Source organism: Eptesicus fuscus, chromosome 7, assembly GCF_027574615.1.
Source record: "Eptesicus fuscus isolate TK198812 chromosome 7, DD_ASM_mEF_20220401, whole genome shotgun sequence".
Lineage (NCBI taxonomy): Eukaryota > Metazoa > Chordata > Mammalia > Chiroptera > Vespertilionidae > Eptesicus > Eptesicus fuscus.
Genome location: NC_072479.1, coordinates 43,345,613 through 43,417,701, shown reverse-complemented (window position 1 = coordinate 43,417,701; position 72,089 = coordinate 43,345,613). Strand labels below are relative to the sequence as shown.

The following is a 72,089-nucleotide window of genomic DNA, read 5'->3' as shown; positions in this document are numbered from 1 at the left end:
CTTGAGATTTGTGTGTGTGTGTGTTGTGTGTGTGTGTATTTTTCTCTTCTCCCTTCTCTTTTCTCCTTCTCCTTCTTATTTAGCTAAAATTTCCTGTAAATTAACTTTTTTATTATGTTTCTTTCTCATAAATTAAAAACTTGAGTGGCTATAAATATTCCTATTACTGGAATTAATTGGTTGTTGAATACCTGATAAATTCAAATGTACTGACTTATCCTAAAAGTGAATAATCATACAGAAAATGTCCTAAAATTATTTCTATGCAGAGAAAAGCTTTGGAACTAGATAGATAAGTTTAAATACCACTCCTGCTGGTGAAAAGTTCTCTAACTTGGGGTGGTTTACTAAACTTCACTGGTTATGAGTTTACAAAGATGCAATAATGCCTGCCTCACAAGGTAATAATAAGGACTGAAGGTGCTATGTAGGTGAAGATAGCTACAATAGTAAGAATGAATGCCGATGAAAGGCCAGGGACTGTGCTAAATATTTTTTGTATTATCTAATTAGCCCTCACAATTGCATATGAACTGAGTCCTATAATTATCCTCATTTTACAGATGACAAAACTAAGATACAGCAAGATTAAGTAACTTGCCCAAATCATGTAGGTGGAGAGTGGCAAGGTCCAGATTTCAATCTATCTTCAGGGCCTAAACTCAAAAGTAAGATGCCTGAAATAGAAGAGAAACTTGATAAAGGTATACTTCTTTCACCCCTAGAAATGTTTAAAGAAATTTATAATAAGAAACTGGTCAACACATTATTTGATAAAGTGAATTTAATTTCTAGCCTTAAAAGTCCTAGATTTTGCAGAGAATATTGCATCTGAATGTTGGAAAGTATGGAATGACCTACTTTAAGCAACAAAGCTTTAAATAAGTTCTGTTTTAAATAGAGTACCCTAGAGTACTCACCACAAAAATTGCCAACTATTTATCAAGTAAGCTAGCTGTGCGTGTGGTGTGTGTGTGTGTGTGTGTGTGTGTGTGTGTGTGTGTGTGTGTGAGAGAGAGAGAGAGAGAGAGAGAGAGAGAGAGAGAGAGAGAGAGAGAATTTCACCTACTGGTTTTTTTTCTTCTGACATTGGGTAAATAGACTTTCGTTATTGCCTTTGTCTTTGATACCAAATAATTTAGTCTAAACTTGACCCCTGAGCTTGAACACAGTAGGAATCAAGATTAGTCCATTTTAGGGGAAAATATTTAGACATCTGAGACCCTTATTAGATTTCTAATTTTATAACTTGATTTTTATCAGTAGATACAAATCCCACAAAAGAAAGGAAAGAAAGGAGGAAGGAAGAGAGGGAGAAAAGGAAAGAGAGAGGAGGTGGGGAGGGGGGGAAGGCAGAGAAAAAAGGAAGAAGGAAATGAAAGAACTTGAAACTAAAACAAAAGATATAGCCACAAACATCCAAGTCAATAGAAGAATATTTCTCAATTAAATTAAAAAGATAAATGCCTAAAGATGTTCATCAAATACTTTAAAGATAAAAATAAATGAAATTTTACTGAGACAAGAATACTGTTCATGTATTTATCACATATATTAAAATTCAGGTATACGTTTTGTAGATCTGAGGATAAGAGAGCAGGAAGTGTTTTCAGTGGCAATAAAATGCACCACTTAGTAGGAATTGGGAAGGGAGTCTGCAGACTTGTGGATGTGGAAAATTAGACAAGCAATGGACATGACATCACACGGAGAAGGCCAGAGGTGTCCCTTCTGTTAGAAATCACCAGTTCTGGGCTCTGTTTCAGCCCTGCTGCTTAAGTTCCTATGTGGTTTATAGTAAATTACTTAAATTCTCTTAATGCATCAGAAATGATGATACAACCACAATTAAGCCATGTAAACCATCTGAAACTCAATCTAGAAAAGCAGTTTGAATAAAAAAGTGGCATGATTTTCCATTTCTATTTGACTAAGTTTGTTTTCCCTGTACTTAAGGTGGGTTGAGGCTAAACATGTATATTACAAATATGGTGAATTGCTCCATGTTTGTGGTGAGTAAGAAGCGATGTAGGTAGAGAATTCTTGCTAATGGGTTCTTCTCCTGGGGTTATTCTTCATGTTCTAGGGAAAAACTGTGTGGAAATATGAAATCCATTGGACAGGGGTGCTAATCAAGAACAAAATTAAGCTCTAGGAAATTGCACAGCCTACATCTTCAATTTTGTTTTTTTGACTGAAGTTAGATATTAAAAAGTAAAAATACTAATTACTGTAGAATTCAACAGCAGGAAGGAGAGAGCAACCAAACTGATCACAATTTTTTTTTTTCATTTAAATCGGTTTGTTAATTGGGTTAGAATCCTACTGCTGAAAGGTTTATTTTTAGATAGTTGCTATAAAATTTTCCAGTGCTTCTTTCAGACTGGAGTCAAAAGAAGAGAAAATGCTTTTTAAAATAACAAAAGGTTAAAATTCATCTCACACTGGCAGCTTTGTTCTACAGAACAGAGAGTTTGATTTGAAGACATCAGACCTATGTTCTCTTCCTTGTACAACACAACTAGCTCCCAAGCCTCTGGCTTCTGTCGGAGAAAGTTTTACCTTTCCAGCGTTAATGTATTGTGGTTGAGCTCTTTATAATTTTAAAACATATACCACAACCTCATATGTATTAATTTCAAGCTATTTACCAACTCACTGCTTTTTTTTTTCTTCCATGAATAATGCATTCGAGAATGAAATAAATGGATTCAGTCTCTTATTTCTCCACCAGTAAAAACAAAAATGAAAAAAACATACGGTTGAGAAACACCTTTCCAACGGTAAGTCAGATGACTGGGACGTCACCAGTGATCTATCTTCCAACATTTCAATTCTCCCATTTCTCTTAAGACCCATCTCCTTGTCTACCTTGTGTTGTCACAGTTCTGTTTGTCTTTATTCCCCTTGGTTAAGTCTTAAATTCCTTGAAGTACTGTCTATGCTTATTCCATCTTGGTGTGTTTTTTAAATATTTTTATTGATTTTTAGAGAGAGAGGAAGGGAGAGGGAGAAGGGGAAACATCAATGTGAGAGCACAACATCGATTGGCTGCCTCCTGCTCACCCCCTATCAGGGATCGAACCCGAAACCCAGCCATGTGCCCTTGACCGGGAATTGAACTAGCAACCTCCTGGTGCCCAGGATTAAGTCCAACCAACTGAGCCACACAGGCCAGGGCAATTATTCCATCTTTGATTATTCCACAGGGCCAACCTCGGCATCTTGCAGACAGTGTATACTCACTAGATTTTGGTCTCATTTTTCTTTTTACAAAAGGGATTATCCTACTTTATAGGTGAGAAAGTTGAAGAATAACAAGACTTGCCCAAGGTCACACAGTAAAGGAGAAAGTTTCAATTTGCAAGGTTGCTTCATGGTCTTTATCATTCTATTAAATGAGCCAATAAAATTATCCCCAACATTAAGTTACTGTATCAGAGAACATTAAGTGAAAGCTTCCAGATTTAGCTGGCTACATTTGCATGATTTTGGCCCATTCATTGTAAAGCCGCAAACCTCTGAGGTCAGTAAAAGCTTTATTTTTAGTTTCTCAGGGATGTTGGATTCGACTTACTCAAATCTGCCTCAAAGCATGATGTTGTCAATTGTCAATTGTCATAAGGTGGATGTGGCTGGGCTGCTCTAACCAGTATTTGATGGAAGGCTTCCAAAAAGTCCAGGTAATGCAGGAAGTGGCGGGTGAGTCACTGTTAGTAGTTTTCATTCTGAATCGTTCTCCACTAAACTCCTCAGGACAGTGCTAAGAAAAAGACTGAGCCGCAACAGTCTAACTATGGCCTTTTAAAGTTAATGCCCTTTCTCATTCTCTAATCCAAAGGTGACAAGCAGGCTTCATCTCTTGTGTTAATTGCAACTGATTGGTAGTGGGGCCTGGGATGCTGAGCTGATAGAGATGCTGAGCCCATACCTGGGCTCAGTGTTGAAAACAGCTTAATAGATAGTTGGTGCTCTGGGCATGGGTGTGCCAGCCATGCATTTGTTATCCCTGACCTCACAGGAAGTGCTTTTGGCTAATCCTCACCTGAGGATATTTTTTCCATTGATTTTTAGAGAGAGTGGAAAGGAGGGAGAGGGAGAGGGACAGGGACAGGGACAGGGACAGGGACAGGGACAGGGACAGGGACAGGGAGAGGGAGAGGGAATATGTGCCCTTGACCGGGAATTGAACTAGCAACCTCCTGGTGCCCAGGATTAAGTCCAACCAACTGAGAGAGGGAGAGAGAAAGAGAGAGAAATATCGATTCGAGAGAGACACATAATTGGTTGCCTCCCAGAGGTGTCCCCACTGGGGCCAGGGATCAAACTGTAACCCAGGTATATGCCCTTGACTTGGAATCGAACCTGCAATCCTTCAGGCCCACACTGCAATCCTTCAATCCCACTGGGCAACACCAGCCAGGACATAAGTGCTTTCAATGGTGGAAATCTAAAGAGTCCAGAGAAAAGGAACTACCATAGCATTCCAGTATGACTGACATACCTATTTAAGTAGATCAGACTCTGTGGCATCCTGCAAGTTATTTAACTCAAGAAACTTCAGACTCCAACACATGCAGGGCCAGTTTAAGCAAGAAATACTATCCAGCAGATATAATGTTCTTATGAGGTTTTAACTCACTTATATCATCTAAAGCAGTGGTTCTCAACCTTTCTAATGCCGCGACCCTTTAATACATACAGTTCCTCATGTTGTGGTGACCCCCAACCATAAAATTATTTTCGTTGTTACCTCATAACTGTAATTTTGCTACTGTTATGAATCGTAATGTAAATATCTGTGTTTTCCGATGGTCTTAGGCGACCCTACTAGCGGTTCTCAACCTGTGGGTCACGATCCACAGGTTGAGAACTGCTGTTGTAGAGCCTAAGACCATCGGAAAACACAGATATTTACATTACGATTCATAACAGTAGCAAAATTACAGTTATGAAGTAACAACGAAAATAATTTTATGGTTGGGGGTCACCACAACATGAGGAACTGTATTAAAGGGTCGCGGCATTAGAAAGGTTGAGAACCACTGCTTTAATATATGGTTAAAATTCAATTTCTAAAAAATGATTATAAAAATAAAACCTCAAGAGGGAAGGCCTTGTAGATTATAAACTCAAAGGTTGAGAACCACTGATCTAAAGCACGGTGGGGGGAGAGGGGGGGGCGTGTTTGTTACATTCTTTTATTTTTGTTTCAAATATTTGTATTGTTTCATTCTAAAGTAAAAGTTGAGACTCCATCTCTTGGTCCTAGTTATAAATTGGCTAATTACTTACAGTTATTTTTTTCCCTGTTGAGTCCCAACTAGACACGTTATTTTTAATTTCCCTTTCTAAAAACCATGTTATCTGATGTCATTGTCTAGCTACTACATACCACGGAGCTGAAAATACCCCCCGGAGCTGAAATCAAGCAACCTTGATTTACTATGTATTCACAGAAATATTTGAGAAACTAATGAATTCTCTCCTGTACTTTACAGATCTGATGTGCTTCCAAACAAGTACAGGAGGCATATTTTCATAAAAAAAGACTCATAACTTGCATTTTCTTCTTTTTAATTTATGGAGGTGTTAGAGGCACCCCTGACAATGGCAGAGCCATAGCTGCCACCACCAGAGTTCCTATGGCCACCTGTAAGATGCTTGTCGTTAAAAAGGAGGCTGCTTCAAAGCCGGTCACTTTGGAACCTGCCAAAGTGACCATTGCCAATGGATCCGCACCATAGCCAGCGGCTGAGAGCTCCTTGCCTCCACTCTCAGAGCTGCAACATAGTCACTGGGTCACCTGTAATGCAGCCTCTAGAGGAGCAAGGCCAGCCTAAGAAAACCTGGGACGTCGAAAAATGTGACCAGTGCTGGCCTTTTGCTGTCATCTAAAAAAAAACGCTAAGCTCTGTGAGGGTGGAGACCATAACTTCCTTGCTCGTTTTTCCATCCCTAATATCTAGCACAGTGTATGGTACCGAGCTGGCACTCAAGAAAACACTGTTGAATGTGTAGCTGATGGATGGATGGATGGATGGATGGATGGATGGATGGATGGATGGATGGATGGATAAATGAATGAATATCGTTCCCTCCAAGTGCTTTATGTTAACATGTTAGCATGAAACAAACAACAAAACCACAGATGGCTGCAGGCAGGGAAAACATTAGATAATTTGACACAGGAAGTAACTCTCAAGCAAATTATTATTTAAAAAAAAAAAAGAAGAAGAAGAAGCCTTTTTGATGTAGCACTCAACCTGAAAGTTATTTTCTTCCTGTGAAGATTAGGGCAGTATAACACACTGAAGCGAGAGAAAAGAAATTCCTAGGCATTAGCAGGCAGCTGTAGAAATCAACATTGGAGAATTTTCCTTGGAGAATGGTTTCTTACACTCCAATAATACTTGAATCTGTACAATAACAAAGAGGAATGCACATACCTAGAGCTACATAAAGTTCATAAAGACTCCGACCCAGACTCTCAATGCAGAATACTCTTATATGCCATTGTCTATACATAATTTATCAACTCTGAAAATAGAAAGTCACCACTCTAGGGTTGATCAGTGGGGGAGATACGGCGGGACTGGGTGTAAAATGTTATGAATCAAAAAGAGGTTCAGCAAGTAGTGCTGGACTGACAGATTTACTCAGTTATTTTTAGCAATAGTTTTTGTAATGGTAACTCAGTCAAAATGAATATAGGAAAGAAACAGCTTATTGAAGTGTAATTTACATATCATAAAGTTCACCTGTTAACAAGTATACATTTCAATTTCATAGTAAATTCATGCAGTTGTACACCCATCACTACAATCTAGTTTTAGGACATTTCTATCACTCTCAACATTTCTGCTTTCCCCATTTGCAGTCAATCCCCACTCCCATGTCTAACCCAGGCAATTAATGTTCTGCTTCTCCGTTTCTGTAGATTTGCCATTTCCAGAAATTTAATATAAATAGGATAATTCAAGATACAGTCTTTTGTGTCTGTCTTATTTTGTATGATGTTTTTTGAGGTTCACCAATGATGTGCATATATCAATAATTTTTTTATTTTCATTAAATAGTATTCCATTGTATAATACCCATTTTGTTTAATTAGTCAGTAGGCATTTTTATTGTGTCCATTTTTTTTGCTATCGTCCCCCAACTGCCCCCCTGCCGGCCTGCCTGGTCACACCCCCAACTGCGCCCCCTGCCAGCCGACCTGGTCACCCCTAACTGCCCTCCCCTGCTGGCCATCTTGTGGTGGCTATCTTGTGTCCACATGGGGGCAGCCATCTTTGACCACATGGGGGTAGCCATCTTGTGTGTTGAAGTGATGGTCAATTTGCATATTACTCTTTTATTAAATAGGATTAGATAGGATAGAGGCCTGGTGCATGGGTGGGGGGCAGCTGGTTTGCCCTGAAGGGTGTTGCAGATCAGGGTAGGGGTTCCCTTGGGGTGTGGGGCGGCCTGGGTGAGGGGCCTGTGGTGGTTTGCAGGCCAGCCACGCCCCCCGGTGACCCAAGTGGAGGCCCTGGTATCTGGGATTTATTTATCTTCTATAGTTGAAACTTTGTAGCCTTGAGCGGAGCCAAACCTCCTGCTCGCAGCCATTTTTGTTGGGATTTATTTATCTTCTTTAATTAAAACTTTGTAGCCTTAAGCGGAGGCCAAGGCAGGCCAGGGCAGGCGGAAAGCTTGGCTTCCTCCATTGCTGGGGAAACCCAAGCCTCCTGCTCTCTCTGTGGCCACAGCCATCTTGGTTGGGTTAAATTGCATACTAGCTCCTGATTGGCTGATGGGCGTGGCTTGTGGGTATAGTGGAGGTATGGTCAATTTGCATATTGCTCTTTTATTAGATAGGATGAGTCTATGAGCATTCTTACACAAGTCTTTTTGTGAACATATAGTATTTATTTCTCTTGGGTATATACCTAGGAAAGAAATTGCTGGGTCACATGCAAATTTATGTTTTACTTTTTAAGACATTGCCAAACTACTTCCAAAAGTGGATGCACCATTTCATATTCTCACCAGTAATGTGTGTGCACTCCAGTTTCCCACATCTCCTGTACTTGATAAAGTCAGTCCTTTGGAGCACAGTCACACTAGTGAGTTTATTGTGATATCTCATTGTGACTTTTAATTTGCATTTCCCAAACCAAGGATGTCAAGCATCTTTTCAAGTGTTTATTGGCCAAGCACATTTTTGGTGAAATGTCTTTCAAATCTTCTGCCCATTTTTAAATTAGGCTATTTGTCATCTTATTGACTTGTCACAAGCTTTTCATCAGATATATGATTTACAAAGATTTTCACCTACTGTGGCTTATCTGTTCATTCTCTCTTTTTTTTTAAAATAGTAATTTCTTTAGTTAAATACAATGATAATTTCCCCACCACCACCACCTTTCTCTCTCTCTCTCTCTCTCTCTCTCTCTCTCTCTCTCTCTCTCTTTGTTAATCCTCACCCGAGGATATTTTTTCCATTGATCTTTCAGAGAGAGTGGAAGGGAGGGAGGGGGAGAGACACAGAGAGAGAAACATTGATGAGAGAGACACACATCAATTGATTGCCTCCCGAACACGCCCTGACTGGGGTCGGGGATCAAGCCTGCAACAGAGGTACTTTTCCTTGAAGGGATGTGTCTCTCACATCAATGTTTCTCTCTCTGTCTCTCCCCCTCCCTTCCACTCTCTCTGAAGGAAGAACCCCACGACCCTTCAGTCTGCAGGCCTATGCTCTAACCATTGGGCAAACTGGCTAGGGCTGTTCATTCTCTTAATGATATCTTTTGAAGGGCAAAAGTTTTTCATTTTGATGATGCTCAATTTATCAATTTTTTTTTTCTTTCATGAACTGTGCTTTTCGTGTTGCATCAATGTTTTCCCCTTTTTTTGGTTTGGTTTTTATTTGCTTTATATTTTTTCGTTTTACTTCTTTTCTTTATATTTTATATTCATATACTAGTATTTCTAAAGTTGCTGTATCTATATTTATGTCTAAATTAAACATAATCGGTATTTCACAACAAAGTATTTATCTAATTATGCCCCTCTTTCTTTCATAAAATTACATGTTAAAAGAGCCCTGCCCTGGCCGGTGTGGCTCAGTGGATAGAGCGTCGGCCTGCGGACTGAAAGGTCCCGGGTTCGATTCCGGTCAAGGGCACATGCCTGGGTTGCAGGCTCGATCCCCAGTGGGGGGCGTGCAGGAGGCAGCCGATCCATGACTCTCGCTCATCATGGATGTTTCTCTCTCTCTCTCTCTCTCTCTCTCTCTCTCCCTTCCTCTCTGACATCAATAAAAAATAAAAATAAAAAAAATAAAAATAAATAAAGAGCCCTACTGGGAATTTTTAAAGTGAGGTGAGCCCATGTGACAATTTCAATAAATATTATGATGCCTCAAAGGCCAGATAATAATAGTGATTTCTCAAGGGCTTACTGTGTGCCAGGTACTATCTTAAGCTCTTTGCTGGTATTAACTCATTCAATCCTAATGCTCTCCTGTAGTAAGTACTATTATTATTACCATTCTAGAGGTGAACAAATAGGCACACAGATTATTTAAGTAAATTGCTCACAAAGTGGCAGAGCTGGGATTTGAGCTCAGGCAATCTACTAGTAGCTCCTAAGCCTGCACTCTTAATCACTGCCTCTAAGCAACTTCCCCTACAGAATGACTCTCCAAATAAGATCTGTTTCTGTGTGTGTGTGTGTGGGGGGGGGGGGGGGGGGGGGGGTGAATAACATAATGTCATCCCAGCTCCTCTTCTCTGGAAACTGCCTAATCTGTCCTCGGGGCGGGTTCCTGTTTCTGTTGTGTGAACTTCCCACTGCACCATCTCTTCCCTCCCTACAACACACAGCCATTGCTGATTAAGCCATCTGTGAGCAATAACGTAAGCTGAGCATATGTTGTCACTCTCACTTGAGGCTTAAGAAATAATGGAATTGCCCAGCTGGCATGGCTCAGAGGTTGAGTGTTGACCTATGAACCAGGAGGTCATGGTTCGATTCCCTGTCAGGGAATATGCCCAGGTTGTGGGCTCAATCCCCAGTGTGGGGCATGCAGGAGGCAGCCGATCAATGGTTCCCTCTCATCATTGATATTTCTATTCTCTCTCTCTCTCTCTCTCTTCCTCTCTGAAATCAATTTAAAAATATATTTAAAAAAGAAATAATGGGATTGGGAGCCAAGTCAAGTCACTAGATGGCTAGAGGCTGGGGTCTCTATCAGCTGCCACTGCAGTCCGAGGACTTGCCCTGGCTTCTCCCTTCCTGAGGCCTGGCTGTTCTGTAATTCCATGGTTCCCCCTGAGACACTCCTGTATTCTTCTAATAAGAGCTCAGGTTGGTATCTGTTACTTGCAGCCAGCAAACTGTCACCACTACAGGCGGCCATGGTGAGGCTCATTCTGTCTGCCCGTGTCCACAGGCTGCCCGTCACAACATGGGTTTCAGGACCCCTCCCCACACCCGCAGGCCTCACTGAGCCCTCACTGAGCACTGGTGATACTTGCTTGTCGACTGTGTCTTTGAGGGATAGGCTTTCTGGGAGACAACTCGCTTCTCTGATAAACTAAATTGTGCTAATGAGAGAGAGCTGGAAGGAACCTCAGTCCCTCCTACTTACTCCCAGGTAGCAGGTGTAAAACTGTAACGCGGGATTTCTGAAGACAATAGCGCTGTCGTTTTCCAAACCAAGGGGCTTTAACAGTGGCTATTTTGGCTATTTTCATTCAGAAAAGAGAGAAGGAGTATTTCTGGGCAATAGGGGCTGTATTGCGCCCTCCATTCACGTCCTCTGAGCAGCAGCTTCTTTCCTCCTAGCAGAGGGCGAGCTGGTGAGCAAAGAGTCATCACTAAATTCCATCAGTGACAGCCATAGCTCCAGAGAGTGACTTCGGAACCGGAAGCAGCTCCAAAGTGACAATAGCTCCAGTGACAGTAACAAGTGGCAAGAAGTTCTGTTTGGGGCATGTGGTTTGAGAGAAAAGAGCTTGGGCACTGGAGCCAAATCAACCTATTTTCAAATTCCAGCTCACTGAACACTCAAGCAACTGCTGAGCCCATTTCCTCATCTTTAAAATACAGTTGATGATAGTAGCAACAATGAAGGTTGAAGACTCATTTGTACAAATCCTGGCACACTGTCTTCCCGTATATTATTCAGGTTTACCCTTTTCAAAATACAGCAACTCCACAGCTCCTTCTGTTGTTTCTCTCTCTCTCTCTCTCTCTCTCTCTCTCTCTCTCTCTCTCTCTCTCTCTCTCTCTCTCTCTCTCTCTCTCTCTCTCTCTCTCACACACACACACACACACACACACAAGCACAAGATAATTCACAAAAGAATCATAATTCTGAATGTAAAACTGAGACATTTCACAAGTAGGTTTGTGTAATTATTCAAGTCAGATGATACATGCTCAGTGCAGGGCTTTCTAAAAAAAAAACCCATGATCTAGGCTAGAGGAAATTTTCCTGTAGTTGCAATTTGGTGAATATCTCTTGGACTATGCAGCCAATGTTACCAAACAATTGGAAAGCTATCTAAAGTTTCTGAATACTAAAATATCACTTTTTTTTTTTTGCTACTTATTTTCCAACAGTTGCACACACAAAAAGTGGCTGAAAATTTCACTTTCCAAACATAAAGGGATACTTTCATAATTTTTTCAATACCTTTGTTTTTCTCCACCAAACCTCACAAACTCATCAGAATTTCATGCCATTCATCAGTATCTCTAAATCTGCTACCTTCATAGCTGATGTGGGTACTGAAATAACATAATAAAGAGATGTAGAGAGCGCCTGGGAAGGCACATGGGCATTTCTTTAAACTGTCAGCTGAATCCAGGGCGGTCGGCAAAGCCACGCCCTGGAAACACATTCTGCCAAAAGGCAGAAGTGTTGTCAGCTGGACCTTCCTTTCAGCCCAGGTGCAGGGGGTGGGTTTTATTATGTAAATCCAGCCAAGCACCAGGAATGAATAGGAAAGCTTCCTGGTATTTGGGGTATAAAATAAACACGCTGCATCGGCTCTGGGTCACTGTCTCTCCATCAGAAGAGGGAAGCGGTCCCACCCGGTCCCAGCTTTTTCCTTCTATCTTTGTGTCTGTCTCTTCCTTTCATTTTTCTCAATCCCCAGCCGCCCCTACTCAGGAACTGGACCTGCTCTCTAGCCACGCTGGATGCATAAAAGAGAAAAATATTTACAAAGAGATCTAAATTTCTAGTGGATTTCTAAAAACCTATAGGAAAATCTACCAATGTAACCTTTGAAAGTAAATCCAGATGTAAATAAATAATAATGAGATCATAATGGCTAACATTTGAGTGCTGATTATGTACAAGACAATGCGCAAAGGATTTTAAATAGATTTTTCGATTTAATCATCACAAGTCTATAAGGTGCATACTATTCCTATTCCAATTTTTTTAGGTGAAGAAACTCAAATTTAAGATGTGAAAATAGCATGGTTCTTACAGCTAATAAGTTATGGAGTCAGAATTTGAACTCTGGCATTCTGACCCAGAACCAAAGTTCTTAACCAAGACATTTTTAAATTGTAGTAAAATATGCATAACCTAAAATTTACTCATTTAATGGTCTTTAAGTGTACAGTTTTGTGGCATTAAGTACAATTATATTCTGTAACCATCCCCATCATCATCCATCTGCAGAACATTTTCTTCTTCCCAATCTGAAACTGTTGCCATTAAACACTAACTTCCCATTACCCCCAGTCCCTCACAACCACCATTCTACTTTAGTCTCTATGAATTTGAATACTCTAGGTACCTCATATAAGTGAAATAATAGAATATTTTTCCTTTTGTGGCTGGCTTATTTCAGTTAGCAAAATGACTTCAAGGTTCACCCATGTTGTAGCATGTAACAGAATTTTCTTCCTCTCTAAGGTTGAGTAATATTCCATTGTATGTATATACCACATTTTGTTTATCCTCTTATTCATCGATGGAGACTTGGGATGCTTCCACCTTTTGGCCCTTGTGAATAACAATGCTATGAGCATGAGTGTAACCAATATCTATTCTAGTCCCCACTTTCAATTCTTTGGGGGATATACCTATTAACCAAGACATTTTAAATACTTTTCTTCTCTTAGCTATTCTTTGAGTTTTGTTTGCTTTTTATAAATGTCTCCATTCGCCGAAACCGGTTTGGCTCAGTGGATAGAACGTTGGCCTGCGGACTGAAGGGTCCCAGGTTCGATTCCGGTCAAGGGCATGTACCTTGGTTGCGGGCACATCCCCAGTAGGGTGGTGTGCAGGAGGCAGCTGATCGATGTTTCTCTCTCATCGATGTTTCTAGCTCTCTATCCCTCTTCCTTCCTCTCCGTAAAAAATCAATAAAAATATTAAAAATAATAAAATAAATATAAATGTCTCCATTCATGAAGCAATTACAAATGTGTAATATTTAGGGAGATGCTTGGGTCTTCTTAAGCTAGTATATGGAGAACAACAGGAGGAGGTTGGGCTGGCTACATTTACAGCTTGGGTAAATGTAGGCACAAAGCAGGCCGACTGGTAAAGCAGACAAAATTTTTCGGGCCAAATATATTTTAAATATAATTTCTCTCCCTTGGCTAACATGGCATTTTGACATGCTTTTTTAAGTATTACGGACATGACAAGCCACTGAAAATTTTAGATAGAGACAGAAGGGGAAAGGAATACTAGTTTTTAAAAAAAAAATGTTGTGGTTCTGAGGTCTACTGAAAAGCCGGAAGGAAATGTATATGCACATTAGTGATGTGAAAGGCATCTTTAAAAAGGCAAAAAGGATGTAATTTAAAAAGAAGAAAAAATGGACAGAATCATCTAGAGCAGGACACTGAGAGATAAATGCCCTTAGAAGGCTGCTTCTGCTACTGTTACACTTTTATCAAACTTCTACCAATTTTTATCAGAGTCACTTCTAGTAATTATTTTCTCAAATATATTACCTTAAGCCAAAATAACCTACTCCCCCTGACATACACCTGAGTAGGACTCTTTTATTTTTTATCTGGATCAAGCATCTACCAGAATTGTCCTTTGGTAGTTTTTCCCCTATTTAAACCATCCTTCATTACTTCATCACTTTATTACTATAGTAACATGGCAGGGGAGAGGGACCATGAGCCCTTGGGAAAGAGAGCTGGGCTTCAATCCTGGCCCTGCCGAAGACTGACTTCATAGCTTCATATTTTTTATTTAGACTCCCTTAATCTGTTCCCTAACCTGAAAACTGGGATAAAAATACCCAACTCAGATAATATTTTAAATGGATCATATGAGATAAGTTCCTAGTATATGCTTAATAACTGCACTTTTTGCCTGGATTTTGGGATGAATTAATAGTTTTCAATCTATTGTCCATATTTTTTTACATAATGTAAATATCTGAAAGGGAGGTCCTTACTTTCTCAGTCTTGTAAGTATAAAGACGTGTAATATAAAAGCTATAGGTTTTTGGAAGAAGAGATAGCCCAAAAAAGGGGTTGGTGGGGGGAGGAAAGACAGATAAAACAAGAGTAACAAAAGTTAGGAGACATGTTGAAACTGAGTGATGTGTACATGGGGGCTCATTAAATTCTTCTATGTATATTTGAAATTTTCCACTATAAAAAAATTCTTTTAAAAAATTAAGGCCAGTATTGACAGAATGGACGGGAGGAGAGACAAAAGTAAAAGTACATAAACCAACTAAACCAGTGGTCGGCAAACTGCAGCTCGCGAGCCACATGCGGCTCTTTGGCCCCTTGAGTGTGGCTCTTCCGCAAAATACCACGTGTGGGCATGCACGTACAGTGCGATTGAAACTTCGTGGCCCATGCGCAGAAGTCGGTTTTCGGCTCTCAAAAGAAATTTCAATCGTTGTACTGTTGATATTTGGCTCTGTTGACCAATGAGTTTGCCGACCACTGAACTAGACAATGGAAATGAAGAAGTGGTCATATTTCAGTGATTTTTTGGAAATAGAATCAATAGGATTTGGTAAAGATATGTGGAGTGAAGTAAAGGGAAGTGTTCGATTTCTGTTTTAAAGAGCTGGTACCATTTACTGAGATGAGGATTTCTAGAGGAAGAGCAGGTTTAGGGGAAGTCAACCCAGGAAAGCTTTCCAGGAGGCAGTTGGCTCTAAGCATCTGGAGCTCGCAGAGAAGTCTAAACTGCAGATATAGATCTGTGAGCCCGTGGCATTTAGATGACATATAAAAGCCTGGGGAAAGACTAGCATTGCCCAGAAGAAAGTATGCAACAAGGAAAGGGACCAGGATCAGGCTCTGAGGGACTCCCACCCTTACAGGTCAGGAGGAAGAAGAGAAGCACGAAGACCGTAGGGAAAAAAACAGCCAGCGAGAAGAAAATCACAAGAACAAGGTGCTATGAAAACTGAGGGAACAGTGTTATAAATGCCGATTAGTAGTAGCTGAAATCATACTTTTTAGTATCAATGGATTAAAACAGGCATTTTTTTTAGCTTCCCTAATAATCAACTCATGTTTTAAAATACCCATGCTATAATCTTTATAGCATTGTTTCCATTGCATAAATATTTTCAAATTACAAGCTACTTTAGAACATAACCAAACTTTGAGGACTGACATAAGCAAACTAAAAGGAAAAGTTAACAAACATTTGTTGAATGCTTACTATATTTGCACAAAGTTTTATTGAGCCAACATTTATTGAGAACTTTTTAGACGATGATAGCTAACATTTGCAGAGTGTTTACGTTGTGGTGGGCACTATTCTATTTGTGTTGTTAACTCTTTTAATCCTCACAATAATCCCATAATGTAGGTTATATTATTGTATTCATTTTACAAATGAGGAAACAATGGAGCCAGAAGTAAATTACCTAAAATAAATGGAGCCTGTATTTGAATGCTTGCAATCTAATTCCAGAGCCAATCCCCTTAATAGCTACTCTGATGACTTCCAATTTTTACAACTGGTCTCTCTCTCTCTCTTTTTTTTTCATGTAAAGCCCTACACTATAGATATCATGTGCATTTATTTTAAAGATTTCTAAAGAAACTTGGAAAGGTTAAAAAAACTGCCAGAGGTCCCAAATCCACTATAATCAGCTTGGAGAATCTAATCAAGATTATCAAAACCTTCCCAAACTGCATTTTATGTCTAATATGCCAGGTAGTATGATAGGTACAAAGAAGTATAAAATATGGTTTTTGTTCTCAAGGATCTCAGGATGGAGGGAAGACAAAAGTAGCTTAAATAAGACAAGTTTGCTAAGTACCAAATGAGTGGTACAAACAATTATTATTAGGGAAATTTTGAGAAGCAAGAAACCAGTGGTTCTGGAACAATTGCTAACATTTAAATAAATACAAAAGAGAAGATAAATGTCTGGCTGCCAGTTAGCATTTATAAAGGAATAATAGGGCCACAGGGTATCTTAATACAAATTTCAACTCTGCCCACATATTTATATATGGCCTTGGTCACTTAGCCTTCCTAAGTTTTAGCGTTCTCACTGAAACTTACCTCTTAGAATTTGGTAATTATTATTGAAGTATGTGATTCACACACAGGACTTGGAACGGGTAACTGGGACTAGAAGCTAAATGCTATCGTCATGATAAGGTCTGAGGGGATGCCAAACCTGGAGAATCTTTGGCAAAGTTATATTGGCTGTTTGATTTAGGGACAGGCCAGATTCTGAAAATACTTTTATGTAGTTTTTGAAGATTTCCTTAATTTAAATTTCCTTTGAATATTTCATGACAAGGGGTATTTTTGTTAAGTTGGTTCTTCCAGTGGTGTTCTGCTTTGACACTCTTTTACATGATGTTTCTGGAAACGTCATTTTCATTTGTATGGTTTTTCTCAGCTTAAGAAAGGGGGACATTTTAAGTATTAACTGTTCCTTACATCATAGACATTAGCAATGACAAAATTATAGAACTGCTAGATTTATTTAATGTGGTATAGGCAGGTCTGGTGGCCAAGCCTACAGCTGCTGAAATAAGAGTACAGCGAGAATTTGAAATATATCTTGAGACAAGTAAGCAGTTATTATACTCAGTAGAAAACATACCATGTTGCCTCATTTTTCTTATATAAAAGGACTTGGTTTCCCCAAGACAGAAATCTTAAAGGAATACAAAATACCCTAGAAACATATGAGTTCAGAGTTACTTTCCTATAATAGTAATAGTGTAATTATGATCTTACCTGGTCCCTCGAATGATTAAGTGCTAGAATTTTTGAAATAACTGTAAGAATTTGACCAAAGACTCTGACCAAGAAAACAGAATGTATCTAACTGGGGATTTAAGCCATGGTTTTTCCTTTTTTGCATGAACAAGCAGTCTTCTTATCCTTCTCAACTTCCAAGTCCAGCTATGCAGGGTGCTGCAAAGGAACAGAATTATATTTCATACTATATACTAGATAGACACACATATGCATGTATATAATGACAAATATAGATAGTGTATATACACACACATATATATGCATACACACATATGCATACACACACAACAGAGGGAAAAACCAGTAAGAAAGTGCCTTGAAAGAATCAATTTTCAATATTTTTATGAATAAAATAACATGATGTTTAAGGTTAATAATTATCAATCCTACTGATAACCATGCTTAATTGGCAGCTAAATAGCATGATTCTCATTAATGCTAATAAACATTAATTGTTAATTAGAAAAATTATAAATTTGGGTTTTTTTTTTCATCTAATTTTGGATTTGCAATAAGATCTTGGCTTAAATGAACTTTTCAAATGAAACAAATGTGGTATAGATGTTATTTGAAATAAAACTATTAAGGAGGCAAATAACGTGAATAATCAGAAATACTGTATCAGGTTAAATACATCAAGAATTCTGGGTGAGCACACTATTAATTCACTTCCCCTAAAAGGGGAAAAACTAATGTTGAGCTTATTCTAGTCCCAGGGGCTAAGACATGGCTATGTTCTATATTTTATCTTAAAACAGTTCTGTAAGGCAGAGGTTATTATCCCATGTTATATTTGAGAAAACTAAGTCTCGACATGATTAAAGAATTTGCCCGATAGCACACAGCTAATATGTGGTGGAGCTGAAGACCGGCTCTAGTGTTCACTATGTCAAAGTACCTTAGGAATAGAAAATTCAACGAACCCATTTTGGATGCCTATTAGGTGAAAAGCACCAGGCCAAACATGAAAACTATACATCCTAATCTCATGGATGTTTTTAGTACCGGCAACACCAGCTATATCATTTGAGAGACCCAGGGCAAAATGAAAAAGCAGGCCTCTTTTCAAAATCATTAAAAATTTCAAGATGCTGACATCAGAGCATTAAACTGATCATGGAGCCTTCCTAAGCACAGAGCCTTGTCACAGGCCCATGAGGTTAGCCCCGAGTACTGGAGGGCAAACAATGGCCTCCTGGCCAAATCCAGCCTGCTGCCTATATTTGTTCCGCCATGAGCTAAGAACACTTTTCACATTTTTAAGTAGTGGTTTTTTAAAAGAAGAATATTTGTGACATGTGAAGATGACATAAAATTCAAATTTTAGTGTCCATAAATGAAATGTTATTAGAATACAGCTACACGCATTCTTTATGTAGCCTATGGCTGATTTTGCCCAAGAAAGGCAGAGTTGAATATTTGCAACAAAGACCATCTGGCTGGCCCACAAAGCCTTAAATATTTACTATCTGGCTCTTTACAGAAAAAGTTTGCAAACCCCTGTTCAGGCAGGAAGGTAGAAAACAAGTAACAAAAGAAAGGAGCACTAGAGTGGTATGGGGATCAAAAACAGAAGAAACCACATTAGATTGGAAATAGCAGAAAAGATGCTCTTTCTTGGAGAAAGTAAAGTGACTGAATAATAGGCAGGGGTGGGAGAGGCATTCCAGGCAGAGGAAATCACCTCTACACACCAGAGAAGTGGGAAAACACTATATATTTGGGCAAGATGAAAAGTCCACTCTCTCTGTAAGACAGTTTTAAGTGAAAGGGAAAAGTAAGACACAAGAATTTTAACTTTATTTTGGTAGAGCAGGAAGTAACTGAAAGCTCTTTGAGGAAGAGCTCAGTAAGCTTGAATATAATTGATCTGGCAGTGGCGTGTGTAGAATGGATCACAGCAGGAACAGACCAGAGACCCGACCAGAGACCCGACCAGAGACCCAACGGCAAGGTAGGAAGGTATAGCTTAAGTCTAGGAGTTGAGAAGTAGTGCCAGCCTAAGCAAGTGTGATCTTAGTAGGAATTAGTTATTATTTAACAGATGGGCAACTGACTGATGGTTTAAGAAAAGGCAGAGAACAGTATCAAGCTGGAAAACTAGGTAATTTCAAATATGGTGATACAATTAACAAAAGAAAGGAGAGGAAACTGGTTTGGTGACAAAAATGATGATGAGTTCTGTTAGCACACATGGCCAGTTCAAGTTGCCAGTGCAATATCCTGGTGAAGATTTCAAGGAGATAGGAACAAGGGGCTCAAACCCAAAAGTGATTCAATGCTAAGAGATGCAGATTAATAGTTTAATACAAGTGTAATGATTTCCAGTGTAACAGAGGAAAACAAATGTATATTAAATTAAACTACTTTACACATTCTCTCAAATTCTAAATAATCCTGGCTTCAATCTTTTAAAATTGACTCTGAAAGGGGAAAAAAAAAAGTGTTGCCTAAGGGCAAAAAACGTTCAGAAAGAAAAAAGAAAAGAACAGTATACCCAGGTAACATCTGCTTCCATGAACTAGGAGTTTCAGGCTTTCAGACTTCTCAGTTTCATGCAGTAATTGAAGCGTCAGTAGGGTCAAATTTATTTGAAATTCATTCACTCAGAATTTATAATAATTCCTATAAACTATTCTGGAATTTGCTTTTGAAATTTCCATTAAAAAAAAAACGGTTTTCTAAGGGAACATAAAATTACTGAAATATGTAACATATTCAATTAACCTAAATTGTAAAACACCAAGAAAACAACGTACATACAGAAAACTTAGGGTAATTATAGTTCATTCTTATCAATTCCTTTTACTTTTCAATAAAAAAGGAGTGAAATCAATCATGCTTTTCATTAATCTTCCAAATTTATCAAAGTTCATAAAAAATATTTCAAGAATCATCATCGCCCTAATGGGTTTGGCTCAGTGGAGAGAGCGTCGGCCTGCAGACTGAAGGGTCCCAGGTTTGAGTCTGCTCAAGGGCATGTACCTCTGTTGCGGGGACATCCCCAGTGGGGGGTGTGCAGGAGGCAGCTGATCGTTGTTTCTCTCTCATCTATGTCTCTAACTCTCTATTCCTCTCTGTTAAAAAAAAATCAATAAAATATATATTTTTTTTAAAAAGAATAATATGGGGCTCATGAACTATGAACTAAGCAAAAGTTAAGTCTTCAGTGACACCCCCAACTCCTACTATCCCTGCTCTCTTGCTCTTTGCATCTCTTCGTCCATCAAAACCTTGCTTCATAAAACCTTGTACTAAGAGTAGTTGTATTTTAGGCTTTTTCTCTAAGAAAGGTTAAGTTCCCGCCCCTTTTGGAACAAGACATTTTTGGAACAGAAAGTGCCTTCTGTTGCCCAGTACTGTAGCCAGATCATAAACCTACCTGTGGGTAACCCTTTAAATTGCATTCAAATATGCAATTTATTTTATTCCTATCAACAGTGATTTAGGTACAGAGCACAAAAGTTGTTTGGGATCATCGATTTGTTCACTGAGTTTAGCAAAGTAATCTGGAAAGAGTTCACCCAGGTTAAGACACCAGTGGATAAAATACTTGCCAATTCAAAGGAAACTCCCTTTCAAGAATGAAAAAGACTGTGCCCCGGCCTAGGCGCCTTCACGGAGCTCTAGGTGTGCGAAGCTGCGCTCTCAGTGACGTCTCCAGCCACTCTCCCCAGCACAAAGGGGCGCCGAGCACCCACTGTTGGGTGACGTAGGTGACGGGACTACGGTTTGCATCAAAGACACCTTTGGAGTTTTGGAGGGCTTCTTAGCCCACCGCATTCCAGTGAACCGCTGGGGCCCGGAAGCCGACAGGCGAAGGCTCCCCGCGCCCGAGCGGTGGGGGGCGGGAGAGCAACACCGCGGAGGAAACGGCGCGAGGGGCGCCGAGCGTGTCCGTCCGGCGCTGTGGAGGCGCGGAAGCCCCGCCCCTCGGCTCCCCTCGCCCCGCCCCTCGGCCCCGCCCCTTCCCGGGCCGCGTACCCGCGCGCCCCGCCCGCGGACGGAAGCGAGAGCGAGACTGAACGCCTGACGTCAAGGCGACACCGCCAAACCTCGCCCAGAGTCAGGCGTGTAAACCAGCCGGAGCGGCGGCAGCGCAGGACCGCCGTGGCGCCGGGAGCAGCGACCCGGAGGGAGCGCAACGTGTGGGGCGACGCTGGCCACGGGGACCCGCTGACAGCGTGAGAGGTTCGCAGAGTGCGTGCGTGGCCGCCGAGGGGAGCGGCGGCGCGGCAGCCCTGCGGGGCGGGGGCCCAGGCGCCGGCTGAGGGGAGCGAGTGGGGTGCGGCGCGGGCCGGGCGGGGCGCGCGCAGCGGTCAGGGGCCCGGCCGGCGGCCGCCGCCTCCCGGAGCGCGGCAGGTGTGCGGGGGCCCGGCGCCCGGCGGGCCGGCGCGCTGCCTCTCGGGCCGGCGGGGGCGAGTCGCTGCCGCCGCCGCGGGGGAGCAGCGCGCTTTGCGGAAGGGGTCAAATGTCTGAAATATGGCGGAGGAAGGGAGAGCCCGAGGACCCCCCCCCCCCCCCTTTACCGCGCCCGATCCCTCCTGCCCGCGGCCGCCGCAGCCTCTCCCCTGGCCGGGCTCCCCCGCCGGCTCCCGGAGGACTCGTCCCCGCCCCCGAACCCCCTCGCTGGCCGCCTCGGTCCCTCCCGGGTGTGGGTGGAAGTTAGAACGGAAACCAGAAAGTTGTCTTTTGCGAAGACTCAGCTTCCCCCAGCCTTGAGCCCGGACGAGGGACGTTCGGGGGAAACCACTCCCCGGCGCCCCGCGGGCTCGAGCCTGACAGGGAAAAAGTTTGCCTGAAACGGGGCTGGTTTGCTCCATTTGTTGCGGGAAGTGGCAGGAGGGCGGCAGCGGAGGGAGCCCCACCTAGTCTGGCAGCCGCCACCGCGCAGGGAAAAACTGTTAAAGGGGCCTTTCCCTTCGTCAGCAGGAGAGGAAATCTCTTTCTCTTCCAGGGAGAGAGAAAACCCAGGAAGTTTGTCCTCCTCTTCGCCATCTCGATGTGTCTGATCCTAAAACTGACTGTCAGCGCCTTGGGTTTTATTTTAAAAAACTACCCCGCAGTGAACCGGGCCTTCAGAATATTTCCTATGGGGGGAGGAAAAAAAAAAACCAACCTGATGGCTTTCGGAGAAGAAATCATCCTTGCTAGTTTAGGATTTCGGAGAAGAAATCATCCCTTCCCATTCTCTTTATTAGTTTGGAAAAAAACATTTTGCCCTGTTTCTTATGAGCATAAGCAGTTGTGTTTTACAGTAACGGGAAATCACATTTTTTAACGGGTAGAAAGTTTACACTGAAGGTTGATTTTAATATTTTAGTCTAACTGGATTTTAGTTTTGCTAGTGGTGTATAACATATATGGAGTGTTATAACTTAAAGCTTCTTGTAAATTTATTTTTAACCCTCTTTTTTTTTTTTTGTAATTAAAATGCTGTTTGGACTTGCTCAACAGAACCTTATCTTAGTAAGAAGTAACTTATAAAAAGGGAAGCCGATCATTTAACTTCAAGTTCATATCACTCCCAAAAGCTGACTCTTTGAATAGTATTTGAGTCATAATAGAGTCATGGGACTTTTTTTAAGGCCCGGAAAAAACTATTGAGATCATCCAGTCCCACCCTCTCATTTTATGGAGGAGGAAACTGAGGCCTAGGAATGATAACTAGTTAGTGGTCCTGCTGACTTTTAGGAGAGGAGTCTATCCCTAATAGGGAACCTAGAGGAAGAAAGGGGCCATTTTTACATTTTAACAGAGGATAGCATTCCCATCACACCCAAGAAAAGGTGGGTGCCCCAGTCAAATAGTGTGGAAGCACCACTTGGGTGATTTAATTCTCACGTATCAAGAGAGGACATTGCTACTCAGGAAATGAAATAAGTTTAAGGACACAGAGCCCTGAATGATAGTTTTATTTGAACCCATCCGCGCTTTAAATCTCTGCACTACACAATGTTTTCTCCTGCCATTTCTTGTTCGGCCTTCACAATAAATTGTGAGGCTGCCCTAACTGAGGAGTCCCCAGAGTAAATCTTGGAAATACATATAGCTAGTTTGATTTTAACATGTCATGTACCAGGATACAACCAAAAAGCCTAATAGTAAATTGGCGTAATGTTTAAATGTGGTATGGGACATAAAAAGGAAAGCTCTTCTTGTCTTTTGCTTCCCCCACACCCACCCCCACCTAAAAAAGTCATCTCTTTTCCTGTCTATGACACATATCACTTCCTATCTTCTGTTATCTTTATATGTATTTTTGTTACATATTCCACTAAATTGTAAACTCCAAGGACAGGATGTGTTCCTTGTATGCTCCAAAGTACTGGCATGATACCTTGCACATGAGAATACCAGTTTGTTAAATGTAAGCACCATGAGGGTAGGGACTTTATTCCTTTCATTCTCCACTGTATTCTTAGTTCCTATAACCTTGCTGTGCACATACTATTTAGCATTTAGATTTAGGGATTCATTGTAATGAACTTCAAGAGAGGATATTTGAAAGAGAACCTTGTATTCCTTCAAAAAGAAACATTTCCACAATGGCTTTGGGAAACAATTCTTTACTATAGAATTTCGATATTTTCTCTTAGTTATATAAAGGGAAGGTGATCCCCCATAGTAAGGACCTGTCTTGTAAGGAGGGCCTAGCCAAGTGTAATAAAGAAGTGATCATAAAAAAAACCTTGATCCATGTACATACGAATCTTATTAAATGTATCTTCCAATTTAATTCCTGGTTGGTAGGCCTGTGCATAGATTGAAAACAAGCTAACTAATTATACATGTTGTTTTAAATATAAAGTCTTAAGATTTGGATGAGAAACTGCTCATGTTCAGTTTTCTTTGTCTTTTAGTTGTAGGTGCTTGATAAATATCTGTAAAGGGAGTAAAATTAATCAGTGAAACTGGATCTAATACAAAGAGGATTTGGCTGATTTTACAAAGGTGTCATTTCTTCCCCTCTTCCCCCAAAGTGTAGTTTAAATAGACAAATTTATTATTGAATATCAAGATCTTACTGATATGCACTCATCATTTTCCTTAAGACTTAAAATAATGTTTTCCTGAGTGTGTATTGATAAGAGAGTGGATATTGATCTATAATGTCTAGATTTAACTGGCACCAGGAATAGTTTAGTATTTATGAAATAAATATTCAAAAACTGTTTTTTCCCATTATGACAATGATGTCACGTGTTCAGTCTAGAAAAAAATTAATAAAGATTGACCTTAAACTTTGTAAGGTTGTATAAGGTTGTGACTAAATAATGCCTTGATTTTCCCTCCTACTATCATTTTTGAGGACTCTATGCTAGGTCTTAGGGATTAGACTCAAGTTTTACTGTTTACCTTTTCAAATTGAATTTCTTTTAGAAATTAAAAAACAGACATTTTGGCCAATGTAATGATTCACTGTAACATTGGACAAGTTTTCCAATAAACAGGAGTACTTACCATGGCTTACCCTTGTGCTGAAAGCCTAATGTTTTCCTGTCTTAGATATTTTGCACATTTATTGAAAGGGGATTAATTACCTTTTGAGCACTAAATCTTTTATTAGTTCTCTGGGAATCTCTTGAACAAAATGAAAGCAGTAGCTACACAGGATGAATTTATACATTTGCAGTAAAGGTTGGCTTGATATATATATGGGGCAAAAAATGGGTTTACAGTTGTGAATATTTGAAACACTGTGTTTATTCTTGTATCATTATTTATTACTAGAAGCCCGGTGCATGAAATTTGTGCCATCCCCTGCTGGCGACCAGGGCCTATCAGGGCCTTCCAGCTGCCGACTGAGGTCTTCCTTCATCCCGCATGCCCCCTGGTGGTCAGCGTACGTCATAGCAAGCGATAGAACTCTCAGTTGAACTCCCAAGGGGACACTTTGCATATCAGCCTTTTATATATATGTATATATAGACTAGTGGCCTGGTGCACAAAATTCGTGCACGGAGGAGGGGGTTCCCTCAGCCCAGCCTGCACCCTCTCCAACCGGGGACCCCTTGGGGGATGTCCAACTGCCGGTTTAGGCCCAATCTCGCAATCTGGTACCGCTGGCTCCTAACTGCTCATCTGCCTGCCTGCCTGATTGCCCCTAACCCCTCTGCCTGCCTGATCGCCCCTAACTGCCCTCCCTGCCAGCCTGATCTCACCCCCAACTGCCCTTCCTTGGTGGCCTGGTTGCCCCCAACTGCCCTCCCCTGCCGGCTTGATCTCACTCCCAACTACTCTCCCCTGCCGGCCTGATCTTGCCCCCAACGGCCCTCCCCTGCCGGCCTGGTTGCCCCAATGGCCCTCCCCTGCCAGCCTGATCTCGCCCCCAACGGCCCTCCCCTGCCAACCTGATCTCGCCCCCAACTGCCCTCCCCTGCTGGCCAATTTGGTTCTGATTGATCGGTTTCTCTGCCAGTCAGCGTCAAAAGCTCCACCTCCTAGGCAGCCATTGCGCCTCACAGTTCACCCAGATTTGGTTCTGATTGGTCAGTTTCTATGCCAGTCAGCGTCTCCGGGGCTGATCAGCAGAGGCAGGCCCAGAGAGAAACAGGCGCAGCTGCTGGCAAAGCCTGGAAAGAAAGAGAGAGGCAGTGGCTGATCAACAGCTGCCACGGAGGCTGCGGATCAGTCCCTGCCTCTCTCTTCAGGCCTCTCTCTGGGCCTGATCCACAGCCCCCTCAGCAGTCAGTGCTGGGTTGCAGGACTGACTTCCGGTGTTCGGTTGCGCCTTCGGTCAGTCGTTACGGACCCTGGGTTTTTATATATTAGGAAGGATTGTATTTTCTATACAACTGTAAATCTCCTTTTGCCCCTACCTTGTATAATCTGTGACATATTTTATTGAACCTAGTTGAGCACTGGTTTGTAAAACCAATCCCTTTAGTCATAGATTTCTATTAAAAGAAGAAAGGTTATGAGTAACTTTTGTGCTGCCTTTAAAAAATTTGAAGTCACTTTTTAAAATGTACCTCTAACAAAAAAATACATCCTAACAATGGTTGTTTATTCCTGATGTTAGTCGAATTAAGGGTACACACCAACTGATTATTATTTCAGTAGCAATTTAGAAAGAACTTTGCTTTGCATCAGTAGAGGACCAAAAAAATTTAAACTCTGTTTCCAAGGAGCCTAAAAACTTATAAAAGAAAAAAGTGAAAATTCAGAGGAATGAATGTACCAGGTTTTTAAATAATATTTAAATTATTTATCAAAAGTAAAATACATACAACATGAATTGCAGAATTTCCATCTAGTCAGAACAATATTCTAGAGTATTACCATGCTTTAAGTTGTTTGATTTATATGAGGTGCTTCAGTACTAGGAATATATTCACTTTTAAATTAAGAATTTTAGTCTCTGACCATAGAGAGTAATTTTCTGACGTTCTTATTTTGAATTTTACATTGAACTGGTTCCTTAATGTTACCTTTGTAGTTATGCTATTTTATCATTTTGTAGTCCTGTTACTACATACACATTCTATCAGTGAGGCCTTTTAAATTTAAACTGGATTCTGATCTCATGAAATAACTTGTTAAGTAATCTTTTCCAGTGTTGGGGGATTAAATGGGTTTTTAATGTACAAGTAGACTGAATAAAGATGATAAAGGAAGAGAGCATCTATTAAAAGCAGTTTTAAATTATTTTGATCACTAAATTGCTGTCTTAGAATCATCACTTTTACCAGTAAGCTGATTGCCCCAGTGGTAATCCATTGGTGGATTAGCTGTATCTGTTGCTTTCTTCTTAGTTTTGTGGGAAGGGAAAAATGATGAAAGAAAATCTGTTTTGTTCATTTAATAGCAGTTTTTGGCCAAAGCTTCTGGAGAGGAAATGGAAAATGTTATGTAAAATAAAATTCCAATTATCTGTAGCTTCTAAAATGTATCCTTCTCATTTGAATATTTTTTGAAGTAACTTTATCCTAAAAGGGGTGGGGGGAACTTGTGTGACTTTGTAAAAATTTTAGTTAATGGGACAGATGATTAATAAAGACTACTAATAGAACTTTTCATTTAATTAATAGATTTTAGGTGTCAAAATCGTATGTATATTGCATCCAACTGTTACCTGTGTTTTAAGATTGCAGTGAGAATATTACTGTTACTACATAGTTACTGCTTCTAAGATTATAGCTGCTGCTTCTAAGATTATAAGTTATTAGTGATATTAAGCACCTTAGCGACAATAGCAACTCAGAATCTCTCAAGAATCTTGAATTCTGTACTGTACAGATAGGAAGGAAGGATAGGGATAGAGTATATAAACGTGTGTATTATTTTCTTTTGCTCTTGAAATTGTTAAACTGGGATATTGCACTGAATTTGTATTGGTAAGACTGGTTGAGTTTTCAAATATGTTTGTCTTTCTAGTTTTCTTATTAAAGTGTTTAGAATATGAAAAAGTATAAAGAAAATATCACTTGTAATACTACCAGTACAATGAATTTTTAGGCTAATTTGTACTTCCCTTTCTGAATCTTTTTTACCTCCTTGCTTCCTCAGTGGGAAAGAAGACATATACTAGACTTGTTGAAGATTAAATGGAGTATTATTCACAAACTAGAGGCCCGGTGCATGAATTTGTGCATGGGTGGGGTCCCTCGGCCTGGCCAGCAATTGGGCCTGTCTTGCCCAGTCGGTGGGGGGGGGGGGGGGGGGGGCTGTGGGAGGTTGGCTGTGGGAGTGCACTGACCACGAGGGAGTAGCTCCTGCGTTGGGCATCTGCCCCCTGGTGGTCAGTGCGCATCATATTGACTGGTTGACCAGTCGTTCCGTCAACTGGTCATAACAGTCACTTAGGCTTTTTTATATATATAGATGTTTACAAAAGAATATACTAATGTAGTAGTACTTTTTATTATAAAGCTTTTATTCCCCTGTAGCATTGCTACTCCCAGTTGAAGTTTATTTGGTTATTTGATTTTAAGATTCCCATTAAGATATGAATGTGATTGTGAAAAGCTTAACAAATAAATTATCTAGCTCAGTGGTTTTCAAAGGTCGAAGGAATCCTGGAGATTGCCTAGACATTTTCAGGAAGTCTGCAAGTACAAAACTATTTTTACAATAATACTGAGACCAGTTGGTTATAGCTTAGTGGTTGAGCATCAACTTATGAACCAGGAGATCACAGTTCGATTCCAGTCAGGGGCACATTCCCGGGTTATGGTCTCAGTCCCCACTGTGGGGTATGCAGGAGGCAGCCAATCAATGATTCTCTCTCATCGAAGATATTTTTATCTCTCCTCCCTCACCCTTTCTCTCTGAAATCAATAAAAATATATTTAAAAAATAATAATACTGAGATGTTCTTTGCCTTTTCCATGTGTTGACATTTGTACCAATGGTACAAAAGCAATGGTGGGTAAAACTTCTGGCACCTTAGAATAAATCAGGTCAGAGCACCACACTATTAGTAATCATTATATTCTTCACTACCATGCACTCACAATTTAAAAAGCAAAAGACATTTCTCGCTGGTTTGGCTCAGTGAATAGAGCTTCGGCCTGTGGACATGCCTGGGGTTTTGGGCTCAATCCCCAGTAGGAGGCGGGCAGGAAGCAGCCATCCATAATTCTCTCTCATCATTGATGTTTCTGTCTCTGTCTCCCTCTCCCTTCCTGTCTGAAATCAATAAAAATATATTTTAAAAAATTAAAAGCAAAAACAAAACTTAAAATTTTTACCTAAATGCAGCTTTTAAAAAAAAAATCTTCACCTGAGGATATATTTTCCACTGCTTTTTAGATAGAGTAGAAGAGAGGGGAAGAGGAGAGGGAAGAAAGTGAGTGAGCAAGAGAAACATTGATGTGAGAGAGAGACATCAATTGATTTCCTCCCCCATGTGCCCTGGCCAGGCCAGGGATTGAACCTGCAACCCAGGTATGTGCCCTTGACTGGGACTCAAACCACAGACCCTTTGATGCTCGGGCCAACACTAACCAGCCAGGGGGAAGAAGTAAACATTTTTTAAATTAAATCTCAACTCTTGTGTACATCATTTTAATGTACTGTGACAAAATGCGAAGTATGCTTAAAACACTTTTTGCTGTCATTGTTGTCTCTGAGAAAAGCATTTGTGTGATTATTTGAATTGCAAGTTGGACTGGCCATTTTTTTAAAGAACACCATTTTTACTTGAAAGAATCCCTGACAAACTAGTTATTTGGATTTGGGTATTAGGCTGACATTTTTCTCAAAAATAAAGTGAGCCTGTTGCTTTCAGGAAAAGATTGACAGTATTTATGGCCAGTGATAAAATTAGAAGTTTTGAAAACTTGTCTCAGCCACTGCTCTTGACAGCTTCTCATTATTTGAAAGATTCTTTTGATGATGTTGGTGATGTTAATGAGTATGTTTTTGTTTTTAATAAAATGTAATGACATGTGTCAATATTGGAAGATCTGTGTAACTCTGTGAACCAGTATTTTCCAAGTGACTAAACATAATATTACAAAATCATGCATAGATAAGAAATTTTTCCACAGTTCTACCTAGACCAGTGGATTTTAATGTTAAAGAGAACATCAAACTTTAATCAATAAAGAAATTAAAAAAAATAATAATAATAAATTTTTAAATGTTTAATCATAAAAAAGAGAGAGAGAGAACATCAAGTTTATTGATACGGTTTCTTATTTCAATATATTGCAACCAGTTGTCAAGTTTTGGTGTAGTAGTAAAGGAAAATATCCACAATTATCTGAAAAGGCTAATAAAAGAGCCCCATTATCTGTCTGTTTATTCACTTTTTCTTTTTATATTACTCATTTTTCCATGCTATGCTGAATGTCTAACATCATTTTTAAAATTTTATTTACTTATTTTGAGGGGAAGAGAAGAATAGGAACCATGGACATATTCGAGGCAGTGTTTTCATGTGCTTTTATCTTAAAATCTTATTAATATAGAAACATTAAGTTTAATTTCTTTGCAGTCTTTTGAGTGTCCATTCAACTATTAATCACAGTAATAGATTAGGTAATTGATATTTTTAAGCCTTTTTTTTGTTTTAATTCTTGTTTTGTACACCTGGTTACTCATAGATTGTATGTGTGTCCAGGTTTTGGCATAATCTTAAAAGAGCAGTTTTGTTTTGTTTTATCCTCACCCAATGATATGTTTATTGATTTTAGAGAGAGGGGAAGAGAAAGGGAAAGAGAAAAATCAATGACTGGTTGTGTCCCGAACGTGCCCAGATCCTGAACAGGATCAATCCCCAAACCCAGTATGTGCTCCAACTAGGAATGGAACCTTTCAAAAGTAGGGGATGACACTCCAACCAAGCCACCAGGTCAGGGAAAAAAGCAGATTTTTAAGATAATAGTTGACTTGCACAATTTTAGGATATGTGACAGCTTTTTTATAAGTGAAGCTATGGACTTTTTCCTATTGAAGTTTAATAATGTCTCCGTTTGACCTGAGAATTTGGTGTGTTGTCTACTTGCAGTAGATCCTTTTCCAAAACAAATGATAATGGATAATGTTCTTACCTTCTGGGAGAAAGCTGTTTCTTTTTCATGTTTATTTAAGAGTTGTAGCAATTTTTGTTAAACAACTTTTTATAAACCTCATGTCATAGGACAATTCCAAATATTAAAGGATTTTTAGGCTAAACTGCATTTGGCTCAAGTAATAAGTTGCAGATTATGAAAGAAGAAAGGTAAATTATAGTTTACTCTACATTCAATTTCTTGGAAATTTAGCGCCATTTATTTCCCTGGAGATAATAAAATTGGTGTGTTCTATGAAGAACAAGGGTATTGAATCTGAGCATCACTATTTGATTATGGTTGACTTCAGAGGAAAAGAAGGGGGTGTAGAGTGGTATGGAGAGGAATAAGTGTAAAACTGCTAATTTAAGGGTCTCTTCAGGCAGTAAACATCATAGTACTTCTGCCTACTAGAGCTTAATCCCACAGGAAGGGGGGAATTTAATAAGGAGCTTTAGTTCTCCCTATCTTACTTAATAATAGACAAACATGTAAATTGACCATACCTCTGCTACGCCCACCAGCCAATCAGTGAGCGCCGAGCGACGGGGCGGGCAGGACGCTTGCATCGCCATGGCAACAGCGCAGGCGTTCTGCCCCATCCCTGGTCTCTCAGGATCTCTGGGCAGCGTGGGAAGGCAGGGCCAGAGCAGAAAGAGGTGGCTCCAGGGCTGGGCCGGAGTGGAAAGGCGGTGCCGGCAGCCAGGGAAAGGAAGGCCCATTCTAGCACGAATCTTCGTGCATCAGGCTTCTAGTATTAATTAACTGGTCAGCTGTTCTGTCCGTTCTGAATTAGGAACATACTGAAATGATATTTCCTGTCCAGGACATCCATATTAGTCACAAGATTACCCCTGGCTATTGCTTATGCAGCTTTAGTTACTAGTTTAAAAAATATATTTTTATGAAATTTTTTGTCTATTTCAGATTTTTTTTATACTTAAGGGTGGTGGTTGTTTTTGTTTTTTTTTTTTGTCTTCCAAGAGCCCAGTCACCTTACTTCATCACCTTAAATAAAGAGAAGACAAAGTTTGTAAGCTTAAGATAGAAGAGCATTTATAACATTTTTCTATTGTTTACATGAAAGTGATGATGGTGAATAATAGATCATGAAGAGGTGGAAGGGGCAGTAAGTAGAGCAGAAAAGAGAGGATAGTGAGTAGGAGGGTCTCATTCTAAATGAACAGGGCTATCACTGTTTAGTTTAGAGTTCTGGTTTGAACAGGAATGATAAAAACTTTGAAAAGCACTTGCGGGTGGGGGGCTAGAAGAGGTTTATGGGGGTAAAGGAGTACCTATTAATACTTTCAACAATAAGATTTTTTTTATTTTAAGTAAAAAGAAGAACAAAGCTGAGGGGGAAAAAAGAAAGAAAAGCACTTGTGATGCTTTTGTGATAGATCTTTTCCTCCAGAGGGTCCTATGTAGATGATAAATTAGTATTATCTATCTTAGAGATTATAGTGTTAAAGTTTCATTACTAAGCAGAGTGAGCTGAGAGTACTTTGGCTTTTTTTACTTCGCAACAGGTCCTTATGTACTTTTCTCTGCTCAAAGTGTGCACATTTCATTTTAGTCATAAGTTTTAGCTGATTTTTTTTTTGAGCATGAGGGGTAAATCTGAAAAGTGATGTGCTAATTTTGATTAGTTGCTAGACCTTTGATTCCACCCTGTGTCTTCAATATAGCATGGTTAGTGGTAATAACTTTGACCTGGGTACCCTAAACTTCCGTTCTCTCTCTGGCACTGGCTGTGAAACCTTGAACAGGTTAACAACTCTCTTTATGTAGAAAAAGTTTAAATGAATGGCTGTTAATGCCTTTCGGAGCGCTAAAATCCTGCATTACTGTGATGTTGCCTTTGATAAAGCAGGCAGTCATCTGTTGTCTGGACTCCTACAGGAGCTTCCTAACTTGTTTACGTTCTTGTCCTCCTTTTACCTCAGTCTCCATCCAGAAGACAGTCTTTTAAACATGTAAATCAGATCATGTAATGCCCGCGAGTCCCAGTTTCCCCCCAGTGACTTAAAATAAAAACCAGATTCAGTTCTTGCTTATTATTTCACTAGTTTACCTCCTTTCACCAAGCTCTAGATATAATGCACTTTCATTTTTAAGTATAGTTTATATATAATACTGGACTTCTTTCTGATCTTGACTGGGGTCCTTTATGGTCTTTTTAGTTTTGGTGCTTACACCTACTTTCTGTCTATCATAATCTTTCTTTCCTCATTGTCTGCAATTTTGCCTCAGTCTCAACATTGGATCTCAGCTCAGATGTCATATCCACAAAGTTTTTCCTGATTACCTTATATAAAGAAGCATTCCCCTTTGTTACCTTCACAGTTCTTATCACACTCAATACTTTTATTTGTCTGCCTGGCTGGTGTGGCTCCGTGGTTGAGCATCAACATGATCCAGGAGGTCCCTGTTTGAATCCAGGTCAGGGCACATGCCCGAGTTTCGGAGCCGATCCCTGGTGGAGGCGTGCAGGAGGCAGCCGATCAATTAATTCTCTCACCGTTGATGTTTCTGTCTCTCTCTCCCTCTCCCTTCCTTTCTGAAATCAATAAAAAAAATATATTAAAAATAATTATTATATTTGTCAATTTATCCTCTCTTCCCCTCTAAATTGTGTGTCAGCGGGACAGGAACACCTTGTCACTTTTACTAGTACACCACAGTCTCAAATGGTTAGCCAGTAACTGGCACATAGTAAGTGCGCAAAAATTATTTTAATTGAAAGAATACATAAAGTGTTCAGTGGTTTGTTTTTACTAATTCCCATCATAGGCTACCTTTATATAATTTTAAAGTGTTATGCCTATTTCCAACTATAATTCCTCATTTAGAGCATCTATCTCTTGAGGACTCCTTCATCTGACTGCATGTTATTAAGAGCTAGTTCTCAGTTACTATTGTAGGATTAAATTGAAAATTTAGGCACAAAGGGTTCTTAGCAAGGACATGAAAAGTTCATGTGAAATGTAAATAGCAGTTTAAAATAATAAGTCGCCACATGAGTAATTTTGATGAGTGCTTATAGAGTCAGAGAAAGAACTAAAAACTCTTAGGTTCTCACAGTCCAAGAAGACTTTAAAAATAAGGTGGGATCTTACATGATATTAAAGGGGTATGTAAATTTTAGGCTAACAGTGAATCTCGCAAAGTATGTTCAAGGGAATGTGTTTCTGTAATAGATATCCGTGAAATGGATTATAGGTCCATAATCCCTCACCTATAACCCCTTGGTGCCAGGTATTTTGGAATTCAGAATTTTTGGGAAAGATTTGTTTTGAATTTTGGTAAGATTATAATCAAGCACTTAATATTTCTAAAGTGAAACACGAATAGTCACTAAATATTAGGATACATAAAAACTATAAATAGTCTCATATCAGTGCTTAGGTGAAGTTTTGCTGTGTATAAACTTTATATCAGGTCAGGCTTTGTCACCAAATTAGTTTTTTATCAACGAATTTAGTTGAGAAACTTTCAGGTTTCAAAGATTTTAGGATTTCAGAATCCCTGAGTTCCAAAATCATTACATTGTGTCTTTGGGGAGAACATGGAGGCCTGAAAAATGTTACTTTAAAGCAACATTGCTTTTAGCTTAGAAACAGTCTCTACCAAGGAATTATTTTTACACTGGTGGGGTGCAATGTACTACTAGTGTGATGAGTATTTAAGGGGATGGGAGAACCACTTACCTTAGTTATACACCAGTTAAATGTTTGGAAATAGTGAAGATTCATTTGTGTATATAAATACCTGGAAAATAGTATTATAGTATAGTATAAAAATAGTATTTTTTTAATGTTCAGTGATTGAGACCTCATATTTTAGCCACAATTTCTTCTTGATAGATTTTTAAAGTCTTACAAGATTCCGTGACATTTTTCTCTCAATTGATAAGGTTTCTAAGGATTATATGATACATTTAATTTTGAAGTAAGAGTACAATAGAATATTAGAATAGGAATATTACAGGACTAACATAATCTCTATTTAAAAATCCATGGTGGAATGAATCACTTGGTACTGACAGAAAAGAAGTTAAATAACTGAAAATACGCTTCTGAAACAGGATTGCAAGAAGTGCCTGCCTACTTTCTGTGTTTTCTCCATGTGCTCTGCTTATTCCAACAGCCTAATTACCATCCAAACTTCAGTTCTCATTTCCCTTCACCATTCATTTGGTGTTACTAATGTCCAAGATTGCAAATGTGTATGTGCTGCTGTTTTGTTTTGTTTTGTTGTGGGAGTTTTGTGGGTTTTTTTATGCTGTTTTTTGCATATCTCATTAAATTGCAAAGACAGGCATTTTTCAAAGCTACTTTTAAAAAAGTATTTACTGACCTAACAATTATCAAGTAAGTGGAATAGTGTATTGAAAGCCAAATATAAGCATTATTTATGACTTATAATGTGTGGCATGTTTTTTATTTTTCTAAGTGGTCTTTATTTTCCTGGATATTAAGTGCATTTTTTAATAAACTGAAGCAGGTAGAGTATAAAAAGAAGAACTGTTAAATTAGTTAAAATAACTTCATAAAAAAAAAATTAGTTGCACAAGCCAGTATGGGCATTAAGCAGCTAGCATAAACTGCTTGGATTGAGATATTAATATTATTCAAGAAAGTTATGGAAAGTACCTGGGCTTCCACTGGCTTTTTTAAGTTGGTTAATTTTTCTCCTCTGAACCTGTGGCGTGTTTACTGGGGAATTTTCCGTTAAGAATGTCCTGGTCTTGAAATTTTATTTAGAATGTAATGTAGTCATGCAAATGATAAACCCACACCCTAAAATCATGGCGTTTTTATTATGGTTTCAAATGCATTTGGGGGCAGTCATGTTAAGCTTTGTCATTTAATTCTGGTTAGGTTAACAGTAAAATGAAATAAAATATCTTTGTAGTCATTTGTTCCTTCTCTATTGGAAGACACTAATTGCATTTATTTCTGAATTTAGCCTTATGTTGAAACAGACTGTAAAATTATGTTTTAAAAGTTTTCCCATCCTTGTGGAGAGAGGTATATTGTAAAATCTGAGAATTTATATTAAAAGAAATATTTTGCCCGGCCAGTATGGCTCAGTGGTTGAATGTTGACCCATGAACCAGGAGATCACCGTTCAAATCCAGTCAGGGCACTTGCCCAGATTTCGGGCTCAGTGGGGAGGCATGTCGGAGGTAGCCATTCGATGATTCTCTCTTATCATTGATGTTTCTATCGCTTTCTCCCTCTCCCTTCCTCTCTCTGAAATCAGTTTTTTTAAAGAATTATTTGTGGCATTCTTCCATTCATGAAAATTCTAATTAATCTGCTAGCACTAAAGTGCTTCACCTCGGATTTCTTATACATCTGCCCCAATAGCTCATAAACTATACTGTGTATGTATTTGCTTGAAATACAGGAAAACAAATATGTTCCCTAATGAATGGGGATATCTCTGAGATTGATGTCATTATCTTATTCTGCAACCTATTCAGCAAACATTATTGAGCACTTTGTGTTAGTGTTAAATTCTGGAATCACAAATTCAGGAGACTTGGAAAAGATGTGGCTTCAATGGGAACATAGAAAGACATCTAGTCTTCTTACTCCCAATAATGGTTATCCCTTTGCAATGGTGGGATCTCTTTTTTTCTGTGATTATGGAAACTAACACATTAACAGCAGGTTATTTAAATTACTGAAGAATCTGCCCTGGCCCATGTGGCTCAGTTGATTGGGCATCTTCCTGAGCACCAATAGGTTGCCAGTTCGATTCCCAGTCAGGTTATGTGCCCGGATTACGGGCTCTATCCTAGTAAGGGGCATGCAGGAGCCAGCCGATCGATGTTTCTCTCTCTCTCCCTCTCTAAAAATCAGTTTTAAGAAAGCAAGCACACACACTCCCTACTATAATGAGAAATGTTACTAATGACCACTGCTCTCATTATTTCTTCATTGAACTAGGCTTCTGGTTCTTCAGATTTAAATTTGATATGACCTTGACACATCCCCTGCCACTCATTCCCAGTAGTGACTGTTTTGCCACCTCTTCAAGTACCCCATGCGTGGTTCCTTCCTGTCATGCCAGGGTGTGACCCATATGGGCCAGACTACATCTTCCAGAAACATAACATCTTCGTTATATAGTGTTCACATTTATCTTTAGAGACTCACAGTGTCTGAAAAGACAGACTTATATGAGTCTTGGTGGACAACCTTGCTTTATAAAAATGAAAGTGTCAGGTCCTAGCTTTCAGTCTCCCTTGTAGCTGGGGTGCAAGTACTTGATGTAGGTCTAGCAAACAAAGGATTTTTTTAAATAATCTGAAGGGAAACTGCCCTAATGGCATTAATGCTTTAATGTTAGACTATTTATTAACTATTTCCAGAATCAAAGTGGGCAGATTCAATGGGTCAGATTTAGCTTCATATGCAAAAATGTACTTTACCCAAGATATCCTTTTTTATTTTATCTGTAAAGTTGATGGAGTTTTTGAATATGTTGGGGGCTTACCTTTTTGCCGTAGGTTCTCCTAATACTACTACTTTATCATCTTTATGAATGGCCTTAAACAGCTAAATCTATTCACTGATGAATAAGGTGCTGGTTGAATGAATGTTGTAAAAACGAGCAAGATCACTTTGCTGGAACCCAATCATTGTTTTTGGTAGACATTCTCCAAGCATTCAGGTGGACTATTCTCAGTGATTGCTTTCAGAGTTCTTTTGTGGGGTTTTTTTGGGTTGTTGTTTTGTTTGTTTTTTCATATTATGTTGCAGGTAATTCATCTTTGTAATATTCAGACAACAGTACTAGCTGTTCAAAATGAAGTATTCTACATTTTAAATAGCTAGCACTAGATGTTTTGAAATGTTTTTAGAGTTACAACCCTGATTCTCCTTCCCCTAAACCACAGTAGATATTGATAATTGAGAACTGAATTATTTCCCTTTGAGTCCAGAGTTGGTCTCAGAATCGTTCTGTCATCATAGGAAACATTCAAACGTTTGTTACCAGTTGGGGAACTCTCCTTGTCCCACTTGTTGCCAGGGGACATGGGCTTCTTGCGATGTCATAAGCAAAAGAATTTTCTGAGACTTGCACAGGAGAATGAGATACTGCAGAAAGCTTTCTGTGGAATCAAACCCCTGAGTTCCAAGGTCCCATTTCCCTTTGTCCCGCCAAGGAAGAAGTCCAGCTGTGTCTTTACCAGGGCTAGGATTAAAGCCGTTGCCCAGAGTTTCCATTCCATGTCTGCACAGTCCAGTCCAGCATCAGGCTAGCTTAGCTTGTGTTCCCAACTGCAGTCCTTCAATCCATGACATGTGGGATCCACATGGCCATGGCCATGCAGTCTCTAAGGCCAGCCACATGGCTATGGAGGGAACATGGGCGAATGTAAGAGAGCAAACTCCTTTGGGGGATTATGTATTCCCACATTTTCATGGGCTTGCTGTGGCTCTGTCCCCCCTAGCCAATGATCTCTCTTCCCAGGTTTGACAGACAGGCACCTTCCCTACCTCACTGCGTCACTGCGCTTGCCTCCATCTCCCCTTTGTTGGTTCCCAAGGGAGTGTAGAGTTGCAGCTTCCTAGTGAAGCTGTCCAGATGGTCATGCTTATAATGTCTGGCCTCCCTTTTGCTCCTTATTAATAGCTAGCTAATTACAATGGTAAAGCCTGTAGATAATTTTTTAGTTTATTTGAGCCAAACTGTCAACAATTGCCAGGAAGCAAAATCTCAGTGAGTTGAGAAAATGCTCTAGAGAATGGCAGGTGTTTGTTTGTTTGTTAATCCTCACCCAAGGATATTTTTCCCATTGATTTTTCGAGAAAGTGGAAAATATGTAGGGAAGGGGAGAGGGAGAAGGAGAGAGAGAGAAACATTGATGTGAGACATGGATTGGTTGCCTCCCACACATACCCCAACCGGGACCAGGAATCGAACCCAGGACCCCTTGGTGCAACACTCTAATTACTGAGCCACCCAGTTACGTGCCTTTGACTAGAATCAAACCCAGGACCCCTTGGTGCAACACTCTAATTACTGAGCCACACTAGCCAGGGCCAGAGAATGGCAGTTTTGCATCTTTATATATTCCATCGAAAGAGAAGACATAAGTCCAGCCAGCATGGTTCAATGGTTGAGTGTCAACCTATGACCCAGAAGATCACAGTTCAGATTCCTGGTCTGGGGACATGTCTGGGTTGCAGGCTTGATCCCCAGTAAGGGGAGCTGATCAGTGATTCTCATCATTGAAGTTTCTCTCCCCCTCTCACTGCCTCTCTGAAATGAATGAATGAATGAATAAATACATACATACATACATACATACATACATACATACATACTAGAGGCCCGATGCACGAAATTTGTACGAGGGGCTCGGCCCTCACAGCGGCAGCGACTGCCTCTGCCTCTGCCCTTGCAGCTGCGGCTTTGTCTAGACGGTTGCCCCGAGGTCATCCAGTCTAATTAGCATATTATGTTTTTATTATTATAGATGACTAATATGCAAAGTGTCTCCTCGGGAGTTCGACCAGAGACCGGGAGTTCGATCACTCACTATGATGTGCGCTGACCACCAGGAGGCAGCGTGGAATGAAGGAAGGCCCCAATCGGCCCTGATCACTGGCCTGGCCTAGGGACCCTACCCATGCACGAATTTCATGCACTGGGCCTCTAGTACATAAATATGTAAAGAACAAAAAAAAAGAAGACATAAGTGGGTTACATGAAATATATTGGTGATAGATTAGGAAAGTGAGAGAAAGCAAAGTAAAGAAACTTTTGGGATTGGATAGAAAGTAAAATGATAGACATTTTTTTACATAGAGACATTTTTTTACATAGGTGGGTACAGGATGGTTGAAGTCAGCAATTAATAACAGTGAGGGAGTTTGTGGTCTCATCTCTGATGTCCCTGTGCTTTGAGGGGTCTGAAAAGGGAAATTACTTTGACATTTCAAAGGTTACGTTATTGTAGATGCACAAAGACAATAGACAGGCTTAATTAAGGTGAAAATTGACCTGTCAGGGAAAATTCTAGCCTAAAACATGACTACCTGCCATAAATTGCTTTTAGTTAAAAAGTTTTAATTTCAGACCATCCTTTGTGATTATTTTAGGTCTCCAAGTGTGTAAGGCTACCCATTCAGGCCTTCCCTGAGATTGTCAGGTTTAGTATGTGGACCCTTTTTATCCACAGTTCTTAAACTTTGTCGTCCAGGTAACTTAATGTTTTGAGTGGTGTTTGAGCTAAAACCCACTTGCTACCAGTGAATTAATGGACAAAATCTCTCCTTATCTCTTCCAGGCTGTGTAGCCTATAGGGCAGGTATCAGCAAATAGGCTTTGTGGACCATACCATACAAGTCTCTGTCACAACCACTCAACTCTGCTAATGCTATTATGAGTAAACCATGGACAATATGCAATTGAATGGCTGTGTTTTGACATAACTTTATTTACAAAAAGATAGGCAGCAGATGGGAGTTGGCTTTGAGGGCTGGAGTTTGCCAACCCCTGCTCTAGGGCAAGAAACTGGTTTTGATTCATTCAATAATAATTGCTTCTGTATTCCACTCACTGTGTTAAGTTTTAGTTGTGCAGCAATTAACATACACAGTGAGGTATTTAAGCCCTGAGTATTTTTTATGCACATGGCAGATCCAAAGCAGGTTGAGGAAAAATATGGCCATACATCTGCCTTATTTGTGAGATCTTAGGTAAATACCCTAAGTGCCATGTTCTATGGTAGTCATATTAACTAAAAGTAATCTCAGTATGCTTTAGATACCAGATGCCGTGGTATCAGTTAGCATCCTGTTGTGAAAAATAGGGAGCATAAGATATGTGCATTTTGTGTCTGCACTCCTGCACACATAGTAACTACTTAGTATTCACACAGTGTTGTAGAATAAAGCTGAAATTACCAGTTACCTTAACTGTCTTTTGTCAGTTTCTTACAGTTTTCTTCAGATCTATGCAATGCATGATTCTGACCTCTTAATTTTGGTTTTTATCATCTTTTTGTAGGTTTTTGTTGTAAACCAATTTTTGTACTTTAAAAGTATAGCATATAGATCATGTTTTAATAAAATGTTAAATAAACATTTCTAGATGTATTGTCAAGACTTCTGTCAGAACTTTCTAAAAATATATATCTTTTTATTGATTTCAGAGAGGGAGAGAGAGATAAATATAGTAATGATGAGAATCATTGATTGACTGCCTCCTGTAGGCCCCCTACTGGGGTCAACCCCACAACCCAGGCATCAAACTGTGACCTCCTGGTTTGTAGGTTGACACTCAACCACTGAGCCACGCCGGCCAGGCAGAACTTTGTAAATTCATTTTTTAAGTACTTTTAGTTTTCTCAGAGTTGGTGTGTTTCTCGTAAAATGTGTAGTACGTAGTATTGCTTACCAAATGAGTCAAGGCTCTTGACCAATACTCAGAGATCTCTGTTAATTTTAGACTCCTGCTGTTTTTATTTTCCTGTTCCTTTGCACATTGAGATGCAGTCAGATCCTACTTTCTATTGTTGTCTAATCTTATTCCTACATTTTGCTGCCTTTTATGCCTTTGCTGTCACCTTTCTTTTCCATGGTATGTTCTTTCCTATTCAAATGCTGTAACTTTTATTTATTTGCCACCTTCTTCATAAATCTGTCTGGCCTTTCTTCTTCTGAATTTCCTTAATATTTTTGTGTTTCTCATGATAGTTTCCATATTTGTATGTCTCATATTTCCTATAAAATTCTAAGCTTCTTGAGAGCAAATATATTTTGTTTATTTTTGTAACCTTCATGGTGACTTCACTTAATGCATATTCAAATACTGAGTAGATGAAAGGTACACTTTTCTAATTAAGCTAGTGTTCCTTGGTAAATGTCCTTGGACTTTATCCAAATGAGAAAATGCATGTCAAAATTGTAAAGGCTATACAGATATTGTCTGTTTCTATAAACACTCAAACGTGCTCAAAGTTCCTATCAAGATGTATCCACCCAAAATAACCAACTAGGTTGTTTTGCCCTGGACTGAGGATTTTGTGGGACACAAGACTTTTCAGTACTAAAACCAGGACCTGTTGGTCACCCTGATTTCACTTAATAATGTAGCCATCTCCTTTACATATCACTGTGCTATAGTTCGAAGGAAATGTAATGAATGCCTGGTAACTAGGTGATTGACTTGGTAGGGGAGGATTATTGGGGCATTTGGGCTTTTATTAATTAAGTTTCTGAATATTATTTTAGACATTCTTTAATGTTCAAATAAAAATATGAAAGTATTTTATTAATTCGTCTATTTAAGGATATGTTTATGATATAGCATAGTGTCTTATCAGAAGGTGGTACTACTCAAAATTTTTAATTAATAATTTCATACTCTGTTAGATACTAATACTTTATTCTTTTTTTTTAATTTAACACAAATATATATTTTTTTATATTATTGATTTCAGAGAGGAAGAGAGATGGAGAGAGAGATAGAAACATCAATGATGAGAATCATTGATTGGCTGCCTCCCACATGCCCCCTACTGGGGATCAGGCCGGCAACCCGGCCATGTGCCTTTGACCGGAATCGAACCTGGGATCCTTCAGTCCGCAGTCCGACGCTCTATCCACTGAGCCAAACAGGCTAGGGCACTAATACTTTATTTAAATGTCTTTTATTAGCTATAGCAAGGTCTGGGGCAGCCTGAAAGTTTTCTTGGTTGCCTTTAAAGTGGTTTAAGCTTTGGTAATAGATTTGCAGACAGTTTCTAAAGAAATGTCTAGGATAGTCTATCCTTGTCATTCCTTTGCTGGAATTAGCATTAGTACTTGATAATGTTATATAAATCCATGAATTCTATGGTTTAGATCTAATAGCAGGTATATAACTTAAAGTGGCTACTAAAAACCCTTGCAAATTTTATCAGTAAGCCATAGTAGGACATAAACTATTCTGGGACAAACACTGTGCCTGATGGTATTGTTGGAAAAGAGCCATTAAAAATATCGATACTCTATACCTAAAAGGACTTTAAAGACCTAGTTCCTGCCCTGGCCAGTTTGCTCAATGATTAGAGTATCAGCCTAGGACTTAAGGGTCCTGGGTTTGATTCCAGTCAAGGGCATGTACCTCGGTTGCAGGCTCCATCCCCAGCCCTGATCAGGGTGCATGCAGGAGGCAACCAATCCATGTGTCTCTCACATCAATGTTTCCTCCTGCTTTGTAATGATTAAACTTTATCATGCCCCTTGGGCTATGTGCAATAATAATAATAGTGTCCTTAATTTGATTAATCTGTTGGCTAAAATAGGCTCTTCTGGGATGGTTTGTTTTAGTTGTTTTTTGGCTTTTGTTTCATTTTTCTTGTTTTAAGAATGTGAATAGTGCCCTAGCTGGTTTGGCTCAGTGGATAGAGTGTCGGCCTGCGAACTGAAGGGTCCCAGGTTTCGATTCCGGTCAAGGGCACATGCCTGGGTTGTGGGCTCAGTCCCCAGTGGGGGACTTGCAGGAGGCAGCCAATCCATGATTCTCTCTCATCATCGATGTTTCTATCTCTCTCTCCCTCTTCCTTCCTCTCTGAAATCAATAAAAATATATTAAAAAAAAAAAAAAAGAATGAATAGAGTTCTTTTGATGGTGTTTTAGGGTTCTTTTTGCCAGCTTGTGAGACTTGTTCACTTATATCCTGGACCACATTGTTGTAGAAAAATTACTTGTGCCTTTAAAGCAGATGTATCCAATCTTATATTCCTGTGTAGAAATGTAAAGATAAGATTTGGTTGATGAAAAGACTTGAGAAGACAAGAAAATAGAATGGTGTCTTTTTCTTAGGAGAAAGGAGGAAATAATGTACTTTTTTGCTTATACTAGTAATAGTTTTGGTTGATTTGTAATATATATGTATATATAGATACAAAGACTAGACCTTAAAAGACTATGAAGTAAACACTGGCAATGGTGTCACCATACCAGTAATATCTGTTTAATCCTAGAGAAAGAAAAAATAGGGTGTAAGATCCTACTCTCCTGTTTACAAAAGCCTTCAGGAAAAGAGGAAAAGGAGCAAGTCCAGAGGCCCTGTATGGACAAATGATTTTCATATTTTATGGTTTATTGTACAATATAAGCTAGTTACTGACTGTTTTACACTGAGAAACTCATTAAGACTAGAAAGGCTTTTGGTTTTATACAATATTAATTATTTCTTTTCATGTTTTTATTTCTCATAAACTGGCAAAAGAATCCATCAGAGTTTATTTGAAGCCTTACAACTAAAACTATAAAATCTTAGATATTTGAAACAAAATTACACATGTTGCATTTCTAATCTCACTAAACAAGTCAGTGATCCGTGACTGAAGCCTTTTGAACACAGGCAATGAGCATCTTCCTTCTGAATCTCTTTAGGAATAAAAGATGCTGCTGTCATGTCCATAACATTGTCAACTTTTACTCCACTGTCTTTGAGACCTATTCCAAAAGATAAAAGATATCTACTAAACCAGGTCTGTTCCCCCTAGGTGCGCTGTCTGGTTTAATGGCCTCATTATCCATCTGTTTGATCATGGTGCATCTTATTGTTCTGTTCACACCCATTTAGTCATTCACCATGTTCTCTTGATTATGACTTATACATTGCTCAAATATACCTTCTCTTTATTCCTTCTGTCACTGCCTTGATGAAGGTCATCATCTCTCACCTGTGGTAAACTTATTACTGAATTTCCAAAATTCAGAAAATTAGTTTCTGTGATCATTCTAAAACAGTTATGTTTATACTAGAGGCCCAGTGCACAAATTCATGCATGGGTGGGGTCCAGCTGGATTGGGCTGGGCCTGTCGGGAAGAGGAGATGGCGGGAGGTTGGCCAGCTGGCCTGCCCCAAGATCGGGCTGGGGGAAGGGACTGCAGGTGATTGGCCAGTGGGCCCTGCCCTCGATTGGAGTTGGGATGCCAATGGGAGGTCTGGGGGAGGGGCCATGGGTGGTTGGCTGCCTGCCCCTGATCAGGTTGGGGGGGGTGATCTGGAGGGGGGGCTGGGCGGGGGGAAGGGCTGCAGGAAGTTGGCTGTCCAGCCCCGCCCCCTATTGGGGTGGGGGGGTGAGATTAGGGGCAGGCCGGCCAGGGGGATGGGCTGCGGGCCTATCGTGGTGGGGCTGGCTGATCGGGGGCAGAGCTGGCAGGGGGGAAGGGAGGCGACGTTTGGCTTGCAGCCCGCTCTTGATCAGGGTGGGAGAATTTGATTAGGGGCGGGCTGGCAGGGGAGAAGGCCCGCGAGGTTGGCCGGCCAGCCCACCCCCTGATCGGGCCAGTTTGCTGGCCACGGTGGACTTCATAGTTGACTGGTCATTAGGGTCGTTATGGCCGTTACGGTTGCTGGCTTTTTATATATATATAGATTTTTTTATATATATAGATGATTTCCCAGCTTGCAAACTCTTCTCTCTCCGTTTCTTGTAAAATACAGGCCAAACTTTTAAGCAAAGGAAGTTCTTTTCTTCCTCTTCCACCTATCCCTGCATTGATGATGTGATGAATTCTCTCATGTTAATGCTTTTGCCCAGAAAAATCCTCATCTTCCTGTGAACATCATTATTCCCTTAAAAATGTCTTCCCTTCATACTTGCCTCCTCTATCCCCCTTTTCTTGTGTGAGAAATAATGTGGGCCCTTATAAGGTAGAGTGGAGAGAATGAAATTGATTCCAGAGACACCAAGGTAGAATGAATCAGGTGTACAGTTTCGTATAGTATAGTATAGTATAGTATAGTATAGTATAGTATAGTACCCCAACCCCAATCGAGGGCAGGGCCCACTGGCCAATCACCTGCAGTTAAGTTCATTGGTATGAACTTAAATGGCAGTTTACCTATGAAAGGTAACTTATTAATGGTCTTTAAAAAATCTAAATATTTATTTTAAAAATACTTTATATGCTACTCACTGGTGTTAAACATTTTGTGTAGAATAAGTTATTTCATTTGAATCTTGAAAACTTTAAGTACTGGGTACTGTTAGTTGCCTTTTCAGATGAGTAAATGATGCACAGAGAGTTTAAATAACATGAACAAGGTCACTTAGCTAATCTGTATTAGAACTGACATCCTAACCCAAGAAACCAGATCTACAGCTTATGCTCATAACTGTTGTTATGATTTTATTATTTAAGTATCCTATATAATAAAAGCATAGTATGCAAGTTGTCCCCTCGACAGGGAGGTCGACCAGGAGTTCGACCAGGGGGCAGAGCCGGCCTGGGGAAGGGAGGGAGGCCCTGGCCGGCAGCCGCTAGGGGCCCCTACCAGTGCACAAGTTTCGTGCACTGGGCCTCTAGTAAAATACAGTTAACTAAGGCGCATGTGCATGCATTTGTGAGTGTGTGTGTGTCCAATTCTAAAACAGCAAATAATAAAGTTAATGTTCATATTCAGGTTACCTAAATTATGTTTGGAATACACAGTAGATCTTTGAGTCACTCTGTATGCCTATAGAATTTACAGTTATATCAGAATTGGGGGGAGGGGGGGGGACTGACAGTTTAATATTTAGGTCATGTCCAAGTTAGTCTTGGGAGCAGGGAGAGTTCTACACAAATCCAACTTGTGTGAGAGGATCTTCTAGAAACCAATAAAGTGATCTTTTGAGCCCACATTATTTCTCCTTGCCTGTTTTGAAACATTGTTGAAATCTTTTTTATTTTTTTATCTTTTGTCACTTAACTACCTTGCTAACCTATTGACTTGGCTGAGAAATCTATAAAGAAACTGGTTCTTCTGCATTTGTCACATTACTGATAAATTATTATACTGTAGTTAATATAGTCTCAGAGATGTGATCAAGTACTGAACTGAAAGGTAACTACAGTTAAAACTCCAGAGATAAAACTGGAAAACATGACCTTCATTTGCATGTCACAGTGTATGTTGGAATAATCTTTATTTACTGGCAATATTAATCATGGAAAGTGCAGGGGAATAATTTTTCCCCTACTTGAGGTATTATAAATATGATCAAAATAGAGAAATTGCTATAAACAGTTTGACAGTCTACAAATTCTGCACTTGATTAGATTTAAAATTTTAGAGAAGACCTTTCTCAGCTGACTATAAGATTGGAAACATTTCCCATTTGTCCTCATTATGAGAGTCAGACAACTCAGAAAGTAAATATGGTAAGCAGTACTCATTTAAACAGCTTTGTTTTGTAGTTCCCTCTTAGACATTTTATGTTTAAAAGAGGCTCTGAGAGGTAGTGTTTAGACCTCTTATTTCTTCCTCCAAAAATAATTTTTAAATCTGGTCAGACGTTTTTATTTCTATCATTATGTCTAACAGATTAACCAGGTTCTTCTGATATTTGAAGTAGTTAATTTTATTTGGGAGTGAGAAGAGAACACAGTAATTCTCTTTAACTGCTAACATACTACTTTGGGAATTGGAGGCAGAAAGGAGAAATCAGGTATCATCTCTTCCAGAAAGTGTTTAGTGGGAAAAGTAATGTCACTTGACTTTAGGAACCAGTAGTTAAGTGTTTTTACTTAGCCCTTATCATTTAAGATAAAATAATTTCAAACTGATTGCGGGGTGGGGGCGGTGGGGTGAATATCTGGTATAGAGCTGGCAAAGGAAAACACTGAGTGACATTTTTACTGAATAACAGTCCCTCATAAGAACAACTACATTTAGATTCCTCCAGAAATCTCATTTGTGCCCCTATTAGTAGAGGAAGAAGGGGCATTAAAGCCATGAGCTCTCCAAAATCCAAATTTAACTTCAGCCACAAATTAATTGACATGTCATCCTACCAAAGATGTTGATTTAAAAATACTAAACAGAACAAAGCCTAATGACAGAGCCTTTTGTTAAAAAACAGGATTTAATAGCAATCCATTGAAAGGACTCTTTGGCAATAAGCTATATATTCCTTTCATCTTAACAGAAGTTCTTTATAACCACCCTTTATAAAACAATCCCCCCATTCCCACACTCTCTACCTTACCTTGCTTTATTTTTTTTCTCCACAGTGCTTATCACATCTAACATATTTTATGTTGATTTTATTTGCCCCTCTGGATTATATAAATTTTCAGAACAGGGTCTTTTGTTCACTGCTTTATTCCCATTGCCTAGAACATGTAGTAGGCACTCGTTATATATTGATGTTGAATATTGAATGCTATATTACAGTAATTATGATAAAAGTTAGAATTTATTTTTTAATCCTCAGGTTCTAGCACATTTCTTAAATCAGAGTAGGTCCTCAGTACATGTCAACACCAAATAAATAGCCAAGAGTTTTAAAATATATATTTACTAGAGCCCCGGTGCACGAAATTCATGCATGTACTGGGGTGGGGGAGGTCCCTCAGCTCGGCCTGCACCCTCTCGCAGTCCGGGAGCCCTCGGGGGATGTCCGATTGATCGGGCCTAAACCAGCAGTCAGACATCCCTCTCGCAATCCAGGACCGCTGGCTCCTAACCGCTTGCCTGCCTGCCTGCCTGATCGCCCCTAATCCCTCTGCCTGATCACCCCTAACCACTCACCTGCCTGCCTGGTTGCCCCTAACCACTCGCCTGCCTGCCTCATCGTCCCTAACTGCCTGCCTGCCTGTCTCATTGCCCCTAACCACCTCTGCCTGCCTGCCTCATCATCCCTACCCACCTCTGCCTGCCTGCCTGCTTCATCACCTCTACCCACCTCTGCCTGCCTGCCTGCCTGATCACCCCTAACCGCTCGCCTGCCTGCCTCATTGCCCCTAACCGCCTCTGCCTTGCCCCTGCTGCGGCAGAAGGATGTCCGGCTGTCCGGTCTAATTAGCATATTACGCTTTTATTATTATAGATCATTTTGTTAGGCATTGGGGAAAATCATTTCCCCAGTGATTTTCAGAATTACTCTTGTAGTTCATATTAGGAACAGTAATATCCGAAGTTGGGTCTGTCTTAGGTCTTATTAATGAAAAATATATGTTATACAGAATGGTGGATAATGGAATCAATAATGTGCTTTTTGATATGTACTTTTACATAGTGAATACATTTAGACTAAAACTTTACTATAATTTTTTTTCTTTGACTCATAAATCTCTTCATAATTTTCTGCTCAGAGTTATTGTTTTGTGAAAATGCCAATTAATAATTTCTGGTTGATGAAATACTATCTTAGATAAGTTGACTGCACTTAATGTGGAACATGATTGTGTCTGCTGCTTTCCTCAACTCTCATTTCAAGCAATTAAGAAACACCTCCTGGAACCTGTCTTGGGATAGAGCCTTTAGGAGGTGTTGTTTTCTTGTCTTTCCATGTCTTGCCTATGATTTTCTCTGAGACTAGAACTAAACAAACAACTTCTTAAATTGATAAAATGAACCAACAGTGTAAGCCAAGCTGCAAAGTAAAAGGAGAAAGTTGTAGAAGGTAATAATAAAACAACCTTTTAAATTAGTGAACAGGATACTCAAGAATTTTGCAAGAAATACAAGTAAAACTATAAGAACTACCAGTTACTTTGATCAGGACTTGGTTGATTCACACAAATTTTAGGGGATCTATAAAAGTAACTAAAATTAGGAATCTTTAAATGCAAATGATATATAAATACCTAAAATAACCAAAAGGTTTTTAGTAAAAGATAAGTAGCAGAGTATTTGAAAAATTAGTGTCAAAAATGCTTCCAGTTTTAACAGTATTGGAATTTTCAGTGTTTTGGTAGTTATTTACATATTTAATTGGTTTTCTTCATCTGTATTCTTAGATTGTTGGAGAAGTAATGTGAGTCATGCTTCATATTTATAATTGTATAAGTGCCTGCTTGTTACAGGAGTTGCACTTTCTTGCTGATGAAGTATAATATATGTGAGAAGTGGCACTGTTAATAACACTTCTAAGTTCATTATGCATATACTAGTATACTTTGTTCTTGCCTGTTTAACCACCCAAAGAAAATGGGGATCTTGGAGTCCCTCACTAATTAATGAGTTAATATCATTGGTTAAGTACATAGATTAAAGCTTGATTCAAATAATGCTGTATTTGCAGATTAGCATAGGCATATTATTGTTAATTAGCAATTCTTAACTTTACAGATAACTTCCAAACCGCATCCAGTTTTTACATATAAATGCCATTATTTACAAGAAATACCATAAAAGAGAGCATATGTAAACCAACAAAATCTCATCAGCTGTACTGGAAATTCAAACTAGAATGTTTTATAGTTGGTTGACCAAGCACCATCATTTTTGGCAAAATATTTAACCAAGATATCCCCTATTGCTGACACATCTTTATTCAACACATATGTTGTCAGCATTAATATTTTATTCATTCTGAATTGAGTGACTTGTTAAACTTAGTATTTTTTAGTTTCTAATGCCCACTTTTTAAAAATGCCAATAATTACCAACATTTTAAAATTATAACAACATGGGGTAAATTACAAGACAATTCCACAATTTTTTTTTTACCTTCAGGTTTTTAAAATTTAAGTTCAAGAAAATTAAATACAATCTTAAGATTTTCTCAGTATTCCTAAAGTAGTAACACTGAGATTTTTCTCTAGACTATCAGAATTACAGTCTGTGTAACTTGCCACACAGTAAAGGTCATTGACTTGTGTAATTAATATTAAGGATCAAAAAACATCAGTACTAATAATATTTTTGTGTAGTGACCTGTTTTTTAAAAACTTGTAAGAGGGGATTAATTACCAGTCTACCTGAAATACATTTTTTAATGATTCAAAATACTAATATGTTCTTAGCTTTTTGTCAATACAGGGGAGAGGAGGTTGCTGTAAGACACATTCCCATTTCAGAGATGTTAAAATGTATTTAGTGGAATATAGTAGTAAACCATCAAGTCTATAGCTAAAGAATTATAGTGTAGTTCCGTTTATTTTCATATATTCCAAACTAGTTACAGTGAATGACAGGAGGACTAAAAAAGATAGAACCCCCATATGGTTGAAAACCAATTTTAGTATATATAGTAGAGGCCCAGTGCATGATTGAATCATGCATGTGTAGGGTCCCCTACACAATTTCCCCTTCGATCACGGGGAGCTGGGTGCCTGTCTGCTGGTGCACCAGGCGCCAGAGGCTTCTGAAAGGCCTGGTGCCTGAGTGGACTAGCACCCAGCTCCCACGTTTTCCTTTCGATCGCTGGTGCACCAGGCCTTTCAGAAGCCTCCAGCATGGCGGAGGCTTCTGAAAGGCCTGCTGCCTGAGCGGACAGGCACTCAGCTCCCCCGCTTTTGATGGTCCGCGCGGCGGGACGTCAGCTCGCTGCCCCAGAGGCCCCTTCTGTGCCACAGCACAGCCATGGCGCAGACGCTGAGCTCGTGCTGCTGCTGGCGACGCAGCTCAGCGTCCTGCCAGCCCAATCAGCTACCCCGGCCACCCCGAGTCCCGCCCCCCCCCCCCCGCGCCTCCTGGCCAATCATGGGCATAGCGAAGGTACAGTCAATTTGCATATTTGTCTATTATTAGGTAGGCTTCTATAGCTTCACTTACCTGGAAGAAATTTTATAAATCAGACTAAGGCTGTACAGCAGTCCCCACCTGCATTCTTATGTTTTATTGAGCTAGAAGGTAAAATGGTATAGAGTAGTGATTCTCAACTGAGAGAGGAGCAGTTCTGCTACAATGTACTGAGCAGTAGCACTCAGACCATTGCTGCTGCTATTATTATTTTTTTAAAGCTATCTTTTATTGATTTTTAATATTGTAAGGTACCAGGACTCTTAAGGAAAACTACTACATGCTATTTAATTTATTGAGCACATACTGTATACTAGGCACTGTTTTAGATTCTAAGGATATAGTAATGATGAATAAACAGACCAAAATCCTAGTTTTTGTGGAGTTTACAATTTGTATATTTGCCTCACAACCTTATCATATGGTTATTACTGTCTCCATTTACCCAATAAGGAAAGTGAAGCTCCGAAAGTTTTCATGACTTGCCTGAGGTTATACAAAACCAGGATTTGAAACTTCGGTGCTATGAACACTATGCTATGCTGTCAAAATTGTCCCTCTTTGAAGATCTGTGAAAGAACAATAATTCTCAATGTCTTAAACATTACTTATCACGGATCCCTTTGAAATTCTGATATAACTCTTCCCATCTTGAAATTGTGCATGAAATTTTAGGAATTCACAGGTTCTCAATTGCTCGTTCATGGCATTGAAGTTAAGAACACTAGTACAGGAAGGTTTTGCAATGGCTCACAAATACATGGGTACCACCACTTTCTTTCCTATTCCCCTTCCCCCACAACAAGCCAATGACAGACTACTTACTGATCAGCATTATCTTTTCTGCTGAAAACTAATGGTCAGTTTCTAGAGTTGGTATTCACTATTAAATCAGGTTTTTTTAATCAGTCTTAGAATCTGGAAGCAATTTTTCAAAACTGGTGTACTGAAAAGCACAGATTTGAAAAATAATATTCACAAATTTTGGCTATTGTACTGTTAGGTTTTATTTTTAAGGAAAAAGTACTTCTAGCATTGGTATTTATCAGGACTTAAATTAAAATATTATGGTTGCTGGGTCCATGTAAGGAAGTATTGAAAAAAATTAATGAAAGATAATGACTATGTTTAGTTGTATTTTCTTCTTATTGGTGTTCCTTGTTTTAAAAAAAAAACTTATTAGTAAGTTAGATGTGTTTTGTCACTATATTTTTAGATTTGGAAGTCTATTGCTGACTTCAGTCACATTTCTCTACTTCAAAATTTGAATCATTTTCAATTTCCTATGACCATAGGACTCTGTGGTAAAAATTCTTCTTGGTTGAGTAACTAAAATTAAAACAAGCTGGAAGCAATCCAAATGTCCACCAGCTGGTGAATGGATAAAGAAAATGTCCTATACCCATGCAAAGTATCTTTTTTATCAGTAATAAAAAATAGAAGGGCCCTAGCCAGTTTTGCTAAGTGGTTAGAGTGTTGGCCTGCAGACAAAACACTCTCCGGTTCAATTCTGGTCAAGGGCACGTACCTCAGTTGCAAGTTCCTCAGTCCCAGCGGGAGGCAATCAATTGATGTGTCTCTCTCACATCGATGTTTCTCTCTCTTTCTCTCCCCTTCCCTTCCATCCTCTGTAAAAAATCAGTGGAAACATGTCCTTGGGTAAGGATTAACAACAACAATAAAAAAAACACATGAGGAACAAATTACTTATAGAAGCACTAATATAGGTGAACATGATTCATTCTGGCAACAAGTAATATTTATGGATAAATGAAGCAACTGTGAAAAAGAGTCCCAACCATTTCATTAAAAAACTAGAAGCCTGGCACACACAATTCGTGTGTGGGTATGGTCCCTAAGCCTGGCCTGCGATCAGGGTCATCTTCCCCAGCTGCCCCCAGCCGGCCCCACCGCCACCCACTCCCGGTTCCCCGTTTGCCATCAGTGGGGAAGGGACCAAGAGGTCGGCTGTTCCCGCCTGCTCACTGGCTCCACCCCCGCCACGGGTGGCCATCAGGCGATCGGAGCCTGCTGGCCAGAGAAAGAAACCAAGAGGTGGTCAGTACGCCTCATAGTGACTGGTCCAGTGGTCGTTCTGGTCGTTCTGCCGTTAGGGTCAGTTTGCATATTACCCTTTTATTATTTTATTATATAGGATGTAGTTCTACCCTGGCCAGTGTGGCTCAGTTGATTGGAACATCATCTCATGCACTGAAAGATTGTGGGTTCAATTCTCAGTCAGGGCACATATCTGATTTGTGGGTTCAATCCCAGGTAGGGGTGGGTGCAGGAGGCAACCCAATGTTTTGCCCTCGCATCCATATCTCTCGCTCTCTCTCAGCCCCTTCCCACCCCCTTCTCCCTTCCTCTCTCTCTAAAATCAATAGAAGCATGTCCTTGGGTGATGATTAAACAAATAAAAATATTTTTAAAAAGAAAGAAATGTAGTTTCCATAAATGTTTACTTTTTATAGTCAGTCTTTTTTTTTTTTAATCCTCACCTGAGGACATTTTTCCATTGATTTTTGGAGAGAGAGGAAAGAAGGAAGGGAGAATGGAGGGGGGGGTGGAGAAAGAATCATTGATGTGAGAGAGACACATCGATTGGTTGCCATCCACATATGCCCACCTGGGCTGGGGATGGAGCCTGCAACTGAGATGCATACCCTTGACTGGGAATTGAACCCTGACCCTTCGTCTGTGGGCTGATGCTCTAACCACCAAGCCAATAGTCAATGTTTTTTAAATGGTAATTTTTATGTTGATTCAGTCAAGTATTTTTGTTTTTCAGTTGTGTCAGTGTTTTTGTTTTTGGGTTTTAGTAACTTTATAGTTGTGTAGTCACCACTACAACCAGTTTTACAACACTTCCATCACCCCAAAATATTCCCTTAAGACTCTGTGTAGTCAGTCTACTCCTACCCCCAGTGAGGAAAGGTCTGGGAATTACTAGTATTGCGTGCTCAAGTTTCCCTTGGAGAGCAGCGTTATGGGACAGATACGGGATCTTTCTACTTTTGTTTCTTAGTAAGCATGGAACCTTGGTTCTTCCAATGGCTCTACTTGTAGTATGTACAGCTATCCTATTCCATAGGCTCCCATTTCTTAGAAAACAAAGACACTTTGGTTCAGTTTTTCTTTCTAGCTTGTTTACTTTGTGAGGGTCTCTGAAAATGCTTAGCTGTTGTATATTTTCTAAGTTACAATTTTCCATTTTAAGTTTCCTAGCCAATCAGAGAGAAGGGACTTGTCTCCCTGCACCTCAGCTAGGGTCTACCACAAAGTATTTTTTTAAATTTCCTGAAGTCAATTTTTTTTTTCTATCAAGTCATTTTTATTTTGTTTGCAACTTTAAATCTTGACCAATCTACCCCTAAGAAAGACTTTTGAAATAGAAACTAAATAGGTTATTGTTCTCTCTACGTCACTTTCTTAAAAGATATTTGAATCTGGTCTTTCTTATCCTGCTGTTTTAACCTTTTTCTTTTATGGGAAATTAAATAATTAGTAATTAAGTTGGAATTCTGCACCAAATTTCTGTCATTCTTCCTGAGATTTAGGAAAATCCTTAAACATCATTTCAACTAAATTCTAGGCCAGTGTTTAAATTCAATTTTTATAGCTCTGCTTTCTACTTAGACAATTAAAGGGGCTGTTCATTGTTTAGTATAATTGTTCCCTTACTGAGAAACCCTCAGGAAGGTAGTTTGTTTCAGAAGTAAAGGGAAGGGGAGCAGAAGAAATAGAAGGGTTTTGTGGGTAGTATAAATAGAGAGAATGAATCAGGAAGGGTAGGTTTCCAACGGTTTGAGCAGTAGAGAAGAAAAGAGAGACTATTTTAGTCGTATTTTGAAGCCCCAGAGTACCAATTAAAGGAGTTGATTATTCAGTGTTATTTTTGTCCCATAGTTCTTCATATAATTTTAGTTCCTATTAAGGTATTAATTTTGACATTCCAAAAGTTGACCATCGGTCTAGTTGTTAAGTCACAATTGTTAGTCACAATTTTTGTCATTTACCAATTTAAGTGCAAGAAACAAGATTGTATTGGAAGTTTATAAAAGACACAAATTCTATCTAGAGAAGGTTTTGGCTTTGACAAATAAGAAAGAGATCACTAGAGACAAGAAAAATGGTGTCATGATAATTACTTAGAACAGGCACATTGGGAACTTTCTGGGTGATAAAAGTGTTTTAAATCTTAATGAGGGCTGTGTTTGTGGTTGCCAGTACTAGAAAATGTCAACACTAATTTAACTGCAATGCCTAAGATCTACTTGTTTCATTGGGTGTAAATTATTCCTAAATAAAAATGATTTGAGTGTCTAAAAAAATATTTTTAATAGATGTGTCCTTGCAAACAGATTCTCAGGTTCCCTAACCAAGTAGAGGTTAGGAAAGAGCCGCATAATCAACAATCCTACAATATTGACCTTATAATATGCCATCATGTAGGTTTTGAAAGTGACCCACGGTGAAGTTTGACAGTCATTCACCTTTGCTTGGTCACTGGCTTTACTCATCTTCAACCTTTTAGTACTTGGGGTTAGTTTGAATTGAATTGGAGGCTTATTAGGCCTATGCCTCCATCCATTCCAAACAGAGCATCCTCTATTCAGTGAATCAAACTAGACAGTCCAAGACAAAACAAAACACATTTTTCACAAATAGATGGACAAAAGCAAATCAAGTAACTAAAGAATTAAACTAATGGCAAAAATATTTACCAAACAATATACCTCCAAGCCAAAACCTAAAGGCCTAATTGCCTTACACAAAGATCAATTTGGTGCAAGTCCTAGGATAACAAAATAAATTTAGAAATGAAAACTCAAGGAACCAATTGGAGCTCCCATCATTGTTAAGACAGACTTATCTGGCAGTAAGTTCAAAGAACAAACAGCAGTGGGTCACAAGCAGCCTATTTATTTAGTACACTAGTTTGTCTAAGGGCTTCATTTGGAATGATGCCAAATGAAGGTCTTAGGTCAACTGTCAAAGAATAAGAGAGACCATTCATATCTGAAACAAAAAACAAAGCTGAAGTTATTGAGTACTTTAAGAAACAGCTATCCTAGTCAGACACAGTCTTCCCTGAACAGAGCAGACTGCTAGTTTTATATGGTTTTAGGGAATTAGAGTTTAAAGATCAACAAACTTTCAAAGGCAGGAGTGAATTAATGTTAACTTTAGAAGCACTGTCACTCAAGTGAGACAGTTGTTGATTGGTTGGCATTTTGATGTGTGTTCATTGAAGTGAGGTTTTTTTCAAGTTGTAGATAAAGAAAAATGGATAAAGGAATGCTGGAGATCAGTCTTATTTGTATTAACGTAGTTGGTTTGTTCTTTGGGATGTTTAGGAAATTCTTGTCCCCAGAGTTACCACATTCCCTCTAATTGGATACAGAAACACAAATTTGGAGGCATATTTCTCAGGTAAATCATTATAGATCTTCAGAGTGTGGACTGACACTCTAACCACTGAGTGACATAGCCAGGGCCGGAATTCTATTTTTAAATGCTCTTTTATGTTAAATAAACCTGGCTTTGGTTAAACTTTTACAAAGAGTAATTTCTTTTTTTTTTAATTCTTTTTTTTAAATATATTTTATTGATTTTTTACAGAGAGGAAGGGAGAGGGATAGAGAGCTAGAAACATCGATGAGAGAGAAACATCGATCAGCTGCCTCTTGCACACCCCCTACTGGGGATGTGCCCGCAACCAAGGTACATGCCCCTGACCAGAATCGAACCTGGGACCCTTGAGTCTGCAGGCCGATGCTCTATCCACTGAGCCAAACTGGCCTCGGCACAAAGAGTAATTTCTTTATTGGTCCAAAATTTATATGTGTGCTATAGTATAGAACAGTGGTCGGCAAATTCATTAGTCAACAGAGCCAATATCAACAGTACAACGATTGAAATTTCTTTCGAGAGCCAAATTTTTAAAACTTAAACTATATAGGGAGGTACATTGTTATTAACTTAATTAGGGTACTCCTAAGCTGGCCTTTGCTAAAAACTCAAGGGGCCAAAGAGCCACATGTGGCTCGCGAGCCGCAGTTTGCCGACCACTGCTATAGAATATCCTTAAAGCTGAAAGTTGGTTCAACTTACTTTATATCCTCTTTCCTAAAATTATAATCTGGTAAGAACTATACAGCTCATAAAAGTTAAGGATACTATATTCAGGAACTGGAAAAAAAGTCTATGGGAATGATGGGTTCAAGTTTAGAAATAAAATATAGGGACTAGTAAATGGGAAAGTTTGCAGCTAACTTTTTGTGAGGTTAGAGGAGGTGTTGCTCATTCAGGAACAGAAATATATATCCTATATAATAAAAGGGTAATATGCAAATAGATCGAACGGCAAACCGACCGGTAAACTGATCGGTCGCTATGATGTGCACTGACCACTAGGGGGCAGCCGCTCAACACAGGAGCTGCCCCAGCCCACAGGCAACATCTCAGTCCCTTCCCCCTGCAGGCAGATTCCGATCGCCCGATGGGGAACGGGGAACGGAGGAGAGGGGGTGGCCAGGGCCGGCTGCTGGCAGCCAGGGAAGATGGCCTTTGATCGTGCGCCAGGCCTCTAGTATATATATTAGTTAGGTAGAAGTGAAGGAGAAAGTTTTGAAAGGAAGTCCATGGCAGTAGACCTGGCATCTTGAGAAATAAAGGAATGTCATAGACAGGTTAAACAAAGGATATCTTTTCTAAGAATATAGGCTGGAAGGAAAGAACATATAAAGAGATTTAACACAAAGAAATATACCAAAGTGAGTCCATTTGTGATTGACTTTCAGAAGGGGCTATCAGATAGTGACTAGTTTACAGAATTATATTCACTGAAGCCAATGATTATTGGTTGATTAAATGTTTTTAAACCAGTTGTGGTAGTTACTTGTTGCTATGACTAAAGAACTATTATTTCTTCATTAAGAAGAAAGTTTAAAATCTGTTCTGGTGGCTACTTTTGTATCATGGCCACTGACCAAATTTTTTTTCCCTAGGAATGTGGGAGCTTTGTATTCTCATATTCTCCCCTATCATGGAAACTTTTAGGGTCTTCTTTCTCTATACTGAAATTTTACAATGATAAGCCTTAGTATGGTTTGCTTCTTTTTGTTTTATTGTTATTGATACTTAGTATTTCATCATATTGAACAGAGTCTGGCCATTGATATTCAATTCTGCCACTGATTCCTGACCATTTTCAGACACCTTGTACCTCTCCCATTTCAGCAATGAGTATTTGGTCTGCTTTCTCTGCTAGCTCAATTTACCATTCATGTATCTCAGGGGTCAGCAATTTTTTTTCTATAAATGGCAAAGTAAATATTTTAGGCTTTGCAGACCAGATGGTCTCTGCTGTAACTTCTTAACTGCCATCACAGCAAGATAGCAACCACAGACAATACACAAATGAATAGGCATGGCTGTATTTCAATAAAACTTTATGTACAAAAACAGATGGTAGGCTGGATTTGTCTATAGACTTCTGCCCTATCCTATTTATCTTTCTAGAATATTAGCTCAGTGAAGGCAGGATTTTCCCTCCCCCCTCCCACTCCCAATTTGGTATATTCCTGTACTTAGTAGGCATTCAACTACTTGTGACTCAGGATAGAAAGGAAGGTAAACATGTCTATTGCTGCCATCTTAACCAATAGAATATCCTTCCAAGCTTTTCTTCAGCCTCCTTCCCCCCCCCCCATTTTTTTTCTTAATAAATATTTTATTCTAATTGAACTTAGGAAGTACTGAAAGTCATATCTATAATTCTGCAGTTTCTTTCTACATCTGATGTGTTAAAAGAGCCCATTCTTTAGTAAGTCTGTTTATGGGATGCTCCATATTAGTGTGGTAATCATTTTTAAATAAACCTATTTGCTTGAAGGTCTTATTCATATAAGGACCACCTGATTACAGATATATTACTTAAGAATTTTTTGTCTTTTCTTTAATAGGTACTAGCTTTTGACAGGTTTGCACCATGCGTGAGTATAAGCTAGTCGTTCTTGGCTCAGGAGGCGTTGGAAAATCTGCTCTGGTAAGTCATTCTCACTCTACCTAAGCTATTCACTCCAAGACATGTTTTTCTGTTGAGTTTTAGGTTTTGATTATTTGTTTTCGTTTATCTGTTAAGGTGAAATCTCAGTAATTTTAGAAGCAATGTAATATTTTTCTTATAATTTTAGTCAACTTTTAGTTGTATCTGGGTAGATCATATTTTCTCTGGAACACTGGTTTCAGACAAACATGAAATATGCCAGAATACAGTTTGAGTTCAGCACAGAGGGTGAGAGCATATAAAAGTGTGCATTTCAGAGCCACATGGGAGTTAATTTTGGTCTTTGTCATTATATATATTTTTTATGTTAGAAAATATTAAATAAAGCTTATAAAAATCTTTTTCAAATATCACCTCTGATTATACAGTTTTTACATTATTTTGACAGTCATGTTTTCTGTATCAAGGAAAACATAGTAAGAAAAAAGACACAGCTTGATGGTGGTTGGGAAAGGGAAGAAGCTTAGGGAAAATAACTTGATGAGTAGTTGAGAGTTTAGCAAAGCCCCACAATAAGATAGATTGATCATCTATTTGACCACTTAGCACAGAACTTAACATGCTGAAATCAAACTGAGAAGTGTGTACAACAGAGCATGAGCTGCTTTTTCATGTGTAATTATATCCAGAGTAATGGGGAAGTGTTGTGTGTGTACACAAAACAATTAGCCACTTTCTAATTAAAATTCAATTAAGATAAACTGGAAATATTTTAAAATTTTTAAATATGGTATTATCTCTAAATTTAGGATTACCTAACAAAGAGCATAGTGATTACTTTTTAAAAAACAACTTTCTAAGGTAATCTCACCAAATGCATGCATTCAAATATGATTGTGTTTTTTATCAGTGGCATAACTACTATGTGAAATCGATAGTTGAAATGTACAGATTTGGATTTGTTCTTTTCTTTAGAAGTATAATGGTATGTTAATTTTTTTCAGACTGTACAGTTTGTTCAAGGAATTTTTGTTGAAAAATATGATCCTACGATAGAAGATTCTTACAGAAAGGTATATGTTACTTTAAAAGGCCTTTTGCTTTTGACTTTACTATAAATTATTGGTTTTAGCTTTATAATTATTGAATGTCATTTACATAGTGGGAAAAATTTACACTTGATTATTTCTTGGCATTGCATGTCTACCAGTTTATGAGGATCTTAAAGACTTGGCTCTCGCTGTCCCTCTCATTCTCTTTCTCTCTTTCTCTCTCTCTCTCTCTCTCTCTCTCTCTCTCTCTCTCTTTTTTTCTCTTTTTCTCTCTCTCTTTCTCTCTTAGAATTTTAAGTTTATCATGACCCAACATTTTAATTTGACAAATAAACTTAAGAGCTAGGCCATCTATTTCATGTGTTCTATTCAAGCTTCATGTTCCATTCAAACCCCACCCCAAAGATGAAAAAATACTCTCGAGTTCCCTTTTTTTTTTTTAACCTAAAGATGTGAGTACAGGAGTGTACAACAGAGCATGAGCTGCTTTTTCATGTGTAATTATGAAACCTTCCTACTAATAACTGAGAAAGTGTCACTGCCCATAATAGAAAAGTTTATTTCGGTATTCGCTAACACAATATATGACAATAGAACTTAATGTGAAGACATTTTAATGTAGTAGCGAGAAAGTTATGCCTCACCTTATGTAGCAGCCAGCATGGCCCCTACGGCTATGCAGTCAGTGTGTTTCATTCATTCCTTTGTCCACAGACTACAAAAACAAAACAAAACTGGAAAGCCCTTCCTGCACCCTAGCTGTGAGGCAGTAGAACTTTTTTTTTCCACAGCTAATTTTAAATAACTTTTTTCCCTAGAAAATGTTGGGTGAAAGGTGGTAACAGAGAAACACAATTTATTTTATAGCTGTCCTCTGCTTTCTTGCTACCAGAGATTTTATTTTCCAATACAGTGAAGGGGGGATGTGGTTATCTAGAAAAATGAAACTTTCTAAAATATTGGCAGAATTGAGGTAGACAGAATCACTTCTGATATTATTCACACTACAACTGGTTTCAATTTTTTAAGCTTTTTTGAAATAATTTCCTTTTTTTAATGAAGGGGGGTTTTTTGTTTTGTTTTGTTTTTTTTTAATATATTTTTATTGATTTCAGAGAGGAGGAAAGGAGAGGGAGAGAGAGAAACATCAATGATGAGAGAGTATCATTGATCAGCTGCCTCCTGCACACTCCCCACTCGGCTCCGAGCCCACAACCCGGGCATGTGCCCTTGACTGGCATCGAACCCAGGACCCTTCAGTTCACAGGCCGACGCTCTATCCACTGAGCCAAACCAGCTAGGGCTGAAATAATTTCCTTTCTAGAATTAAGTGTTTAGTGATTCATATTGAGCTTGGATCTTGTCAGTATCTGTGTTGAGTCAGAATACATGGTTTTTTCGCCTAATACAAAGTTGGTGGACCTTAATTAGAGATTAGAGTTGCTATAATCTGTCTCTGTTTTAAATATCATATTAGCTTTTGTGTATATTAAGATATGTTGTTTATATAAAAAAAATAAAAATCTATTTTGACTTTTCCCCCCCAGCAAGTTGAAGTAGATGCACAACAGTGTATGCTTGAAATCTTGGATACTGCAGGAACGGTATGTAAAATGAAATACCAAAGTATATGCACAATTTATGCAGTATTATCCTTGTAAATGCTAATATTCTATAGACATGTTAGTTAAGCTTATTTAAAAGTACTACTTGTATTAAATTGTAAAGCTTTTTTATTCTTAAATTCTATTTTTTTGTGTGTCCTTTGTAATTACAGGGGGTTAGTTATTTAAAAAATAAGTAGAAAGTTGGATGAAAATTTTCGGTCTCACTAGTACTTTTAAAGTATGTTAAAATTTATTACCATATTTTAAATAATGTGGAAAATACTTGGGTATACTTATTTATTTCTATAAGATATATTAATTCCTCTGTGGCTGTGTGAAATATTTTGAATGGTATCGTTCCTCCTTTAAAGTATTTACGAACCAACTAGATTTGTTGGTATCTGAAGGTGAAGGGAAGATTTATTCTGGATATATGGTATTCATTCAGCTAATATTTGAGTACCTGATATGTGCCATGGACTGTGTTCTTACCCTAATGGAAGAGAAAAGGTTTGGGAAATGGCAAGATGTAGGTAAGCATGCTGGTGGACTCCGTAGAACTAGAGCATTGTGAGATAGCTGTAACTTGGGGACTTATTTGGGTGTCCTACAAATTATAAAATATTAAAAAGTTTCCTTTAAGTAGCTTTTAGAGACAGGATATTTCTATCCCACTTGAGTATAGTTATTGCACATAAATCTGCTTTGGTGTATCATTTTTAAATTAAAAGCTTATTTTTTGAAATATCAACTTTTCAAATAGCATCTTGCCACAGATTGTAATTTAAAGATATGTTACATAATATTACAATATTCTTCATTGAGCTCTAATTATAGACTTTGAAAATTGTCAAATTAACTGTCACAACATTATTCTTTAATGATTCTTTCTATTGTAGGAACAATTTACAGCAATGAGGGATTTGTACATGAAAAATGGACAAGGCTTTGCATTAGTTTATTCCATCACAGCACAATCCACATTTAATGATTTACAAGATCTGAGAGAACAGATTCTTCGAGTTAAAGACACTGATGATGTAAGCTGGCATCCTAATAAATAAATGTACTTTATTTTGAACTCTTATTGTAGTGATATCCAATTTAAAACTTAAGAATTTAAAGTTGATGTATTTATTTGGGGGGCTTGTATTTCAAAAGCTTTTTCCTTGAGAGGCCAAAATATATCTTTAACTCTCATACCTATTTCACATATATATAATGTGGAAAGTGAAAACACTCTTCTCCCCTTAACCTGTGTAAAATAAAATTTATATCCTTCCCATTTTTAAATCATGCATTTGATGGGGAGGAAGGACAGATGTGGGTGACAAATGTTAACTAATAGAGCGAATTATGTTCTGGCCACATTACTGGTAGATTTAAGAGCCTTTTAAACATGTGAACACACCTAACTAAACTAAGACAGAAAAGGAGCATAATAATTATTTTTCAGGAAACCAACAAACATATTAGATTCAAGTGTTAATTTACATGCCCCTTCAAAGTGTACCATAATGGAGTTTAATCCCTGTATTCCAGAAACTTCAAATGGATTATTTTAATTCCTCATCTTACTCAATATAGCAGTGGTTCTCAAAGTTGATCTTGCTTTAAATCACTAGCTGAAACTGGTTAAAACAGATTGCCAGGCCCCAACTGCCCCACTCCCAGAGTTTCTGATTCATTAGGTCTGGGATTGAGCTCAAGAATTTGTATTTCTAACAAGTTTCTAGATGGTGTTGATGTTGCTGGTCTGTCCCAACACTTTCAAGAACCACTATAATATCTATAATTAAATTATGGTAAATATTGTGAGACTTCTAGGAAATGCTGTTGTTTCTTGGACTTCTGAAATAAAAACTTTGAGGCACCCTACATATTTATAGTGACCTCAGTGAAGCACTTCTTAATTAGTAAATCTGTTTTGTATTATCCGTAGTAACTACTGTACTTCTATCAGTTGCATTAAACAAGTATTTATTAATATAATACTATATATCTTCCTAAAAAGCCAAAATTCTTGATTTTCTAATTTGGATTTTTTTCCCAAAAAATTCTTTAGAAAGTCAATCTCTAAATGATTAAAGGGAGTTTTGAAGAATAAGTATTATTTTTCCATGGTATCCTTTTAAAATTACAACATCACATGCATCCAGACACATGATTAATGTGGTGTAGATTTTAGTAAATAAAGATGATTGTAACTTTGTAGCATTTTAATTACAGACTCTAAATAAAAATTCTACTTTAAGGACTTTCCAAATTTCTCCTTTTTAAGTTGTAAAATTGAGAATAATTATTTGATAAATGCATGTCAGAAAACTTGAAGTTGATTCACATCTCTAAGAGAATCATTTAAAATTTTTGAGTTATACTGGCTTTTTACAGCAACACCTTTTGGTACTTCCTTTTTGAAAAAAAGTTTTGTATTTTGCTTATTATAATCAGTTATAAGTCCGTTGTGATATAATCTTAAGGGTTATTTTCCCCTTTCATAAACAGATCCTAGCTTGTTTTATAAAATTTTCATGTGAAAGGTTCTTAAATTAACATTATTAAGGCTTTCATATTTAACTGTAAATTTTATTACAAATTATCAATTTAATATTTTTCTCTGATATAATATAAAAAATAATCCTTAGAGTTGAGTCTAAGAATTCTTTGAATTTGAATTTATAGCATATATTTATTTACTTATTTCTTTTTACCCTCACAAATACATTTTTAGGTTCCAATGATTCTGGTTGGTAATAAGTGTGACTTGGAAGATGAAAGAGTTGTAGGAAAGGAACAAGGTCAAAATCTAGCAAGACAATGGAACAACTGTGCATTCTTAGAATCCTCTGCAAAATCAAAAATAAATGTTAATGAGGTATGGTGAAATATACTTTAAAAACTCTATTTGGAATTCAACATGCAGAATTAATGGAAAATAATGTATGTGTATTAACACAACCCCAAGTTAATGTGTACTCGGGGTGCTTTTTTTGTTGTTCTTTTTCTTTTTCCTTTTTTCTTTTTTTAAATATATTTTTATTGATTTCAGAGAGAAGGAAGAGGGAGAGAGAGATAGAAACATCCATGATGAGAGAGAATCATGGATCGGCTGCCTCCTGCAACCCAGGCATGTGCCCTTGACCAGAATCAAACCTAGAACCTTTCAGTTAGCAGGCTGACGCTCTATCCACTGAGCCAAACTAGCTAGGGCTTCTTTTTTCTTTTAATATTTTTTATTGACTTCAGAGAGGAAGGGAGAGGTAGAGAGAGATAGAAACATCAATGATGGAAAGAAAATCATTGATTGGCTGTCTCTTGCACGCCCCCTACTTGGGTGGGGATCAAGCTCGCAACCCGGGCATGTGCCCTTGACCGGAATTGAACCCAGAACCCTTCAGTCCGCAGGCCGACTATCCACTGAGCCAAACCAGCTAGGGCTCAGGGTGCTTTGTTAATTCTTGTAGGCAAAAATCTTATCTACACTAATAAAAGAGAAAGATGCAAATTGACCGTACCTTTGTGATGTCCACCAGCCAATCAGGAGTGGGTATGCAAATTAACCCAACAAATATGGTGGGTTGATTTGCATATGCAGGCGCCGAGCGGCCGGGGGCAGGATGCTTGCGTCATCACCATGGCGACGACGCAGGCTGAACCGGAGCGGAAAGGCAGTGTTGGCAGCCAGGGAAAGGAAGGCCCATTCCACACGAATCTTCGTTCATCGGGCTTCTAGTATTAAATAATATGCATGTTAATAAGCAACAGTGTATTTTAACCTCTTCATTAAAGTGGAATAAACCATGGGGAAAAAAAAAGAAAGGCTGGGGAAAAAAATGGTAGAGGTGGGGAAGACGAATTAAGTCTTTGGGTATATGAAAGATGTGTTATGTAAAAGAGAGCAAATTGAAAAAAGCATGCACGGTTCTTGCCTTGAAGGGGCTTAAAGTCATATTGTAAAAATACTTGGGAAGATCTGAAGAAGAGTAAATGTTCTAACTGAACTAAGATTAAGATCTCCACAGCTCCTTCAACTCAGTGCTTATTTTAAGGAGAACAATTTTAGCCCTCCCAAAAAATAAACAGAAAAGAACTTGGCATTTATAAGAATACCTGGTTTTACTCTTATTTCTTAACTGAAAAAAAGTATTTGCTTTCTTGGGTTCATTTATATCCATGGAAAGTTCTATTTTTTAATTTTACTTTTTCATTTTTTGGTGGTGGTTGGTTTTTTTGTTTGTTTGTTTTTTAGGGTTTTTTTGTCTCCTGTAAATTAAAAATATGTATATATATGTTTGCAGATCTTTTATGACCTAGTGCGGCAAATTAACAGAAAAACTCCAGTGCCTGGGAAGGCCCGCAAAAAGTCATCATGTCAGCTGCTTTAATATACTAAATGCATTGTAGCTCTGAGCCAGGTATGTTCATTTCTTTTCCTCCTTTTTAAAATCTTTTCCTTTAACTTGTAACCTCAACTTCATTTAGGGCACTCTTGTTAAGACAGCAAGTATAGAATTTTTTGTTGTTCTAAAAAAGAAATAATTCCCTTTTAAGATATTCATGAGTTAGTATAATATCTTAGTGATTAAAATAATTATTTCATTTACATATCATCAGAAGTAAAGTATTACACATAAGTGAATATTCTATTTTATTTAATATGTACTTATGCCCCAATGAGACACTGGTTCTTGCTGACAATACAGTGATGAACAATACTGACCTCTCTTTGCCTCTTCATTGCCTTAATTGAAGTCTAGTGGTAGAGTTGGACAAATAATTGCAAAATATGATAAATGCTATTATAGAATAAATCCAGCCTAGTACTGATAATAAGAATACATGACACGTTTATCATGTGCCAGGCACTCTTTTTAAATACTGTCTATGTTACAAATGAGTGAACTGAGACACAAAAAGATTGTTACTGCCCTAACCGGTCTGCCTCAGTGGATAGAGCGTCGGCCTGGGGACTGAAAGGTCCCAAGTTCGATTCCAGTCAAGAGCATGTACCTTGGTTGCAGGCACATCCCCAGTAGGGGTGTGTAGGAGGCAGCTGATCGATGTTTCTCTCTCATCGATGTTTCTAACTCTCTATCCCTTTCTCTTCCTCTCTGTAAAAAATCAATAAAATATATTTAAAAAAAAAAAAAAAGATTGTTACTTGTTTAAGCCCTGCAGTTAGTAAGTACAAAGCCAGAATTTAAATCCAGTGATCTAGAGTATATAATTTAAGCCATGGACTGGCTGCCAAGTCCATGCTTAGTTATTAATGAGGACTATGTTATAATGAGTACTACAGGAGCATGTAACTGACACCAAACCAGGTATGTCACACGAACCATGGATTCAGGAAAAGTCTATAAGAAACATCTAAGCTGAGATATGAAAGTCAAGTAGAAATTGTGAAGGGGGTAGAGAATTCCAGCCAGAGAGAACCACAAATTCAGCCCACAGAAGAGGTAGCAAAGGAAAACTGAGCATATAACATTTTTATATAGTTTTTTGAAAATAACCATATTAAGTGAGTTAAACCTTATAAAGCAGGTGATCAGTGCCTGGCACATGATAAATCCTCAACCATTTTAGCTACTGCTGTTTGCCAATAATAATGGTTTCCTACTCAGGATTAATTAAACCATATTGTACTGTACTCTTATCATTGGGCACTTTATATGTTTATGGTTCTGCTGCTTCCTATGTTAAATGGCCCTGTACTACCATACACTCTGGTTCTGTATCTTTTGGGGGATTTTGACCCTACTCTCCGTTTAAGGATTTCTGTTTTAGAGATATATCCTCTCACTTCTGATATTCTCTCTTTCCTGACCACATACATGCCCATTCTTAGCACACATGTGCCTAAACTCACACATTCCCACCTGTCCCTTCCAATTTGCTACATTCAGTCTGCTAGGAAAACTTAGCAAACTCAGACTCTAAATGAGGGCTTAAAGTTCGAGGCATTTGGGAAATCAACAAACACATACATATTAACAGCATTTCTGGAGCTCGCAACAAGTCTGATCCCCACAAAAACAGTAAAAAAAAAAGGGGGGGGGGAACATTTTTTTAGCCCAGACATGTATGGAGAAAATCATCCAAAGTAAATAGACATTTGGCAATGTGTTTTGACTTTACTTCTTTTATTTATATCACTCACCACTTTTTAAGTTTACATAATTTTAGTGTAATACCAGCCTTTTTCTGACATTCATCTAAAAATTGATAGAATGTGTTTAAATGTGGAATTAGAAAGTATATATATAACTCAACTGTAAAGAGCCATCATGAAATAATTTCTTGTCTACTTCTCTGAACCAGCTTTTTAGCCACTCTTATTGGAAGAGGAAGAAAGACCTTGATTTTCTGATACTAGGAACCTTAGTGAGCTGTGCATTCTGTACTTAAGATGTAATTCTAGGATTGTGAACACTTGTAGAGTCACCAATTTTGTTAATATTGCTGTCTTTTCATCTTAATTCTAATAAAGTTGAACTGACCTAAAATTTTAATGTGATTTCCTCCCACCTCCCCCCTTCCCCCTTTTAATCTTTGGAAGGTAATACACAGAGATTTGCACTAAGGCAGTGGTCAGCAAACTGCGGCTCGCGAGCCACATGCGGCTCTTTGGCCCCTTGAGTTTTTAGCAAAGGCCAGCTTAGGAGTACCCTAATTAAGTTAAAAACAATGTACCTACCTATATAGTTTAAGTTTAAAAAATTTGGCTCTCAAAAGAAATTTCAATCGTTGTACTGTTGATATTTGGCTCTGTTGACTAATGAGTTTGCCGACCACTGCACTATGGGATACTCCCTTTTTTTATCTAAGACTTTCACTTGACTGACTTTCAAGATGGCAGCAGGTTAGATGAAGTAATTCTAAAAAGATGAAAACATCTACCCTTGCTTTGCTTTGCTATGAGTTGTGGTACATTGTCATTAATGTAATGAAGACAAGAGCCTGCATTCTGTTCATTTTTAAACCTTGAACACTGTTGTCTTAATGTGTTCCTTTGGCTCTTTTGTGTGCTATTTTCAACCCATGTTTGCAATTTATTTTTTTCTTTTGACAGGTCTGAAGAACTGTTGCCCAATTCAACAGTGCCAGCATTCCAACTTTGTTAAACCTACCAACATCTTAAATGGACTTTCTGTGGTGGTACCCTTTAAGAGGCGGATGAAAGCTACTACATCAGTTTGCACATTCTAATCACTTTCCAGTATCACAAGAGAGATTTTTACTTATATAATAGCCCTAGTGTATGCATCTGGTAAAACCAGAGGCTACAATCCAGTATTACTGCTAAGAGACATTTTCATCCACCAATGTTGTACATGTATGAAAATGGTGTACTGTATACTAGAACACGCCCCATACTTTGTTTTGGAGAGTACAATAATGTAAATCCTAAAAGCACCACTATTTTAGCATAATAAAAGAAAGTCCAAAGAGCTCCTATATAGACTACTCCAGATAACTTCGCTTCTTTGATACTTGTAGCTTACTGTAATTTTTTTTAAGAAAATCAAGGTCATTATCATTGTATTGTACAAATAAGCGCTTTGATTAACACAGCTATATAGTTTTTTTAATTTTTAAAAAACCTGTGGAGACAGTGATCTTGTCTTTAAAAATACAATAGTCCTTTCAGTATAATGTCTTAGATTAAAGACGTTGCCTTTAATATCTGTTGGGAAGGAAATGTCCAGATTTTTCAAATCTCTTATATGTTTCCTTTTTTGTTTACATAGGGAACAATGTTTATAGTTGTGTGTACAGTGGGGGTCTACAACAAGAAGTGTATATTTTCAAACAATTTTTTAATGATTTAACAATTTTTGTAAATCATTTTCAGGCTTCTGCAGCTGTAGATTCTCACTGTGAATCCCTTGCTTGCTCATGCATAAGTGTATTTGCAATACCAAATATACAGGTTTAGTATTTTTGCCTGTTAGTGATTGTTTCACATGTGTAACGTTTTGGTTGAGATGTTAAATGGTGGACGAGTACTGTGGATGTGAATGTGGGAAGTAATTTTAATCATGTATAATTGGTCACAAGGCCCAAGTTGCAGTAACTATTGCTGTTTTATTTAACAATGCCTTGTTGCTTTGTATGCATTAATGTTTGGGTGTAAAGATTGTGTGTCTATCCAAGAGGGAGCCGCAGTATTTAAATTGACCAACCTAATGTTACAACTACTTAGAGGTGGCCAAATGTAAACTAAAAGCCTTAATTAAAGTGGTGCAATTTTGTATAACTTAGCATCAGTAGTTCAATAAATTTGGATTGCCATGCAAGGGCTTGCATTATAATTACTTGCCACTTGAATGTGTTTTGTGTAATGTTTAACAGTGCTAGTAAATAAATATAGATTTAACTTCTTTTTAAACCTAATAGGTGTATTTTACATAGTGTGGTTTCATAATTTAACATTTGGGCAAGCAGACTCATTCATTACGTGCAGAACTGAGAGGTGAAATATGTCATTTTTTTCCCCTAGTATTATTTGAATATCCATATAACAGCCTTTTGAATTTTTCCTTGGGAAAGAATTTTGTAAATCAAGCAATATTACTTATGAACATATGCCTTCTGCATAATGTTTAATAGCTCTTTGAGGTGTAAGAGGAAGAATTGAAAATACATTGACAGATGTTACACATTTGGATTTTTTAAAAAATATAGGATGAAGTTATACTTAGAATATTATGGTTATAAAATTTTTTGAATGAAGTGGACTCAAGTACTACTTTCTTTTTAAATAATAGATCTGTCTTTGTCTTATGTGTACTATAATTCAGGGGTTTTTTTTTGGGGGGGGGGGTTGACACTTGCAAACAAATGTTAACTCAAACTTTCTCAAAGTATTTGTCAGCCACTCAAGTATATCATCAATTAATTACTGCTACCATCTAATTTAGGGATGTCTGCCAATCCCCTAAATAGATGCTATTGAATGGGATACTTAAAGGCTTTCATTTAAAGAAGAAAAGGGTCTTACTCCTTACATATTTAACTCACAAAATTCCATGTATTTAAAGGTTCCATGGATCTATAAAAAAAATAAATGTCCTTGCAGTAGCCGCACTTAACTAAAAAGACTTATTTTGGCAGAACTGGTTTTACTTCTAGTCATTGGGAGAAAATTAAACCCAAAAGACATGGGATTGTGGAGCCCTAAAGTCACTTCAATTTACTGTGTCCTGTTGTATCCATTTGACCCTATTTGAGGGCACCCTCTTTTTTTATAATATTTATATTTTTATTGATTTCAGAGAGGAAGGGAGAGAGAGAAACATCAATGATAAGAGAGAATCATTGATCGGCTGCCTCCTGCACACCTCCTACTGGGGATGCAAATGTTTGTTACCTATCACCTATATATCAGGCTCGGTTCTAGGCTCTTAAAAACAGATATTCAACAGATAAAATTTAAGTACTTCCATTTTAAGCATTGTTCTAGGGTCTGACGATAGAGCAGTAATGAGATTAACTTAGTACCCTGACCTAGAATTTATATTCTATTGTAGAGTTTCTCAGCCAGCGCCATGGATGTTTTGTGCTGGATAATGAAGGAGTTGTGGGAGGCTGCCCTGTGCATTACAGGATTCTTGGAGCATCCGTGGTCTCCACCCACTAGATGCCAGTAATGCCATTGCCAGCTGTCCTCCTGTTAGATTTAGGGAAGGGGGAGGAGAGCAGGTGTTGAAGGGCGAAATCACCCTGGTTGGGAACCACTGATCTGGTAGGAAATACATTAATTTATTTAAAAGTAAAAATACACTCCAGTAAGTGTGAGAGGTACAAAATGGACAGCTTATGAATAAGAATGTACCCTCTGGAACCAGACTTCTAGGGTTTCTAATCCCAGTTCTGCCACTTCCTAGCATGTGACCCTGGTTAGATCCCTCTATTTCCTTATCTGTAAAATGGGAATGATAATAGCACCTACTTCATAGGAGTTAAAAAGTGAAATAAATGCCAATACCACCCCTCTAGGTCAATATATACTAATATATATATTTGTATTTTGCTGATAGATACAGGGCTGTAGTTACACAGAAAGCACCATTATCTCATACAAAATAGTAACTGCACCTTAGGAATGCAAATCATATGTAGAAAGACTTATGTGCTTAAATGGAAAAATGCTAAAGTAATTCAGTCAGAAAACTCACAAGTTC

General features: G+C 38.5%; 1 protein-coding gene across 2 annotated transcripts; it reads left to right on the top strand.

The window, feature by feature from the left end:
- Positions 1-21,270: 21,270 nt before the first annotated feature.
- Positions 21,271-70,307, top strand: RAP1B (RAP1B, member of RAS oncogene family). 2 transcript variants are annotated; one of them, XM_008148772.3, is made up of 8 exons: positions 21,272-21,433; positions 59,200-59,282; positions 60,248-60,316; positions 61,843-61,899; positions 62,802-62,942; positions 64,634-64,777; positions 66,201-66,317; positions 68,975-70,307. In XM_008148772.3, the coding sequence occupies exons 2-7, from the start codon at positions 59,226-59,228 to the stop codon at positions 66,285-66,287; spliced, it is 555 nt and encodes a 184-aa protein (XP_008146994.1). In that variant the 5' UTR covers positions 21,272-21,433; positions 59,200-59,225; the 3' UTR covers positions 66,288-66,317; positions 68,975-70,307. The 2 variants fall into 2 exon arrangements, with proteins under 2 accessions (XP_054574855.1, XP_008146994.1); XM_054718880.1 differs by lacking the exon at positions 68,975-70,307 and having other exon boundaries at positions 21,271-21,433; positions 66,201-66,322.
- The last annotated feature ends 1,782 nt before the right edge of the window (positions 70,308-72,089 follow it).

Bases quoted from the DNA above. Each gene is read 5' to 3' on its own strand.
- RAP1B (XM_008148772.3), top strand. From the start codon at position 59,226: ATGCGTGAGTATAAGCTAGTCGTTCTTGGCTCAGGAGGCGTTGGAAAA. The intron at 59,283-60,247 runs GTAAGTCATTCT...AATTTTTTTCAG, and splicing joins GCGTTGGAAAATCTGCTCTG to ACTGTACAGTTTGTTCAAGG. The intron at 60,317-61,842 runs GTATATGTTACT...TTTCCCCCCCAG, and splicing joins TAGAAGATTCTTACAGAAAG to CAAGTTGAAGTAGATGCACA.